The sequence below is a fragment of the Chrysoperla carnea genome, chromosome 2, assembly GCF_905475395.1.
Source record: "Chrysoperla carnea chromosome 2, inChrCarn1.1, whole genome shotgun sequence".
Taxonomy (NCBI): Eukaryota; Metazoa; Arthropoda; class Insecta; order Neuroptera; family Chrysopidae; genus Chrysoperla; species Chrysoperla carnea.
Window position 1 is genome coordinate 82070630 of NC_058338.1, and position 72089 is coordinate 82142718.

Consider the following 72089-nt stretch of genomic DNA (forward strand, 5'->3'; position numbering starts at 1 on the left):
TCTTTAAAAAAATAAGTGTTAAGCATACTCGAATTGGAACTAGACGATATCGGATTGATCCTTGGTGATTTTGGTGATCGTAGAGTGATTCTGAACTGAATTTGGATTATCTAACAAAACTCTCTCCGAAGTTAGCTTTAAAATTCTTCAATCTTGCAATCAAATAATCCAATTCAATAACTATACCATGTTAACATGGAAATAGAAGATTAAGACATAAAAATCTCACAGGAGAAAGCTAAACTTCGTAGTGCCATCCTGATCCAGAAAACCGGTCGAGCAGGACTGCATGATTGTTTGTTTGTTTGTTGTTTGTTTGTTTGTTTTTTATGCTTTCACGCAAATTACCGAATGGATTTGAATGAAACTGTACAACAATATAGCTCACACATCAGAATAACACATGAGCTATAATTAATAAAGATTTATTAAAAAAAAAAAAAATTATTATTAAAAAAATTAAATTTAATCTGATATTTTACTGCCCTATCTATTATCATAATTTTGAACCATAAATTAAAGCTTTCTCGAAAAATTTTAAATAGTAAATGTCAAATAATTCATGGGCATCTTTTCTGATATAAGTACTGTAAACAATATTTTAGCTGTGTAAAACAATCCTTTCAAATGTTAGCGAAGGAGGATAAGTGAAATCAAGGGAAGTGGAGGCAATAAAGCGGTGGTTTTTACTTTTAAGCCCAGTGAAGCGGACGGCGTATCAAGCTAGTAATTATATCAGATAGTTTGTAAATATTTATTATAGACACCTTCCATGGATCATCTTTTTTTTATAAAAATATTTCTGCAGTAGGTAAATTAAAAAATATTGTTATTGAAAAAAAAATTAATTGTAAATTAAATTAGGCCAAACAGTTTATTGATTGAAATTTTGATAACCATCACAAATTGATAGATAATAATATTATTTTCAAACAAAATAATTTTTGTTTAATTATTAGGAGTACAGGGTGCCACAATAATCGCAACTTTTGAAATTTTAGTCATGTAAGTCAAATTTTAAGTTAATCTAGCTGATATTTATTAAACACAGCTTGTTATATTTTCTTTTTTGGCACTGAATTATACTTTCATTTTCGTAACTCCAAATTTTATCGTACATACATAAAACTTTTTTAAGAATTATACTTTTTTTTTAAATATGTACATTCCTTTTTATACCATGTGTATATGAAATATACATAGTATATTAAGTTTAGTCCCAAGTTTGTAACGCTTAAAATAAAATATTGATGTTACGAAAAAAATTTTGGTATAAGTGTTCATAGAATCATCTAATTAGTCCATTTTCGCACTTCCGTCGCGTCCGTCTGTGAACACGATAACTCAAAAACGAAAAAAGATATCAAGTTGAAATTTTTACAGCACATTCAAGACGTAAAAAGTGATGAGTGCGAGTTCGTAAATGAGCAACATAGGTCAATTGGGTCTTGGGTCCGTAGGACCAATCTTGTAAACCGTTAGAGATAGAACGAAAGTTTAAATGTAAATGTTCCTTATACAAAATAAACAACTTTTGTTTGAAACATTTTTTCGTAAACATCACTATTTACCCGTGACAGCGCAAATTATGCGCAAATTGTATAGTATGTATTATATGGGAATATTATTTATATATGTATGACACCGATCAATTGTTTGTTTTCACTTGTTTTACTCCTAAATAATCCTAATTGAGTAGTAATTCTACTTTCAAAGTAGAATAATAGAAATAGAATAATAGTAAACCTACTTTTAAATTAGAATTTTGGAATAGAAAAATAATATATTTTAAAGTATAATTCTGCTTAAAATATATTCTTAAATTTTACTTTTTACTACTTTTTACAAATTATACTTTTTTTTAAGTATACTCCTAAGTAATTGTACTTTACGAGTAGAATTATTTGGAGTAGGAAAAAAAAGATTAAAGTAAAGAGGATATTTTAAAGTACATTTTTAAAAAAAGTAAAAATATATTGAAGTTAAAAAAATTATAGTTGTTATATTTTGTAGTAGAAAAATAAAAAGTAGAATTATTTTCACGCCGTGCCACTCAATATTATTATACTATTTTTATCAAAATTGATCATTACATTAAGATAGATTATTATTATTAGTATTATTATTGTATTGCTTGAAAAAACACTTTTGTAAAATTATAACAATAAAACACCGTAAATGTGAAAAATTTTCGAAGCATAAAAAATCACTGCTACATATTTTTTAACCTTAAAATGTAGGTATAACAATAAAAATGTATACTTATACATTTACTTACTTACACATTTTTATTATTGTGTTTGTTTACAGTTTTTCAGTTTACATTACCGTTATTACAATAATTTTTGGTTGGTAGAATATTATATAATATTATTCAATTATATTATTACACTGTTTGTTGTTTGATATATCCCTAATTATTTTAAACAAAGTGAAATATTTTAAATTCAATTATTTATATACAAGTTTATTTTTATTATTCACCTAATTTGTGTGCGTTATTGTTAATGTAATAAAATTTAAATAAAATAATACTGTTATTTCACGAAAAAAACAACTGTTATTTAGAAAATCGCCAAGCTTTTATTCCATTAAAGAGATTCGACTCTAACGCTTTTCGTCTTTTTGACGACTTTCTCTTGTGATTTAGCGTTGCTTTATGGCAAAGGATGTTATTTTAGAGGTTCACAAACTTAAACTAAAAGTACAGGGATATCCGAGTTTTACTCGGCATTTTTGAGATAAAAAGGCAAAAATTAATAAAAAAGTACTTTATAAGAAAATGAAATGAAATGAAATTTTATTATTGAAAAAATAATTTTATGGTCTGTAGAGCTTGAATATAATTTCGCAGCAGCGGTTGGTGCGTAAATGGCGTAATCTGAATGTCCAATTTCCACACACTTTTTGCAGCAATTGCAAACTACAAGCTTAAGCTAAAATTTTTCGGGTGAAATGAAACACCAGGAATCATGTTACCAAGATGCTCCTATAGTAACTTTAAGCACTATGACGTCAATTTTGCCTGATACCAGTAGCTAAGAAGTACTGGTAAGAATTGATTGTTCTAAGTACAGGTAAGAATTGAATTTCACACCCCTTGGTATCTGACCCCTGCATCAGCAAACATGTACGGCGTTGCTGGATACTAAGTCTGTATAAGTATTCGATCTCTCGTCAATTATATAATACGCTTCGAATACTTATGCCGAGTACTTAACTTAGTATCCAGCAACGCCGTACATATTTGCTGGTGCATGGGGTAGACACCAATGGGTGTGACATTCATACTCTCACCTGTACCGCGCAAAACTAACACAATGGTGCTTAAAACTTACTCTTTTTCAACATGATTTCTGGTGGGTCATTTCACCGGAAATTTTCTGCATGGGTTGAAGTCTATAAAATTAATAAAAAATTCCATAAATTTTCATTAAAAAAAAATTTCAATAATTTGCAAGCATTGTTCTGGTATGAATTATGAAATGGAAAATCAAACTAAACACAAAGTAACTGGCTGCTGTCAAAACCGTTAACAAAATATATCCAGCCATCTCAAGTATACCCAACTTTAAAAAAAAAAGCGTTTTAGGATCTTAAAAATGTTCGGGAAATTGGAATTACCATTTTTATATAACAGTCTGAGCTTGAGAAGTTCTTATTTTTTATTTTTTAGTGCAAAAATTAAAGCTTTTAAATACACTAGAATTTTTGATTCACACATAGAAGTTGATCAGATTAAAGGTACAAATTTTTAAATTGGAATAAAAATACGCCTTAAAATCAAATACGTCCATCATCTTTCGAACTTTAAATGGAATGGAATGGAATGTTAAAACTTACCAGCGTCAGTTATACTTAATGTTTTCTGATAAAGCTAAATGGAGGCTTAAAAATATTAATTAGTCCTCATGTAAGGTCTTTAACACATAAATGTAGCGGCTGGGTAACGTACACAATGTTTTTTTTTTTTTAATAAATAAATTAAGTACCCATTGTGATAAACTGATGAAATGATACAGTGTTTCAATTGGCTTATCATATTATGATAGACTGAATGGTAACTGCTTAGTTTTAAGTAAGCAAAAGCTGAATGAGCAGATTTTTGGGCCGTATGAAGTTAAGCTGATATATAGAACATAAAACCACAAGCCACTTCGCTTTTCGATATTTGGCCAAAGTGGAGTAGAGTGTGAGATTTTGAAACCAATTTTAAATATAAATTCGACAATTTTTACAAATTATTTACTAACCATAATGTAACTGAGTTTAAAAGATAACGCTATAGTAATAATGACGTCCAATCAGGCGTACAAATTCTTGCAGACGACCAAATTATTTCTCACACCCATCAGGATTTGAACCACTTATTTTAAATTTCAAGTTTTCAAGTTCAATTAAAACCTGACTCTGATGCATAACTGACAAACATTAAATGAACGCTTTAATTAGAAAGTTGTTCTTTATAAATACGCAAACATTTTTTGTTTGAAACATTTTTTTGTAAAGCTAATAGTTTAAACAGTAATTGATAGCAAAAATCTAGCTTTTCCTGCGTTTGTTTATTCAATTTGAACAAAAATGGTCTCTATAGAAAAACAATCCAATAAAAGTGGCTTCCCAAATTTCGCTGAAACATTTATACAAAATAACAATTTTGATACAAAAAAACAATTTTGACAATGCGTTACTTTTTCAATCAATTAATAACAACCTTCTAAATTAACGTGTTCATTTATCGATTACCAGTTTTGGAGTAGAGTGAGCTTTCCATTGAGCTTCAAAACCTAGTTTAAGTTAAATGTATGCGTAAGATGTGCGCCTACACACCAAACATTTTTCGCTTGAATATTGTTAGTAGGTACCTAAATGTGGAAGGTGTCCTGACAAAGAGAGACAGATAGTTCTCGTGCTGTCTGTTCTTCAGGTGACTAAGCCTGTTCTGCACATCTGCTATTGTTATTTAAGAGAGTAGTAAAGCTCACAGGCATGCGCATCGTGGTCAACATCTGTTGGAGGAGGATAGGGAGAACAATATATTTTCGGCACCATAATGTTGGGTCACTCTGCCCCATGGCAACTGAGTAGATTACGGAGTATAACATATATGTAAAAAATAATTGACTCAACGGATTTCGTATATTCAAACCCGTCTGGTTTCCACTGTATAAACCATTGCGTGGGATTAAACTACAATAATTGTAAATGCTGTATTTATTTGAACGAAAAGAAAAAATCATACAAGATTAACTACATGAAGGTGTCACGAACTATTCTAAAGTTCTTCTCTTCGTTACGATTCAATGATTTCTTTAGTTGTGATCTTATACATATATGGTTTCGACGATGACCACTCATGCGAGTGGGTATTACATGTATTTTAGTTTATTATATGATAACCCACATCTAGTAAATAATATAGGCGGTTTTTTTTTCACCCAGCTATCTTCAAAGTATACGTTAAGTTTCTAATTCGTTTGGTTATATTGGTTATAGGCATAACTGTAGGAAAATGTAACACCAGAACTAAATGAATAAAGTTAACGAGTGTCATAACTAAACAATTCGAGGCCTGTAGTTTTTATATTTTATAATAAAACATTACGAAAAGAAAAAAAAAGTTATAATAAACCATTACGAAAAGTATGTACATAAAACACCATAATAATTTGCTGGAATAATGGTGAGGAAATTTCATTTAAAACAAATATTAACTTATTTTACTTTAAAATAAATTTTTTTATTTTAATTATTTCAACACGAGAGATCAAAGCTTGCAAAGTATCCTTCAAAGAATATTATAGGGTCAAATTAAAGATCCGAATGTATAAAAATTCGCACATAGGTCAGAGTTAATGGGATTGTTGAAAACAATCCCATCGAAAAAAAATTTACTCGGGGTCATAGGTCACAAAAATGGGTTTTTTGCGATTTTCATCCGAACGGTTTTATCATAAAAATAGCTCCAAATGTTTATTAGCAAATTTGGAACATTTATAACAAAATAATTAAAACATAATTATTTTTCTTATATTGCTTTTGTTCTATCTCTAACGGTTTACGTTAACGTTAAGATGGGTCTACGGACCCAAGACCCAATTGACCTATGATGCCCATTTACGCACTCGACCTCACTTTTTACGTCCTGAGTACGCTGTAAAAATTTCAGCTCGATATCTTTTTTCGTTTTTGAGTTATCGTGTCCACAGACGGACGGACAACCGGAAATGGACTAATTAGGTGATTCTATGAAAACCTATAGCAAAATTTTGTTCATAGCATCAATATTTTTAATCGTTACAAACTTAGGACTAAACTTAGTATACCTTGCATATTACATATATGCATGGTATAAAAATTAAAAAACTCGACTGCTATTAGGAGATTAAAACAAGTCTAGTAGTTTACATCGATTTTAACAGTCAGAACCAATTGTGGGAAAGACTTGAGCTGGTCTAGATTTTCTTGTGTTCCGAATGTTAAAATTGCTATGTAAACTACTAGATTTGTATTTTTTCCTCTTAAATTTTCATTTAATGAAGTCGGACTTTTTTGATTTTTAAATTTATTTATATTTTTTATTTTCAGCCTTTGATGGGATATGCAATGATAACAATTAAAAACTTTAACAATAGTATGTCTATCTTTAAGAACTCACAAGTATGCAGACAAATATGGACAGAAATCATTTGTCAATATGTCTTGTTTATTTTATGTTAGAATTATAAAATAAAAGATAAAAGCTATTGTTTGTAAAACAAAATGTCAATGTTATGTTTGTTTATACATTAGTTCCACCAAAAATGATTATATCAAATTAATGAAGAATTAAATTAACGATATTAACGATATGAATGAATGAATAATTAATTAATTAATTATTAAATTACTTTTATTAATTAAATTGAAGAAGTTTTAATTGTTTTGTTTGATTATTTTCAAAAATTTTACGGATTTTTTTAATAGTACCACCAAGGATTGTAAACTATTCATAGGTATTAAACTAATCCAAATTTTTAGAACGTGAACTGTTCGTTGTGTGCGTAGTCATGGTAGGGATAATAAAATCGATGCCAGCGCTTCCAGTGAAAAATTTTGGCGATAAAGGAGGCTGTTATAACTAATTTGCAGTTCTTTACATGTTAATCTTATAGAAAATGTCAAATTGAAATTATTGAAAAACACTAATTAATTAAACTTAATGCATTAAAAATTGTGAAAATAAGAAATCAAATTGCACAAATATTATTTTTCAAATGTAAATTATCATAATTATTTATTTAAATTTGTGAGACAATAATATTAAATTTTCAATGTAAGTCATAAATGCAATCCATACAATTATATACGCATCCATACAATTCTATAATTAAAGTAGTGTATCGTTACCATGGAAACGCCTCTTATAAAACTCACGCACGGTGCGAATAGCTCTCAATATTTCTGCTGTAAAAAACAAGTAAACAAATCGATTATAAAATTTTAGATGGGGGGTGCTTTTAGATGAGAGTTTTCGATTTTTGCTGTTAGTCTTACTCTGAAAGCAAAAATCCGCATCTTTCTAGCATATACAGAATAAAAAATAATTTGACAACAACACAACCTTTAAAGCTACAGCGAACCAACAGCCGATTTTCCCAATGGAAACCTCTATTTTTTATTGCGGATTTGGATAAAGCGGAATATTTTACGTCCAAATATAACTTTGGCCATGGCCTTCAAGGTCATTCGAAGGTCAAAGATCGTATTTCATAGGAGACTTTTCATAGAAGACAAGAAAGAAAATCCTGGTATTGTATTTTTCATATTACTCCGAGATCTCCGAGATCTTTAGGAGTTTCCATACTTTTGGGATATCCTGTATCCTGGTTCTTTTTAGTATTAATTTTGAAATACATATAAACAGTGACGTCACATACTCAAGGTGGAGCTACCTATCCGTTTAAACTATAGCAATTTTTTTATTATTCATCATAAAATATTTTTGAATAAAAAAGGAAATTTTTTTTCCCAAAACCCTTATATAGCCCAATTACTCAATTACATATTATATAGGTAAAAAAATTGCATTTAAGGTAGTACCTACACGAAAGTGATATTTCAAGAATTTCTCAAAACTCAGAATATAAAATATTTAATTCATAATACACATGCTGTTAAAATTAGAAGATGATTTACCATGCCATACATGAGATATTAGCAATTAAAAGTGACGCAATTTGTACGTGTACATGGGAGAAGCGTATAAAAATACACAAATTTACAAATATTATATTTATTTATCAATGAATGACGTTCACCATCTCTATGAAAAACTAATATAATGTAGAATACTATATTTAGAAAATATAAAAAAAAAAAAAAAATTATTAACCATATAGTTTCGATAAAAAACTTAAATAAATAACTCGTTTTAGCGATGTTTTTTGTGGAGAGGATATAGAAACTCATGGTAAACGTATATATCATAGTGTGTGTCTGTATACGTATAGGAGATAAATTAGTGTGTAACTACAGTCTTGTGAAAATAATATATGGTATATGTATAATAGTCATAGCACAGTTAATGCACTGAATGATAGTATTAGTCCAAAACTTTTTGACTGGACTGTCGCGGAGGAACTACCTTAACTGACAAAAATTTAATATTTATATAAATTGAGTGATAAAGTTAGTACAAGTAGAAAACCACTCACACTTCTTTTTTATATTAAAATATTTTGTATTTGTTTTGTTTTGCATTTCAAAAAACAAAATGTGTGAAAACGTAACAGGCCGAGTTACTTTCACATTTATACAATATTATTTAGGATTTTTACATGTTTCCGTAATTCCGTTCTAGAATCGCAATTTTATAAACGAGGGGCTTAATCTTTTACTATTTTCTACCTTTATATCAATTCTACCGCCAATTTTAACGTCTCGGTTTACAAAAATTTTCACAGAGAATAACGTTGTTACTCTGAGCATAGTCAGTCAGCAGTCAGTTTGCTAACTTTTATGTAGTAGTCAGTTTGCTAAAGACTAAAGTGATGACCGTATCCAGAAACTGCTTAATTATTTTATATATAAAAAAAATTAAAAATAAATAATAAATGATATAGGTAATTAATGGTATCCACCTTCAGCTTCTTCGTAAAGTAAATGAACCGTTTTTTTTTTTAATTTAAATTAACAATAATATTCATGACGTTTAAATATCACAGCTGAATCAATGGAGGTGTTGTATCATACACTTAGACCGTGAGCTCAGAATGAAGAGAAATTTGTATCTGCCATTTGAAGGATATTCACGATTACCATATCACGATTACCATAATCATATCACGATTTGATTGAGGAATTTGCTCACTTAAAGCAAAATAAATCGAGATTGAAGAGTTATAATATTCGAGCCTAATAACCAATGCCTTAAATCTGATATTAAGGCAAAAAACACGCGGTCATCTCCTATAATCTGAGCGGGATCCATTGTACATACAGAAAAAGTAACTACTCTGCATTGATGGAGACTGCAAGTATTTTGGAAAAAAGCTTCCAGATAGTTCTCTCTTTTTAAATTAACTTTGCTGTACCGACATAGCCAACCCGAAAAAAATATAAAGTCTGTTTTGGGGTGGAGTGTCACATTTAGAGTGTCACATTTTAGACACATTTCTTCTTCCCCAACTTTCAATTTGTTTCTGCATAGTGTGTGTATCTGTCTGTCTACTTGTGGCACCGTTACTCTTATACGACTTTTTGTTTTAAATGTAATTTGATAGTGTTCTTAGATATGTTTCAAGTATATCTGAGGGGAGATGGGTCTTTGTTTTATAATTTTTTTTTTTTTAATTTTACTTGTTTAATGAAAATGACAGATTTAACGAAATACGAAAATTGAAATATAATAATATCTTCTTTTTGATTTCTATAAATTCAACCTACCTACCAAGATTTATTTATAAAACCTTACTTTTAACAATTCTTCAATTGTTAGACTTAAACACAAAAACAATTAAAGAAATTTCGCTTCATTATGGGCTTACGGTCAAACTGAATAAGGGAATATAATAATAATAATATATTGATTTTATTTATATTTAAAAAATGATTTCACCACAAAAACCGTTAAATAAATGTGTGTATACTTTTTACATTATACCTACCTAAATATTTGAAATTACAAAAAGATGATTTATTTATGAAATAAATCTTGTCATCATTGTTAAATTTGTTTTTCACTTATACCTGACACAGAGACAGGGAATAAATTTTTTTTAAAACCAACTTGTAAAAAACGAACCAAGTGATAGTTCACTTGGTAGTCTACTTCACTTGTAGTAGTCTACAGACTACAGAGAATTTTTTTCTTCATTAAATTACAGGAGTAATTTTTTTACTTAAATGGGTTCACTATCACGAACTGAATGTAAATGAACAAAATCCTTACAAAAATAGGCGGGAGAAGTGCCTCCATTTTAAGGGAAAATCGTTTTAGGGTATATCTCCATAACCATGCGCTGTAGATCAAAAATGATAATAACCTTTATTGTAGATAATTAAATTATCAACTATTTTTAGTAAGAATTTTGTTCATTTACATTCAGTTCGTCATACTCAACCTATTTAAGTAAAAAAATAACTCCTGTTATTTAGTGCATTATAGACAAGAGTAATTTGCTTCTATATAACCTGTAGTAAACTACGTTTGATAATCTTTCGGTTGATTTGCGGTTGGATCCTTGAAATTTAATACTTATTATACTAATCCTAAATATGAGATTTCAAGCTTCACAATCAAGAAGACAAGAAGTTCGGATTTTAGATGCATTTGAATTCTTCAACGATTCTTTTCACCCGTTGCCATCTTTCTGGAGTTTCCGGTAGGTACGAAACATGTCTAAAAAACTCCAGACAATACTAAGAATTCTCCGAATATTAACGAATAACTTTAAATTCGGACAAAAAAATCAATTTTGTAATCTTTAGAAGTATTTTTGAAATAATTGATTTTGAAAAGGATATTTAAAAAAATTTAGTGGACTTAAAAATTTAATTTTAACAACGTTCTTCTTTGAAGAATAGGGTATTATCGTTTGTCAAAAATAAATCATGAAATTTGAAAACAGTTAAAATTTATATAAAAATATACTTAAATATTCTGATTTCGAGTCATAAAAGCACTTTTTTCTTTCAAAATATTAAAATTAAAAATCGTATTTTTAAACTGTAAATCACGTGACCTAAAACGCGAGTAAGGCCTGCTGTGATGTCATAGCGGTATGAGTCATAGACCATCAGTTAGTTCAGGGTAGACAGTTGGGTATAATATATACATAGATAAGTATTTATATTTATATTATAATCAGATGTCTATGAATATATCTGTCAAAATTGTTTGTGTTATTTTGTATAGTGATACCCATATTACGTCATCAAATTGGATGCCCGCGTTTTTGACAGTTTAAAAAAGGTTTAAAATTTAAGTTTTTGGCAAGAAAGCGGGTGTATTTTTCCGAAATAAATTTTTTGTGGCTTTTTATTAGCAAAATCAACATTTTGAAGTACTTTTTCAAAAATAGTGGAATACCCTATTGATAAAAGCATCTATATAAATAAAATAAGTCGCAAATGCGGCTCGACTATAGAATTATAGAAATCGAGTTTTTCAATTTTTGTGTATTATAAATTTTATCTGTTCATCATGCCCCTCCCGGATAAAATGACTTGCGACTGTCGTGATGAAATTGATTATAAATCTGATTGTATTTCAAAATATGATACACTTAAATAAAAATAAAATAACTTGATATTTTCAACACTTAATTAAATTTACAACAACAAAAAAATGAATAAATAAAAAAAAAAATATACACACAGAAATGAAACTTTGATCATAATTTAAAGTAACTCTGTGTAAATGCGGTTTTCGATTCAATAAACAACGATCCAAGATCAAACACAAGCCTTATAGTAATAAAAATAATTTAAACCACAAAGTAAATAAATATAAATTCAAGTATAAAAAAACAAAGGTTGTAAAGTGTGAATTAAAATTGGATAAAAAACGATTCCGTATGGGTACCTACTCATCATAGGTAGATCAAAAAATTATATTTTACTGACAAATAAAATGTAATATTTTTAGTAAGGTGAATCCCAGTAGAAAACCACAATTTAATAAAAACGTGCTTTTTTAGTTTTTTGTGTTCATAAAATCACCTAACTAATCCATTTCCGTTTGTCCGTTTTCTGTGTGTCTATCAAGTCAATTGGGCAATCGTTTAAACTATACTTATAGTCCAGAAAATTAAAAAAAAACAGCCAGATCAGCTTAAAAAATTCAAGTGAAGTTTTTTCATCGGGACTATCTTTATTGGGATGCAAGAAAGACTTATGAAAAGTTCATCGTAAAATCATATGCGTTCAAAGAATGGTCTAAGTCAAATGTAGCGAAAAGTTTTTCTTCAAATATCTCGCAATCTATTATTCTTACGACAAGTTTTGATATTATCAAAATTGTGATATTGATAAGATACAATACCGTATTTTTCGCGTAGGCAACTTTTCTCAGTTAAATATTTCGAAAACTGTTGCTTCTACGGAAAATTTGTACAGAACCTTTTTTATGTAAAATTTACTAACGAAAAAAAGTTTTATGTGACTAAAACTGCGAGAGTTTTAGTCACGAGATATTTGAAAAAAACCTATTTTTACGATATATGACCTTGGATAATTATTTTGCACACATGATTTTGCAATGAACCTTGCGTAGGTCATTTCAGTGAGTAATCTTGAATACAACAATGGGGTGTGTAAAACAAACTCCTGGAGCCAATAACAACAATATTACTACCAGCTCCATTACAGCTGGGCAGTGTTATGGACAAGCTAGTGTCTCAATGCTGTTTCATTACCAAGTGACTCTGAGGAAGAGAGTGCATTTGAAACAACGATGTAGGACAAAGATGATGAGAAGAAAGCAGATACTTTAAAAAGTAATACCTAGGTAAAACCCTAATATGACTGCATTAAGATGCGGCTTTGCCTTGTAGACAAATATTACCTAAGCAATCATCATTCAAGAAAAAATATAGTTCTTTGGTTTTTAATTTCGTATTTAAAAAATTTAAGCATTTTTGGATGTAAGGACTAGCCTTTTCAAAGTATTTCTAAAACTATTTGGCAACCGTATGCTCATTAATGGGTACACCAATAAAATTAAGTTTCGACCGAGATAATCGCGAAAAACTGATTACTGGCGCAAACACGAGATTTTATGAGATGTTTAATACAACATTTTAGAGCACCAAAATGAAGAGGTATACGAATTTACAGCATATTATCACTCATTTCTAGGTGAAACCCTAATATGACTGTTCTAAGTTGCGACCTTGGCTTGCAGACAAATTTACCTAGCAACCACCTTTGCGGAATAAATTTTCATATAAAATTCTTTGGTCTTTATGTAGATGTAAGGACAAGCCCTTACAAAGTATTTCTCAAACTATTTGTCAACCATATATCCATTAATGCGTACACCATTAAAATTTAGTCTCGTTGAATCCTTTAGTTATGGAATCCTTTTAAATCTAAAAATATAAAATATAAACAAGAACAAGCGTCAATGGTAAATTCAATTAATATTATTATAATCAAGATTTAAATAATGTTATGTTACCTTTTACATACTTATTAGTGAATTGCCGAAGGAAATGGAAATGGAGCTATTGTTTTTGTACAGATGGTGGAATTTTCCACCGATCCTACCTATTAGATGTCAAAAATGACTATCGTAAAAACTTAAAATAGTAAATGTAAAACAATTCATGGCCACCTTTTCTGATATACTCAATGAATTATGACTATTTTACAAGTTAAAAAATTGAAAACTGTGCATATCTTTTAACTGCGTAAAAAAATCCCTTCAAGTGATATGGAATGGGAATAAGTGAGATCAAGAGAGATGGAGGCTATAAAGCTGTGGCTTTTACTTTTGAGCTCAGTGAAGTGGGTGGGTATCAAACTAGTACATATCCATACGGTTATGTGACTGTAATCTCTCTAGCGGTTGCAATTTAAGTCCGATTTGACTAAAATTTGGTATCAACAAATGATTTTGATATTTGAAAGGTGAAGTTCGTTAATGAGAAAATCGACCGATAAATAAGGGATGGGAGGATGCGCAAAGTAAAAAATTTTGAATTTTTTCTAAATAAAAATATTTTTTTAGTTTTTGATCAGTTTTACCTAAGCAAAAAAGTACTTGTGATTTTTTTTCTAAACGGTTAGTTTTCGAAATAAAGTTTTTTTGAAAACTAGAAATGCAATATTCGATTTTAAGAAAAATGTCTTAAGTCTTTCAATCTCTGAGGGAATTCGCTTTGCTAACGCAGCTCCTGCACTACAAATTTTGTTTTATATAGTTATGAATGGTTTATATAGATTCGATTAATGTTAACTATACATCACTATACAATCGATTATTATCGATTTCACTTTGTAAAAATAAAATATCGAAGATGAAAAATTATGTTCAATATTGTGTAGTACACATAATTAAAAATAAATTACTTTGCAAGTTTCACGTTTTTCTGTATTACATTTTGTTGTTTATTTTTTTTCTTTTGCAATATTTTTCAATTTAACCTATTTCAAGGTATACTTTTGCTCTAAATAATGACACAATAATGATATAGTTTAAGGATTTTTATCTCTTCAGAGTAAAAATAGATAAATTATGGTTTAACAAACTAAAAAACAAACTATAATGCGTCAGTTTGGCGAGGTACAGGTGAGTAGGTACAGGTCGGAATATGAAATAGCATTGCTGGATATTAACTATGTATAATTATTCCAGGCGAACTACATACATGCCGTACACGAATAAACCGAGGTAACTTCGGTACCGAAGTTAAAAAAAATTTTAATATCGAGTCAATTTCCGGAACCCCACGTGATTTATTCTTATACGGCAATTATGTAATTCGCTTCGAATACTAATGAAGTGTAAGTATCCAGCAACGCCGTACATATTTGCTGGTGCAGGGATGAGACACCAAGGGGTGTGACATTCATATTCTTACCCGTACCACGCAAAACTGACGCCATGGTGCGTCAGTTTAACTTACTTTAATATATAGTAGCATCATTTTTCAACATGATTCCTGGTGGGTTATTTCACCCGAAAATTGTAGCCTTGTAGTCTATAAGTCATTGTGGAGTACTTTATTAATAGAAGTCCCTAGCAAAAAATTTTTGGGTCACATGTACCCGAAATAAAAATCTTGAAAATCGAAAATTCTTGCTCCGGAATATAACCTTCCGTAATTGATTTATTTTTGGATCAAATTACTCTAGAAAGAGATTTGTATCCAAATCAGAGATAAAAAATGTTCCCGAATTATTTTAACAACTCCTTTGTTACAGAATTGGATAAAATTTTGAATTTTGACCTAATAAATTAAGAAATCGTGTTTATTTAACGATTGTGTAAGTAACTTATGATATTTCGCTTATATGAAAATTAGATTTTATTTCGGAACCATTTTGATCTTCTCTTATTAATCATCTTTGATATTTTAATGGTTAAAACTGTTTCAATTTTGTGACATCGAACAGTAGATATAGCACACTTCAACGGCGGAATGTCTTTGTAGTCATATTCATGGCCAGTTCAATTAAATTTTATTCGTTAAATTTTCAAAATCATGTTTATACAATTCTTCTTTGAAAACTGCATGTGAAGTGAATACTACTACTATAGCTATATAATTAATTTGCTATCACTGAAATATAATCCGTATACTTAAGGCACTGTGGTACGTGTCACTACTAAATAATATGCCGTGATAAATCACACGGATATTTCAAGAATCATTGGAAAATTTGACAAAAAACTTTCGGGGAAATACATCTTACGATAAAACATTTTCTAAAAAATATTTCAGTGTTAATTCAAGGAATTTAAGGTTGTGCGAGTACTAAGGCAATTTTAAATAAAAAGCTTGATTTTTTTAAATATGAAGTTGGAGACTATGCCTAAATCAATTCTGAAAATTATACAGGGATTAAAATTATTGCCCAATTATTTAATTAAATAAATGGCTTAAAATATAGGCATATTTAACATTGCTTTTATGGTAAAACGATAAATGGATGATATGTTTTCATAGATTTCTCCAAAACTAATGGGAGGAAATTAAATAAAACCTACTTAAATTAAAATTAAACTTTCAATAAATTATTGAAGACACAAATGGGGACACAAATTTAAAAAAATAAATGTTTTCAATTATAATGGTAAATTTTGTTAAACTTGACAATATAAGACGAAAAGTAAGAATAAAATTTTTCGATATCTGGAATAATTTTCAAAATACCGAAAATTGAAAATTTTGTTTAATTATTTAGCTTTTGATATTTTGAAAACCAAGCCAGATATCGAAAAATTTTATTCTTAGTTTTCGTCTACATTACATGAAGTTATAACAAAATTCATCATCAAAGTTGAAAAACAGGTAAAAATAATTTCCCTTGCCAAGACTGCGTCAGAAAAAAAATTCAAATCATTTTAGTGGGACTGTAATTTTAATATTTTTTGTTATTTAATTAAATAATGTAGTATTAATTTTTTACACAGAAATTCGGTTTCTTACTAGTGCGCAACACGCGTTAACTAACGCCTCCGTTCTCAGGAGCCACCCCTTATCCTTCCTAAGTTCAATAAGAAATAAAATTTTCGAAATTCTGCACTTGAATAAAACGTTCCCAGCAGCTCTCATATGAGATGATAAAGTCTGGAATACTTCTCCAAAACCTCTTAGAAACTCATATAAATAACAAAATAATAGCAAAATTAGTTTAAAAAAATATTTAACCGTAATAAGAAACAAATTTTTGATTTAAAATCGAACAAAAAGTAATTTCCGCGTAATTACCTTGAACTTGTACTTGAACAAAATATAACAGAACTAGTAAATTTAATACACAAACCTATATATTATTTAATGTTTATTTATGTTATGTATGTTATTCGATTTGGAATCAGTTAATTAAACGTTAATTAACTTATAATTAATCGTTTATTTACATTTTTATACTTAAATATTATATCAACTTTATTTTTATAAAATAATAATACATATAAAAACACAAAAGGTAATACTGCTTAATAATTAAATATTGATGTTCAAGTTGTATAACATTCCAAATGTTGAACTGAACATTCTTAATAATATGTGCTACAGATATGTACAGTGTGATCTATTTATTCTTATTCAACGTTGCTATACATATATCAGTCAGCCATAACTTAATTGAATTTATTTTTATTACTACACTCAAGAATCACCAGATAGAAGAAAGTGGAACCAAATTTAAATGATTATTCTAGGCAAGTAGTTAAATGTTATCGATTCAAGTAATTTGCTTCGCTGTTTGATAGAATGGCTGAATATATTCAGGTCGCTAGTTGAACGGCGCTGTTTAGAAAACAAGCTAGAAGGTTCATTGAATGGCTAGTTAAGCTACTTAGGTGCGACATACATATCATAATAATAATATACTCATCATCTGATTTCGTTTGTTCGAAATGTATGCAAACTATTTGACTAATTTCAATGTTGTTGAAATGATCTCGATTGCTCGTGTGACATTGGCTTGGTATTTGAAGAAGAAAAAACAATGTGGTACTCGTAGAAGGCCATAAACATGGTCTACAATAATCAAAATAAGTCTTTCAGTGTGTCATTGGTATAAATGAAATTAGAAGATTTGATCGTACTTCGAGTGACGAATTTATCCGAAACAAGTTTTTATACTTCTGTGTTTTTTAAACTTTTTTTGCCTTCCGTACATGTTAAAAGGATGATATTGGTAGTATGATACGTAGAAAACCGCAAAAAGTTGGAAACTTTCGAAAAGGTAGCGAATGAAATGCAATTGTTAAAAAAAAGAAAACCATTTTTCAACTATTTCGGCATTTCTAGTTATTTTTTCTTCGTGAAACACAGAAATCAACAATTTCAATTTCTTAACGTATTTCTAGCATGGTATTTGCAGTTCCTATGCTACAATTATGGTAAAACCCACTTTTCGACAGAATTTTTCCACAGGCTAAGAATAGCGCTTTCTATTAAATCCCAAAGTTACAAAAATCTTGACCGTTTAAAACAGAAAATAATTAATGTCTACGTTCCCAATTTTGACAATTTACATCAAAATTTTTTTTTTTTCCATAAACATTCCTTACAACTCTCCTACTTTTTTTTCAACTATGCCGAGATAATTTTTTAATAACGTAAAAAATAGCTGGGAGAACTGTCAGTTTTACAAGCTTTGATAATCAAAATCGTGATCTTTTCAGCTGATTATTTTGCGATCTAAATAACCAAAAAATTTTCAACTTCGAGATCCCACAGCGAACATTATTCTGGGCCTGTGAAAAAATAGGCCAAATTATTCGTGAAGTGCTTTCACGCTGGAAATACTATAATACCAAATATACCTTTATAAAACCTCAAAAAAGAAGACTTAAGAGTAATAATAATTTCGCTTTAAAAACATTTCTAAAAAGATGATTACGCAAAGCTTCAAAAAATTAAATTTTGAGGAAGAATCAAATTTCTGACTCTGTAAGAAAGTGATATATCTATATATAGGTACTACAATATATTTACAGATTTTTTTAAAATTAATTATGGCAACGATGGATATAATAAATCAAATGTAATTGTTTTTAATCAAATAATTGTAATCCATACATTTGTAAAATAAATAAATCATTCTATATTTATCAATACTGTATCAAGTTTTTAATAATCAGGTTAATCAAACACATCCATGTACTTCCATATATGTCAACACTTTCTTCTGGAAATTATCCGTCTGGACTATCGAAGGTCCTATAGGTAATAGAGAAGAATCCTCTTATAATAGAAGTGTTATTATCAACATCAATTTTACAGTAAAATGTAATATGCCAACAGAATCTTTCTAAATTTTCTCCTAATTTTGGTAATACATATTAAAAATTTGAATTTTTTTGTCCAAAATAACCTCTTAAGATTAGTTTTTTCAAATTCCAAAACAATAATTTTTTCGATTTTTGCAAAGATCTGTACCCCTTAAAAAAATTACAAAAAATCGAAAAATTTTTCCAGTACAATGATTCTTTTCAGGTCTTCTATTTTTGTAGAAAGAATCTTCAAATGTATCGCGGGTATAATGAATTCAACCGAGAAAATATAATTTGCAAGCAGATACCCTCCTGCTTTTGCTGGACAATTTCAACTCTTAAAACAAAGACTACCACACAATTTTATTCACAATTTTTATGGATTTTTAATTTTTGGTAAGGGACCCCTTTTTTGAAAATAAAATTTAGGCCATGATACTCACTGATAATGTAATTTTCTATAGGTGAAATAATTTTAAAGCTGTCGTGGAATTATTGTTAGTAGCTGTTAAGTATTACTCAGTACCAAAAAAAAAAAGGTCAGCAATAATTGTCCTACGGGAACATACTATCTGGATAAGCTATCTGTGCTCCAAATTTCCTCCAAATCCGTTCAGTAGTTTTTGTGTGAAATAGTACCAAACAGCCATCCATACATCCTCACTAGCTTTTACATTTATAATATTAATAGGATAGTACTTAAGCACAAATTTATTTTTCAACTTTTGTATTTTGGAAGAAATGGCACAGTTATAAATTTTATCAGCGAAAATTCTATGATAATGCAAGGCAACATTTGTATGCAGATGTAATGGTGAAAAAGGTTTGAATATATTTAACACTGAAGATCCGTAATATCTTCGAATTCTTATAAAAAGTTAATTTTAAAATAAGAAATACTTCAATAGAACCAAAAAATACATTATTAAGAAAAAAATTTATCCACAGATATTATGGAAGTTGCATGATATCTACCAAATCAACTTGTATGTATTTACTGATTACGAAGTGAAGCTTGGAGACTTTTTGCACAAATGTTTTAGCTACTAGTCATCTAGATTTAATGACCATTTGTTACTGTTTTTTATTTAAATAATAAAAAAAATAAAACAAAAACGATAAAAATTCAAAATCGAACAAGCGTCAATATATATATCAACATCGAAGGCTTGGAATAAAATTAATTATTCCATCTGGAATAAGAGGTAGCAACGTTACCAGAAAGTCGATTTGAAGACGGCTAGACCTAAGATATTTATATTCTTATTCTGGCATCTGAGAGTGAACATGTACTACTACGAATTCCTGAAAATAGGCGCAAAAATTGTCGATATTAAAATCATTTTAAGACAATTTTTTGAAAATTATTTTCATTCCCTTTCAAAAATATAAATTGTATTTACCAGACAATATTTCTATTGCTATCACCGTTCTAGTTATTATTCTTATATTCGAAAAAAACGTCTGCATATACAAGGTGCTACTTAAGTTGGCTAAATAAGTAAAATATTTTATTATAAAATAAAATATTAAAATAGTTTAACGAAAAAAAGTTAATATTTATAAAAATCTCTGCTTTCGAAAATATTAATATTCAGCCATTCACTCAGGATATCGAATGTACAGAGTGTCCGAAAATTGAAAAAGTTCGATAGAAATGTTTCTGATCGTTTAGAAATGCAGACCATTTTGAACAGATAATAAGGGAAAAGATTCAAGAAATCACTCCTGTGATATGTAGAAGTGTATTTAAACAATTTTGTACAAACAAACATATTTAAACAATAAGAACAATTACATGTACGGAGCGCGATGGTGGATACGCTGAGGCAAAAGCCAACTGAAGATAAAGAAGTGAAAACAAACAATTGACTGAGTTGAATTTGTTGTTTTGCGTCATATCAGTAAAGAAAGATAGCCAAACATAGATGTATACATACACACTTAACTGATATTCCCATATAATACAAACCATATAATTTGCGCTCTCACGGGTATACAGTAATGTTTACCAAAAAATGTTTCATACAAAAGTTGTTTATTTTTTTATAAAGAACATTTTTTACAATTGACCTATGTTGCTTATTTACGAACTCGACCACACTTTTTATGTCCTGTCGAGCACGCTATCAACATTTCATCTTGATATCTCTTTTGTTTTTGAGTTATCATGTTGACAGACAGACAATCGGAAATGTACTAATTAGGTGATTTTATGACCTATACCAAAATTTTGTTCGTAGCATCAATATATTTAAGCGTTACAAACTTAGGACTAAACTTAGTATACCTTGCATATTACATATATGCATGGTATAAAAATTAAAAAACTCGACTGCTATTAGGAGATTAAAACAAGTCTAGTAGTTTACATAGCGATTTTAACAGTCAGAACCAATTGTGAGGAAGACTTGAGCTGGTCTAGACTTGGGACTAAACTTAGTGTACCTTGCATATTTCATATACATGGTATAAACATTTTTTTCTTCAATTCAAATTGCATATTTATTTTATTATTTTATTGTATCAGAACTAGTTGAAGAAACTTTTTTGCTACTACTCAAGGGCGGTGCTTTGGGTAAAATCGGCCCTGCAAATGCAAATGACATGTTAATGTTCCTCTCTTCTCGTCATAGATCTCTTAACTTGCGACATGAAACTATTTGATCCCTTCTAATTCCAGGATGAAGATATGAAGGAAGGTACGGAATCCTTCAATAATAACATAAAAATGTCAATTTTTTTCTCTGTTTCTTAATCATGTACATCTTGCAATATTGTTTTGTAGTTCTGCTACATTTTACTACACGTTCTGTGAGAGAAACTGTCACACAACCTTTTGATTTGCACACAATGCAAAAATGTTTTTGTTTTATTATTTTGTAGTTTTGATATAAAAACTATAAAATAAAGATTTAACTATATATACCTACACGATTTAATTAATTATTAAATTTATAATTACTATGCTTGATTGCCAATTAAAACTTGATAAATTTTTTAATCTATCGATATTTTATTTTAAAAATATTATATTACATGATTGGATATTAAATTACTGATTAGTTTTTATTTATATTGTTACATTATATTTTATTTTATACTTTAATTATAGACCAAGAGCCTGGACGGATACGTAATTTTCATAATTCTTACGTTTACCATTTGGATGATGTGGGAACAAAGAAATGTGACGTTTAAAACGTGAATTAAATATGTTTAAAAAATTATATTGGCTAGACGTCGAAAAAAATGGCAGGAAATTCACAAGTGTCTTCAGGGCTAAGCTTTCTGTATCTTAACTACCTACCTTAACAAAAAAAGTATCTATTTTGCAATCCAATGTGATGGTAGGGTCAGTCACACGATTTATTTTTCTAATAAATTTGATTCTAAAATACTACATAAGATTTTTTATTTTTCCATTATTTCCAATAATTTGTTTTACGTAATTTGGCCCCACTTCTCCGGCCGCCGAGCCGGTTTTAGTGGCCGATTGGGATCCGGTTTTAGGGGGCCGAATTGATATTATTCTCTAAAATTAACCTCTCAGAAGAATTTTTCTAAAATAGCACTTTTTTTTAGATATTTTCGGTTGTATATCGGGTTCCAATGAAAGTAGGAAGCTCTACGTCGTCTTATTTCCAAGCTGAAAATCCAAATAAAAAGTCACACCAATTAAAAATCATTAAAATTTAGGAAAAATTACATGTAATTTGTTTAAACGTTTTTTACATATAGTAATAAAATACCAATAATATGAATATGCCATATTTTTTTCCTATAAAATACAAATATTTTTCATTTAGCTAGACATCTCTAACTTTATTTTTTCCGAAGAAATGATCATTTGAAGTTAGATGTCGGTACTCGAAATGGTCGCATTTACTGTAAAAATTACCGAATCATATTTCGAAAGAACGATCTTGATTTTCGGATTCAGCAGAAAAAACACGCCGAAAATCATACGTCGTTTTCGTGGAACTCAAACGGCTCAGCGGCCTGAGTTCAGATAAAATTTAAAAGTATAAATCTTTAAACAGAGAAAAATATTCAACGTTTAAAAACATTCTCGAACGCGACTTCTTTTTGCATGAAATGTCAATCACATTTGTATCTTGTTAAATAAATCATAATTATAAAATTTTATGAGCTCATTTTTTACTAAAGCAGGATTAATGTAGATCGAATCAACCATAAAACTATACTCAAACTATAAACGTTTCAATTATTTCATTCATAATATGAACCAAAATAAAACGAACTTTGGGTCAAATTTTGTGCCAGTCACAGTTGGAATCACCCTAAAGTGTCGAAAAATGGTTTTTTAAATTGGTCCTAAACTTCAACCACATCCTCCATTTTTTGATAGTTTCAAACGTCCCATCATGGTTTTCCCACACTTTTAAACAGGGGTTTTATCCAGAGTTTTCAAAGAATCGATTTTGTTTTTGTATTTCGGGAATGTACGTATATTAAAGTATATTCTCTGAAAATTTCCGACAAATATTCACAAAGATAAACGCATCAAAAAAAAAATGTAACTGAGTGTAATCGTCTTTTGAAACTTTAAACGCGTTTTTCTCGAAATTGTATTTTCAAAGTCGGTCGGTTTCGAATTTTAACACAATCTTCTTAGATACTATATCCCCAGATATTAATCGAAAGAAAAGATTTCTGAAAATTATTTCGATATTTTAAACCCCTTTGAAGTTGTAAATTTTTTGAAAAATTTTGATTTTTTTTTTTTTGGAAGCCACCTTTTTATTCATTTATCGAAAACGAAATTTTTTTCATTTTGAATAATTTAAACCAGAGGTGCCCACCGCCAGACACCTTTTTTGGATGACCTTCAGGATATCGCCTACAGGAGCAGTACCATATCAAATTTTAGAAATCAGAGAACATGATCTTAAAATTGATGACATGTCCTATATGTATACGTTTTTTATAATTATGTAAAATAAATGGTCTTTCCAAAAATAAACTCATAAAAAACGTGTATTTTTCGCTCGCAACTGGATATTACCCAAATACGCCGATCAAATAAAAGTCGTGGCAAAGATGTACATTCATCCATAATTCAATTTTTAAAAATTACAATCTACTATAATTATATTAATAAACCAACATAGTTATTAAAAAATTGGTAAACATAATTATTATTTTTAATTCTTAAATGAAATATAATATTATAAATTTTTGTGGACTTTAAAATAAAAATATAAAATATACATTTTTGAGTAGTATTATTTAATTTGAACCGACAAAGAATAATATAATTATTTTATTCATCTTTGTGGTTTGAGAATATTGTTATTAAATTAACCAATCATATATTATTACACCAGAAGAAGTACCTTTTTATCAGCGTACCTATGTAAATGGATGGACACGTATAAACAAAAGTTTTCAATACCGGATGTCAACGGAATCATTCTATATTTTGCCCTAATTTAGTTAATACATATTAACCCGATCATCTTAGTCAAAATAAGTGGTCAACTTCGGAATCTAACGGAATAAGCTGAATTTATGTACAAACCATTATTTTGACAAAATTGTATCAAAAGTTATATACGTTAACGCGCTCGCGTCCTTAGATATTCAAGGAAAAAGGTCTCGAAAATCAGTTGTTTGTGAATATCACGTTTCTTTTGTCTTCAATCGTATTAACATTCATTATAAAAGTTGGAGAGGATAAAATTTTCTAAAAATTTTGTCTGAAAGTTTTGTTTGTATACTGAACCGTTTTTGAAATAGAGGGCGCAGAATATGATGCGCTCACCTTAAAGTACTTCAGTGCTGGGTCAATATTTATAAATATAAGGTATTAAATAATTATTTAAATAGTATTTAATCGATAATTAAGTGAAAAAACTTTATTATAGACAAAGTCAATCGTGAATCCTCGTCTATTTAAAGTTTTTTCCATAATTTTTCATTAAATACTACTTAAATAATTATTAAATACCATATATTTGTAAATAGTGACCCAGCAAGGAAGTACGTTAAGTTGAGCGCAACATATTCTGTACCCTCTATTTCAAAAACGGTTCAGCAAACAAAAAAAACTTTCAGACAAAATTTGTAGAAAATTTTCTCCTCTACAACTTTTATTGTAATACGATTGAAGGCAAAAGAAACGAGATATTCACAAAAAACTGATTTTCGAGACCTTTGACCTTGAATATATAGGTACGCGAAACCGTTACCATATGTGATTTTTGAGACAACATTTGTCCTATAAAAAAAAAAGTTTGTACAAAAATTTAGCTTATTTCGTTAGATTCCGAGGTGAAACCCAAAGATGATTGGAGTATATATTAATAATAGAAAACGATTTAATTTCAATTATTCTCTTCCCGGAAAATAGTTCAATTTTGTTATTTTATCGGATATTTTTTATTTTTTTTTAAATATTTTTATTTTTTTATTATTTTTATATAGTTTTAAAGTTTTTTGATTTTTTAAATTGTTTGGGAGCATCTAAAAACTACATGGCTCAATTCCAACCTTTTTGAAACCTCTTCCTCCTCCATATAGTCTACCGTAGCCTTAACTATGATCCCCCTCCAATGGAACGTAGTTGTTTTACTTGTATTATCAAGAAGAAGATTTAGAAGATCAAGAAGACATTTAGACATTTTCATAAAATATAAAAATAAAAATATCAAGAAAATTACGTAGCTCGATTTCATTGCCACCCCTTGACGTAGCTCAGAACTCATGGAATTTTGGATAGATACCATAGACACTCAAAACCATGGGTGTCTATGGTGGCATACATCTGGAGTTTATGAAGAAAAACTATGAGAAATCAACACAAACATAGCCAGTTATTTCTTCACTGTCAAAATTCGAACCCATTTCCTCCTAAATCCAAGAATGCAATTTTCCAGATAATTTTTTTAATACCTTTTTATACTTTTCATGCTCTGAATTTTGGGGTTATTTCGTTGCTTATTGATTCTGGATCGTTGGTTTTACTTAAAAAAACACGAAAATTTGAAGAAATTGCTCCGGGATTTGACTCTTGTAAAGTATTTTAACCGATATTTCAGAAATTACCAGTGTCCAATAATAATAGATCTCCCAGTTTTGTATTTTTGGGTGAACATTATTTGAAAAATACGTTTTTTTATTCAAATTGAGGAATTTGTTTGTGAATTTTAAACCGAATATCTACAAAGGGGTAGAGCAAATCGAAAAAATCAAAACAAAAATTATAAGTACCTATTTCAGAATTTGATAAAACTTACTATGTATAAAAAAATTGGATTCATTTAACAATTAAATAGGTAGTTTTTGAGATATCGCATAAAATCTTGTACGAAAAGCTTTTATTTAGGAACGAATCTGTGTTATGTTTTTGGGTCGTAATTGCCTTAAATAATCCAAACATATCCAAATTTGGATAATTTTGCGATTGAACGATTGCGAAATATACCTCCTTATACTATTTCAGTCTATAATTTTGTTAAAATTTATTTGGAAAATGATTTTACCAAATCGACAATATTACCAAATATTGACGGATTTGTACCCGTTTAGAAAAAATCGGAAATTTTAAAAAAATAGATATTCTTCCATTTTGCAAGCTATTCTTTCAAATTATTAATTTCTTACTTTTATTAGGATTATCCTTCCGATTATACCCCTCTGAGTCGCTTGTATGACGCTTCATTATTTATACCTACTTTTTTTTTAATAAAATATATTTTGCTTTTCTCTTTTCTTGTTCAGATACCTCTAGGTATAATAAGAATTGTTTATGTCTCAGAATATTGACAAAATAGGTAATATTATTACATATTTACTACCATAGATAATTAACATTTTTATATAAATACAGTAGAGTGTCGATAATCGTAAGATTCGATAATCCTAAACGTCCAGTATTCAAAAGACTTTTTATACGTCCGCACTTCCCACGCCGCTGTCTAAGACCACTCAAAAATTATATTGTTTGTATGTATACGGGATGGACAATTTTTAATCCCCGAACTAAAAAAAGGGGTGTAATAAGTTTAACCGCTATGTGTGTGTATCTGTCTATGGTATCGTAACGCTTTTGATTTATGTATTTATGGATGAACCGATTTTGATTTTTTTTTTTTGTTTGAAAAATAATTTAATGGAGATTGTTCTTAGCTATGTTTCAAGTGCGAGTTTAAGGTTCCATAACTGGAAAAACTTAAAAGTAGGCGATGATCTTCAAAATCGGTTCAGTTCAGGAGAAGGCTCTAAGGAAAGAGGTAATTTAATGTAGAGTCTTCTTAGATATGTTTCAAGTGCGAGTTTAAGATTCCGTACACGAAAAATTTGTCGAAAGTTTTTCAAATTTTCTTAGGAAGGTTCTTAGCTATGTTTAAAGTTCGAATTTAAAGTTCCGTACTCGAAAAAACTAAAAATTGGTGATGATCTTCCAAATCAGCTCAGTTTGGAAAAGGCTTTAAGGAAATAGGCAATTTAATGGAGAGTATTTGCCATACCCGAAAAATTTGTCCGGGGTTTTTCAAATTTTGTAAATTTCACTTGTAATCTATTATGGTTAATATATCTATCGTTTTGTAGTTAACCAATCAAAAAATAACTTAAACAAAAGTTGCAAAGTTTGATGAAGGATATCATGTTCTGATATCATCAGATTGGGTCTATCCCGAATTGCTTTAATAGTCAATTTTAATCCTAAAAGGTAAGAGATAGAATGACACAATTAGAAAGTGGATCCTCATAAAAAAAGCTAACATTTTTTATTCAAAACTTCGTTAGCTTTTGAAATTCGTTAGCTTTTGGAGTAAATGCGACTTAAAAATATGTCGCAATTACATTTAATCGAAAACATGCATTTACTACTAAGTAGTTATACTATGACAGTACGGGACCAAATTCAATGTTATTTCTCCATAAGAAAAATCGTAGTTGGTAAAAAAAATTGGTATAGGAAAAATACATGTAAAATATTTACATGTAAAATATTTTTTAAGTAAAACAAAAATTTGTGGTTAATTAGTCGCTTGCGGTTTTTGAACGGAAGCTGATTATAATTCTTCAAAAAAATAAATTATAAGAAAATGGCGGTATTTTAGGGAAGTTGATTTAAAAAAATAAAAAGTGGATCATCAGGTTGGATTTGAACCAACATCTTTCAGACTTTGTTTGAAACAAATCATTAGAGAGAGAGAGAGAAGATATTTATACTTACCGTAACTATAATGATAACTGTAATGGGATTCGAACACAAAGTAGCTAGATATTTGTAAGCAAACAAAGTAAAGGTGAACGCTTTAACCAATTAAGCTACCGACGATCCATTTATTTGGTTGAAGAATACTGTATAAAAACAATCCTCTTTTTCTTTACATTTTTTTGTTATGGCATTATTAATATTGTCGTTGGTTTATATTTGATAATTATTTTATAATTGTTTAATTAAAAGTATTAAATATAAAATTTATCTAAAAAAAACCGTAAGATGATAGAGTGTAGAAAAAAATTAATTATTTTTAATTAGTTCAAAATTAACAAGGAAAAACAGAATTTCTTATCAATTTTTGATAGAGAAATATTTTTAAACTAAGTATGAATCAATTATTACAAAAAATCATATAAAAAGCATGATGATAATCATATCAAATTACATATTAAAAGAAAACGTTAGTACGAAATCATAAAATTTTTTGGATAAAAAATGGGTTTAGATGGAACATGTCCTAAGTATAAATACAATGTATTTGTAAGCTGGTTTATACCAACATGTTTGCAAGTGTTGTTTGATACACCAAATCATTTCAAAAAATTGGTAACATCAAAAGAAGCGTGGGAAGTATTTGAGGAATTGAATACAGTGAGGATGGTTGAAATTCAAAATATGGTGATGGAACTTATGGAACTGATGTATGAGTTTGAAGATAAATTGGGAGAAGAATTTTATCACCCTGACGGATGGGAGTATTTTGAACTAGAATGTTTGAGACGTATTAGCTCATTTCAAAATTATTATGATGGTGAAATATTGGAGGAGTTTTCAACGTTTCTAACCTTATGGAACACAAAAACATTACAAAGACAAAATTGAATTATATTTTATGTACACATATGTAATAAATTATATACTTATGTTTTTTGTAAATAATTTATAGACTTAATAAATGTTTTTTGAAAAAATTTTTTTTTTTGCGGTTTAGATTAAAAGTATAAAGATCAATTACTTTTAATAATAAAAGTTATTTTCTCTTCAGACACAGTGGTGTATAGATAAAAAAGAATAACAATGGATTGCGGTATTCAGCTAAGTGGACGAATAGTGAAAAAAATGGGGGAAGTTGTGACTATTTTAAAAAGGACAAATAATTTAAAAAATTTAGAAAAATGGCTCAAATACTGTTGTCTAAATATTCGACATTTCAAAAAATTGTTAAAGAAATGTACTTGTGTTGGAACAAAAAGTCATTTGGAAGCCAATATTTTTGCAATGATAAGCTTTCGCGAACAAATAAAATCATTTTTACATAAAGGTGGTAGTTATGTTAATAGAAAAAAAGTTCGCGGAATGAAGTGGGAAGACATCGAGTCAGCATTCAAAAGTCGATTAAGGACAAGTGTAATAGTAAATTTAATTTACAAAGATCCCAAATATTTTTTGAAGGATGCTGTAATGTTGTTTAGTACACGAATCAAAAACATTTTAAATAATTTTGAAATGATAAAGGTGAATACATCATTATGTTGTGAGTTTGTTAAGAGTATTGATAATGAAAATGTATCTTCACTGAAATGTTTTAATACGAAGAATGTAATTATTGATCGTCAAACAGATCTAAAAAAATGGTTTTTGGCAAATGTTGAAGGACCACTTTTAGCAGAATTGGAGGAATTTCAAGAACGTGATAGTGGATGGGCATTAAGGGAGGTGGTTCATTTAAGAATACATATAAACAAATGTCAATTATTAAGAGGCTCATCATATATAGAATTACCAAAATGTATTAAAGCGAAACAAGCTTGTGTGAATGTTCAAAATAATGATGGAGCATGCTTTGCATGGGCAGTAACTTCAGCCCTATATCCAGTAAGAGAGCATTCAAACAGAATGAGCTCATATCCACACTATTCGACCGTTTTGAAATTAAAAGGTATTAAATTTCCAATGACATTGAAACAAATCCCCAAATTTGAAAAATTAAATGGGTTAAGTATTAATGTATATATTTTGAAATTTTGTAAAAAAGTGAAATATAGTGTTGAGCCAGCGTTTCTTACATCAAAAAAACGGGTAATTCATGTTAATCTGTTAATGATACAAAATATTTATTTAGAAGATCATGATGATCATTTTGATTATGATAGTATCAAACATGATAATGATGATATAACAATTAAATATCATTTTTGTTGGATAAAAAATTTGTCAAGGCTTATATCAAGACAAATGAGTAAACACGATGGGGCAATATACATATGCGATCGATGTCAACAATATTTTGTGTCTGAAATAAAATTAATAAAACATAGTGAAGAATGTGAACAGTATAATAAATGTAAAGTTGTTTTACCAAATCCAGATAAAAAAATAATGAAATTTAAAAACTTTGCAAATAAAGAGCGTACAGTGATTTCTGTTTATGTTGACTTTGAGTGTATGTTAGCACCCATAGATAAATGTGTTGGTAAGAAAGCAAAATGTTATCAAAAACATATTGCTTACAGTGTTGGATACTATGTGTGTTGTACATATAAAAATGAACTAAATTATTATAAATCATACAGAGGTGAAAATTGTGAAAGATGGCTTGCAATGGAACTGAAAACTTTAGCGGACATAGTTAATGAAACAATTGAAAATCCTGTACCAATGATCAAATTAAATGCTAGTGAAAAAGAAAAAATTAAGATGGTTACTAATTGTCATATTTGTGGGGAGCCTCTCTCTGCTACGAATCGAGTTTTAGATCATAATCATTTCACAGGCGCGTTTAGGGGAGTAGCTCATTCGGATTGTAATTTAAATTATCATGAATCCCATACTATACCAATTGTATTCCATAATCTTAGTGGATATGATGCGCATTTAATTATAGAAGAGATAGCTACAGCCTTTAAAGGTAGTATTAACTTAATACCTCTAACAAAAGAAAATTATATTTCTTTTATAAAACATGTGACAGGTACAAAAATCAAATTAAAATTTATAGATTCATTTCGATTTTTAAGCGCATCGTTAGAAAATTTAGCAGCACTTCTTAGCGAGTATAAAATATTGTATAAAAATTGTTTTGATGGTGATAATGATAAATTTAAATTACTAACGCGAAAGGGTGTATTCCCATATGATTATATAAGCGATTTAACTAAATTAGATGAACAATCTCTACCATCAATTGATATGTTTTTTAGTACTTTAACTGATTCAAAAATTTCACTTGATGAATACAGACATGCTCAAAATGTGTGGAAAGCCTTTAATATACAAACGTTGGGTGAATATAGTGATTTATATTTAAAAACGGATGTTTTATTACTTGCTGATATTTTTGAAAATTTTCGCGATATGTGCTTGGAAAAATATCTGTTAGACCCCTGCCATTATTATACTTTACCTGGGCTAACCTGGCAGGCAATGTTAAAATATACGAAAGTTGAATTAGAATTACTAACTGATATTGATATGATAATGTTTGTGGAGCAAGGTACTCGGGGTGGATTAAGCCAATGCAGTAATCGATATGCTAAAGCAAATAATAAATATATGACAAATTATGATTGTAATAAAAAGAGTGAATATTTAGTGTATTGGGATGTGAATGGTATGTATGCTTGGGCAATGCAACAGTGTCTTCCGTTAAAGAATTTTCAATGGTGTACCGATACTGACATTGATGTAAAGTCTATACCAGATGATAATCCTGAAGGATACATTTTTGAAGTTGATTTAAAATATCCAGATGATATACATGACAGTCATAATGATCTACCACTGTGTCCAACTCACGAAAAGCCTCCAGGGGGGAAAAGTAAAAAGCTTATTGCAACATTGTACGATAAGAAAAAATATATTTTGCATTATAGAAATTTAAAACAGTGTTTACAATATGGGATGATTTTAGAAAAAGTACATCGTATATTAAAATTTGATCAATCAGCATGGCTCAAACCATACATCGATTTGAATATAAAAATGAGAGCTGAATCAAAGAGTAATTTTGAAAAAAATTTATACAAGTTAATGAACAATGCTGTGTTTGGTAAAACTATGGAAAATGTTCGAAAAAGAAGGGTGGTAAAATTACGAACCCGATGGCTTGGTCGATATGGGGTAAAAGTATTGATTGCTAAACCAAACTTTTATAATCGTACAATATTCAGTGAAAATTTAGTAGCAATTGAATTGAAAAATCTAACTTTATATTACGATAGACCGATGATTGTGGGAATGGTTACTTTAGATATTGCAAGAACTAAAATAAATGATTTTCATCATGGTTATGTCAAAACCAAATTTGGTAATAAGGCTAAAGGATTGTATACCGATACGGATTCAATAATCTATATCATTGAGACCGATGACATATATGAGATTATTAAAGCAGACATACATAAATTTGATACAAGCGATTATGAACCTAATAATATTTATGGCATACCATTAGTTAATAAAAAAGTGTCTGGATTAATGAAGGATGAATTAAATGGAAAGATTATGACTGAGTTTATTGGATTAAGATCAAAAATGTATACCTATAAGATTGATAATGATAATGAAAATATTGTGAAAAAGATAAAAGGTATTAAGAGGGATGTTGTTAAAAATCAAATAACTTTTGATGATTATTATGAGTGTTTAAAAAATTTAAAAATTAAAACCACAACACAAAAATGTATACGTTCATTTAAACATAAACTGTATAGTATAGAAGAGAGTAAAGTAGCATTAAGTGGAAATGATGATAAGAGATGTATTATTGATAATAGTTTTGATACATATGCATGGGGTCATTATAAGTTAAGAAACTAATAATATTATTGATTATTAATTAATTATTTATGTATATATTGATAATAAAGTTTGCTATTAATTTAAAATGTAATTTTATTAAATTTTAAGTATAATCATTTATCTACAAAAAAAAATGATTGTGGTTTTTAAAAAAAATAACTTTTTAAAAAAATTAGACGCATGACGGATGTAAAAAACCAAAAAAATGTATATATTGATAATAAATTTTTTTGATTTTACAATGTAATTTTATTTTTTTTAAATTATTGTTGATTGTAAAAAGTCGTGTGGCGGATATACTAATTAGGTCAAAGTAGTGTTTAAGAAGTATATAAGCGGGAATTTCTTTAGCTCCATATTCATTTTTTTGTATTATACAAAAGTAAAATTATTTCCATCAAAAATGGCAACAAAACTGAGTGTTAGTTTCAAAACTCTAAACAATAGAGTGACGGAGGCCTTAATTTTTAAAGAAAATGTACTAATGGGACATTGGTACATTAAAAATTATTGGCGATTGAAAATTTTTGGTGGATGGAAGAATGAGTGCACTTTGGTGGAGTTTATTAATAAAGTGGAAACAATCATGGAATACGAAAATATTACATCTATATATGTGGACAAAACTGTTGATTACATTATATGTAAAAACTTGTTAAAAAATCCATATAATGTTTATGTTGAATGGAATTGAAAAAAAATTTTAACATATTGATTTCGTATTGGATGTGGAATTGTTGACTGGTTTTTTTAATAAAAAAAAAACAAATGTAAATATTTTTTTTGTATTTTTTATTTATATTAGTAAAAAAAAAAAAAAAAAAATTAATAAATATTAAGTTTTTTTATTTAACAATATCGATTTTATTTATCCATGAATCAAAATCCTTAGAGTATCCTAACCATCGAACGAACACCTTATTCTTTTGACGTTTTAAAATTTTTTCCACCAAGAAGATGTTGGGATATTTTACTTTTTGTAGTTCGAATTCATAAAATCCTCCAAGAATTTCAGCTCCATTGGCATCGTTAAGAAGATAAGTTACTGGATTAGTGTTTCGAATTTTTCTTATTTGAAATATTTCAGCAGTCCATGATGGTAGGTAGCCTTTGTCAAACAGCGATTTATATTTAGAAATTCTAACATGATCATTGATTTTAAACTTTGGTCGGCGGTCGGTGATTTTAATATTATTGTAGATGGTGGAGAGTAACATTTTTTCATTAGAAGCATTAACATCACATGGCTTCATTTTTATAGTACGATGGATTTTTTTATTGTAGTTGTTAATCAATGGTGAGATAAGATTTATCCATTTATATGATCCATTTAAACTGAATTGTTTCCACATTTGTTCCTTTATAGTTCGATTAAACCGCTCAACAATTGATGCTTTCATTGTGCTAAATGTTGAATAGTGATTTATTCCATATTCTTCCATTAAACTATGAAACTTTTTATTGAAAAATTCCTTACCATCATCTGTTTGGAGATTTTTTGGTATACGTCCTTGTTGAAAAATTTTAATCATAGCATTACAAACTGCCTCACTACTTTTATTTTTGATTGGTGTAGCCCAAGCGTATTTAGAAAATGAATCGATAACCGTAAGCAAATATTTGTATTCATTATTTTCTTTAGCATATGAACCCATTTCGACTAAATCCGCTTGCCATAAATCATCCAGACCTTTTATAATTACTCTTCTCCGTTTAAAATTCTTACGTGCAGGTTTATGGAGTTCGTTGACAACTTGTTGCTTCTTAGATATCATATTCGATGAGTTTTTCATCATTTAATAACTTTATATTTTTATTAAATTTAGTTATATATGTAAGCCACTTTTGCTCAATCAGTTTTTCAACATCCGCACTTAGCTTTTTCACATTTTCATCATCTTTTAGCTCAATCGATTTTTTAAGAACCTCTAAGCTTTTATCAAATTGAGCAAATAAATTATGAACGCTATTATCGAAATCACCCGTTATGGTTGTTTTATAATCATGTACTTCTTTTGTCAACTCCCCCAATGAGTGTGAACTCGTATTCACTGTAGATGTTAATCCATTAAGTTTCACATACAAATTAGCTAGATTTTTACCCATGACATTCAAATTGTCTGTTAGTGTAGTAATTTTTTCATTGGTTTTATGTAGATATTGTTTGAGAGTTTTTATTTCAGAATTAGTTCGATATATAGATGATGATGTTGTCGATCTATTTGACCGCCCAAACTTATCAACACTCATATTGATAATGATTGTGATGAGTGATTTGAACATGATATTTATACGATAATGTTACTTTCGTATAATTCTTCAAGTATACTCATTATTTCGCTTTGAACATTTGAATGTCCCGCGCGTTGTGCCGCAATAAGGACCTTAAGGCGCTGGCAAATTTCATTTACATCGTTCCAGTAGGTGTAATGGACATTATCAGTGAGTTGCATTAAACCCAAACCTTCTATTTTCCCATCATTATTATCGTCAGTAGTAGTTTTAAATCTTTTCCGGCTAATTGGTGGTTTGGTAATCGCCGTTGCCGGCTTTTTTTTTTGATTGTTCATGTTTGGAAACATTGGTTTAATAATATGATTATACTTGTAACTTTTACTCGATTTTAATTGTAGATTTTCATCATTTTTATGTCTGTGTGCATTTGTTGTTCTCAAAATAAAACCATACTTGATTAGATCTTCTTGATTGTACAAATCTTCATCGGGTTTCTTCATAAATAGTAATTCGTATAGACCGCGAGTACCTTTGTACGATGTCTCTCCAATTTCTAAATTATTATTGTGTATATGTAATTCAGAATTACCAATATACCATTTACCGTCTTCCCAGCGTGGTCCAAAAGTATGATCGATAGCATTATTTGTGGTAAGCGTACGTTTTAGATATTCTCCTGCTATATCACCAAAATCTTCATTTTTTGAAAAAAAATTTTCAAGCTCTACATATCCCTGAGCTTTAGGTTGACTCATCAGCCTTCTAGCCGCTAATTGGGCTGATTCACGACGAACGGGTGTTGTTTGAAAAACTTCATCATTGTCTGAATCTAGCATTAATGGTGTTTTTACCATTCCATATGGAGGTGATATAGTTTCTCTTTTAGGTGGTGTCGTCTCATTTTTAGTTTTTATTTCTGATTTTTTATGTTTTGCTTTAATTTCTGTTACAATCTCTTCCAATGGTACGGTAATTGGTTTCAAATTTGTTTCAACTAAAAGATCAGATTCAATTTTTCCACTCTTAATTTGTTTATACTTTTCTCGAATTGATTTCGATGCTTTAATTATATTTTTTGTAAGCTGTTCATCCATTATTTTTTGCGTTCACACAAAAATGGGGTGGGTGAGTTACCCGTTTAACGGTTGATGATGAAATGATTTATTTTTCCATGTAACACACCCGTTATAAACAGAGATCCGTTAACACAACGGGTGGGTGTTGTTAACGGGGTGTTGTTAACGGGGTGATGTTATAAACAGACCTGTTAACAACGGGTATGATCGATGGTCCGATATAAAAATAGAGCCGATGACATCTTAAATCTGTATAAAAGTATCAAATCCATTACGATAACGTCCTTTATTCATTTCACAATCCTTATCTATAACTAAAAATCCATATTTTTGTTTCCAACACTCCGCACACATACTTTTAAATGTGTCAAATGACATGTCAGTATTGATATGATCATTAAATATATGTCTCAAATTTAAATCATCCTGCTTGAACAAAATTAAATGATTACAATTGTCCCGGATTAAGTGTTTTTGAATTTTTGTATATGATTGGGATAGATAGAAGCAATCAATATCATTATGACGACCCATACAAAAGTATAAACGAATATTATCTTGTTTATCGCAAGCCACATCATCAAATATAAATATTGAATTCTTACGTGCCTCTTCGGGCGGTAATACATCACAGTTATTGGAGAATTCATAATAACCTAATCCTTTTACAGTTTCTAATATCTTCTTTAAATATTGGTATTTTGGCTGATGGAGAGACTTTGAATACACATATACATTTTCAAATTTTAAACCATTGGGGTGCTCTAGGAGACTTATAATAACATTCGTTTTTCCTACAACATCATTAATTAAAAAAAAAAAATTTTTATTTTATTAAAAAAAATGACAAAAATGTTATGTTTTTTTTTTTGAATTTAATTATTTTTTTTACCTGAATTTGAAGGACCACACAAAATTCCTCGTATACTATTTGGTAACAATTCACCATGTTTCTTTTCACAAGTTTTCATATTATCGAAATCAGCGTTTCGAATTGGTAAAACTATATTTTGTTTTATAAAACGCATTTTTTGTTGTTGTTGTAAAGTTTTTTTTATTTTATTTTTTCTATTTTTTAAATTAAGTCCATCAATGTTGTACACGTAATGGATCTGAAGCTAGATGCCGGCAGCCAGCATCTAGATGTCGGCATCTAGATGTCAGTATCTAGATGTCATCTGCCAGATTATGATGGTGGTGGGGGGGTTGGTAGCTAAACAATTTTTTTTATTAATCTAATATATATAAATCTTTTACGAGGGGGAGGACTGTGAAAAAACCAATAAATAATATGATCTATCGTGGAAGAAACGTTAGTCAATTTTCATCGTCGCCGAGGAGAGTTTATGGTCGAGGACTAGTTAATTCCATTATAAGTTCTTTACCATTTGAGCTACATTTACCCGGTTATCAATTTTGTGGTCCTGGTACTGATTTAAACAAGCGATTGGCGAGAGGTGATCAAGGAATTAATAAGTTAGATAGTGCATGTAAAAGTCATGATATTGCATACAATAAATTTAAGAATTTAAGTGATCGTCATAAAGCTGATTTATTATTAGCAGATAAAGCGTGGAGTCGTGTTAAATCAACGGATGCTACATTAGGTGAAAAAGCTTTCGCTTGGGCCGTTACAAACGCAATGAAAGCAAAAGTTAAAATGGGAATGGGTATGAAGATCAAGAAGAAGAAGAAGAACAAACAGGGAAAGAAAAAAAAGACAAAAATACCGTTTCGAGCAGCTGTGAAAAGTGCACGAGATGCTTTAAAAAAAACAAAAACTACCAACATCAATGATGCAATTAAAGTTGCTATTACTGCTGCTAAAAAAGTAATTAAACGAAAAAATGTACGAACACCGCGAATCATTCCAATTCCAAAAGTTGGCGGTGCACTCCCATTTTTACTACCCTTATTTGCTGGTCTATCGGCTATTGGTTCACTAGCCGGTGGTACAGCTGGTGTGGCTAAAGCAATAACTGATGCTAGTAATGCTAAAAAACAACTTGCTGAAAAACAACGTCATAACAAGACAATGGAGGAGATTGCTTTGAAGAATGGTAATGGATTATTTTTGCGACCATACAAAACTGGCCTTGGTTTATACATGAATCCCAGTCCAAAAAACTTAAAATGAAGCTACTACCGAAACGCCCTCTAAATGAATTAGATCTATATAAATATTGTAAAAATATCCCATATTTTCGTGGTGTTTTCATGCGTGATAATTTACCGAAAAAGCCGAGGAAAAATGAGTGTGCAATTATAAATTTAGACGATTCAGGACATGCGGGTACACACTGGTGCGCTTACAGAAAGTGTGGTGTAGTAGCTGAATATTTTGATAGTTTTGGAAATTTACAACCACCGTTGGAGCTTGTTAAATATTTGGGTGCTGATACTACAATAAATTATAATTATGTAAGATATCAAGATTTCAACACATACAATTGTGGACACCTTTGTATTCAGTTTTTATTAACACCAGAAAAATTTGTATAAATAAAAGAGATTTTTCTAAAAATTTTTCATTTGTTTTTCTTAAACTATGACATCATCATCATCATCATATACACTAACTGTTAGTGGAAACAGTAGTATCATCACTGTTGATTATTTTCCACCAATTGATTTAGGCTCAAAAAACTATAAATGTGCATTATATACTTTTCAATCGTATAATTCGATAGCTAATGTTGACAATAGTTGTAATCAAATTCATATTGGTAATAATTTACCCATTATCTTACCGGTTGGAACCTACGAAATACATGATATTAATCAATATGTACAAGAGTTTCTCCAACAATACAATAAGGATCACCTGACAAAAATTACATTAACAATTCAAGCGAATAACAATACTTTACAATGTGAAGTGATGTGTAGTGAAAAAGTTTATTTTAATAAACCGAATTCGATTGGTTCATTGTTGGGTTTCAGTAAGCGTGAATTAGAAGCAAATCTTTTGCATTCATCAGATTTACCCGTTAATATTAACAAAGTAGACGTTATCCGTATCGAGAGCAATATTACAACGGGGGCTTATATTAATGACAAATTGGTGCATACATTACACGAATTCTATCCGATGGTGGAGCCAGGCTATAAAATAGTGGAAGTTCCAAAAAATATCATCTATTTACCTGTGAACGTTAAAAAGCTAACATCTCTAACAATTAAAATTACTGATCAAAACGGTAATCTAATTGACTTTCGTGGTGAGAATATTATCGTACGTTTACATCTATGTCATGATAACATACAACAACAATAGACGACAACAATACAGTATCAAGACATCATCATCATCATCATCATCATCAGAATCATCAACGAAAAAAAACATTGGAAAACTAACAACAGAGAACAGGGAATTTTTGAAAAGTTTGGGACTTGTTTTAAAAAACAATGTATAGTGCTGAAATGTTGAATATATCTGATGGCGTTCACTTTGATGAGAGTATTACAAAAATTGAGTACCACAGCTATTCACCATTTTTATCGACGTTTAACAACAGTGATGAAATACGAATTTGTATTCAAAATCAAAATTTAAATATTTTGACCTGTGAAAGTTTCCTCTACATAGAGGGGACTGTGAAAAAAGTTAGCGATAATACAGTATCAGCTACCGCCAAATTGGCAAACAATTATCCTTCTTATTTATTTGAAGAGATACGCTATGAGATAAATGGCATTGAAATTGATCGTGTTCGCAACGTTGGACAAACCTTAACATTAAAAAATTATATCTCACTTAATGATAATGAAAGTAAATTGCTTTTAAATGCTGGTTGGTGTATTGAAAATAATATTGATTTCTCCGATGGTAATATTAATATTTGTATACCATTAAAGAGAATTTTAGGCTTCGCAGAAGATTATACGAAAATTATTGCAAATGTTAAGCATGAATTAATTTTGAATCGTGCACGGAATGATTTAAATTCAATTATATCACCAACTGATGATATGAAATTTGAAATTACAAAACTACAATGGCACGTTCCACACGTTCAACTTCAGGATGAGCAGAAACTATTATTATATAAATTTATCAATAGTGGTAAATCAATTAAGATGAGCTTTCGAAGCTGGGATATGTATGAATATCCAGTTCTTCCAACTACAACACACCAAGTCTGGGCAGTAAAATCATCAACACGTTTGGAAAAGGCTAGATATGTTATCTTCGCTCTACAAACAAATCGACGAAATTTGAAGGAGAAGGATGCAAGCCGTTTTGATCATTGTAATTTGACTGATATAAAAGTGTTTTTAAATTCAGATGTGTATCCATACAGTGATCTTAATATAGATTTTCAAAATAATCGATTTGCCATACTATACGATATGTATTCCAAATTTCAAGAATCATATTATAAAACCAACAGCCAACCACTCTTAACACCAGCACAATTCAAAGAAATAGCTCCCATTGCCCTCATAAATTGTTCACACCAAATGGATGAAATAAAGATTGGACCAGTGGATCTTAAAATTGAATTCAAATGTAAATTTAATATTAAGCCTAATACTAGCGCATATTGCCTAATTTTACATGATCGTATTGTCGAATATAATCCACTAACAAATGATGTAAAAAGATTATAAATAAAAAAATTTATTATTATTTAAAATAAATTAGTTTCCTTTAACACTTTTATCAACTTCCTACAGGTTTTGTTAAAATTTAAACAATAATAACCGCATGCATCCGAACAAAAATTTTTGGAGATAAAATTTCATTGTATAAATAGGACTTTTGCGAGTTAATTTACTTTAGTAGTCAGTTTCATTACATTCGTATTAACATTATTTTTTTACTTGTGTTGCTGTTGTTGTTGTTGTTGTTGTTGAAAAAATGGAAGCCGAAAAGGTATTTTACAAAAATAAAAATAGTTTTTATTCACATTTTTTGTTGGGGAGTTCATCAGTACCAAAACCTGTTGAAATGCATGTGTATGATCAAGAGCATGATAATAATTTTACGAAAATGCAAGTTGAATTAGCAATTGAGAAGGTGGTTAGGGAGTATGGATCAATTTTGAAGTTCTACTCGGCCAAGTATCCAAGGCGTGGTCTAACTAGTATGCAAAATTTGATGGAAGCATTACAAAAAACGGATGAGTTTTTTTATTACGACCTAACAAAATATATGGATTTATTTGCGAAACGTATACCGCTACCACTTTCCATACGCAATTCTAATTGATCAACACATTTATTTTTTTGGTCATACTTAAAATTAATAGTATAAAATATTCATATAGATTTTAAATGAATTCCGCTGCCAAGTGTGTCGAGAGGTTTTTAATGTGCATATATACCAATGCGATAACTTCCATTCGGTGTGTGATGGATGCTATTTTTTTCCAATCGCATCCAACAGCGCTGCAATAGATAGATGTCCTGTATGTCACGAACATAAACAATTTACAAGAAATCAAGTATTGGAGAGGATGATGGATATGGAGGTTGTGTGTCCGAACGATATGTGTGGGAAGAAATTGCAAATTTCTAAATTTCGATATCATGAGAGTGATGACTGCGTGAGCATGGCTATCACACGATGCATACTCCCACTGTGTAATTGGAAAATGTTTACAAACTCGCAAGATTACATTAAACATCTTCTTCTCTTTCATGGAATTCCGACACATGATGTTAGCGATACAGTGGAGCAGCTGAATTTGTTATTAGAATATAACAATAATGAAGGATGTAAAGAAATTCTGAAATTTATTAGATTCGGTGAGAACTTTTTTTATATTCATTATAGTAATGAATTATTAGAGGTTGAATTTAAAATAGTTCCCATAATATTAAAAAATAGGTTAGCTATTGAAATATGCTTTTATGATGCAGATACTATGCTATCATTTAAAAATATTTTAAGGGCTAAAACCAATTTTGAATTTTCGATATCAAATAAACAACTTCAAAGATTGTTTTCTGATCAAACAGAAAACCGGGTTTTTCAGTTTTTGTGTAATGTTATTAGATAAAAAATTTTTTTACATCCTACATTTTTTTTTTTTTTTTCAATTATTACTTGTAGATATCTAATTTATTTTTTTTAAATTACATGACCGAAAACTAAATTTTGATTATGTAAAAATTGTTTTTAAATTTTTTATGTTTTTTATTGTAAAAATCTGTATTGTGTAAATTATGGCTACTATTCCAGTTAATTTGCTTGTGTTTCAACTAAATTTCAAGCATATTTTTTTTTTTTTTTTGTACAAATCTGTTGTGTACATTATGGCTACTATTTTAGTTAATTTGATTTTTTTCGTTGTATAATTTATAAAATTCCAACCATTTTTGATCAAAATCAGATTGATAAATGTATCAATTAGTACTGATCTATGTTCAGGACAAAAAGCTAAATCCTTATGTTTAAAAATAGTTATTTTTAACAGAATAACTTTGACTGCAAATCATTTTGTTACACATATATATATGTGATCGATGTCAACAATATTTTGTGTCTGAAATAAAATTAATATGAATTGCTTGTTTTTTTGATTTTAAAAACACAATCAGTTTTAAATAATTAAAATTTTTAATCGCCAATAATTTTGAATGTACAAATGTCCCATTAGTACATTTTCTTTAAAAAATTGAGACAAATCAATTTCATAATCTAATTGTATATTTTTTTTCGTTGTTGTTTCGTTGTTGTTTCGTATTGATAAATGTAACAATTAGTACTGATCTATGTTCAGGACAAAAAGCTAAATCCTTATGTTTAAAAATAGTTATTTTTAAAATTACATTATTTTAACAGAATAACTTTGACTGCAAATCATTTTGTTACACTCATCACTAAGTTTTAAATCATCATCTTTTACATAAATATTTTGTCTCTTTGAATTAAAACACAATCAGTTTTAAATATTTAAAATTTTTAATCGCCAATAATTTTGAATGTACCAATGTCCCATTAGTACATTTTCTTTAAATCTAATTGTAATTTATAATGACTGAATGTATATGTAATTTTATAAATTTCTAAATATTCTCATCATCCACTTCGTAGTCCAAATCTAGCTCTTCTTGTAAGAGAGCTTCTTCACTAAAAACAAAATAAAAGAATATGTATGTTTTCCTGATACCATTCCGTTAAATTTGAAATTCGATTCTTAATATTAAAATATTTGAATTCGTAAACTTGATCATCATTCTGTAGCTTTACAAATTCACCACAAAATGTTGAATTTACTTTGATTTGAGTGAAATCCTTTAAAACATTCATTTTTCTAGTACAAAAAAATATTTTGTCTCTTTGAATTAAAATTTTTAATCGCCAATAATTTTCAATGTACCAATGTCCCATTAGTACATTTTCTTTAAAAATTGAGACAAAAAATTTTTTTTTTACGAATGTATCCGTAATTTTATAAATTTCTAAAACCCTAGAAAATAAAACACCATAGATCACATTGATCGATAATTTAGTATATGCAATAGCACTTGGATGATGAAGAATAGCAATGAAAAACGTTGTTTTGTTCGTAGTCAGAACAGGTTTCTTAATATTAAGGAAAAACATTAAAAATAAATACATTTAATTTGATAAAAATTAAAAAAAATTATATTGAAAATTTTGAGTCTTTGTGTGTTAAATTAATAATTATACCAGTCTTAATTCGACTATCAAACGCTGACTCAATATTTTCCTAATAATTAATAGTTTACACTTTTTACATTATTTATTGTATTTTTTTAATTACATTTATTAAAAACTAATTTTTCTAGTACAAAAAATTTATTTTTTATTTTTTAACTATCTTGAATTTTTCCAAATAATCCAATTCCTTATTCATTAAAAATTTCAGACGCTGGACTAACTTTAAAGTGTTACTTTTTAATTTCCCAACGAAAATATTTTCAGTAGATCCATAATACCTTACATCATGTAGAAATATTGAACCATCGACGAAATTAATATAAAAATATTTTATATTTTCAATGTAGTTGATACCAAAGAAATCGAGAATTTCCATATTTATAATATGCAAAATTTTTGTGTTAATATTTACAACATTTTGTACATGCTGTTGAATATTAAACCGATCGTTAATACTTCGCCTTTTTCGTTCACCCTTTAGATGGTCATATGTGATGTCTTCCAAACGTTCATTGGGTTTCAACACTTCCATTAATTTCTTTAACGTATCCATTTGATTCTCGTTTCTAGTAAAATTACTATTAAAAAAATCTCTCGAATTTTTCTGAAATGCGTCCGATACACTTATTAGGTCGGTTTCGTTTTTCGAATTATAAAAATTGTTATAAACTTTTTGAATTGATCCATGATTTGTAATCGCCTGTATTTCCGAGTTTTGAATATTGTGTTGGACGGGATATACACTATCTAACAATGCATTCACTACACTAACGTTACTATTTTTTAAAAAAATGTAAAACAATGGCAGAGTAATTTTATAATAGTAGTTTATAAAAGTAAAATTCGCCATAATTATACTATACTAGATATAAAATGCCAATTTTCGTTGTTTAAATACTATGAAAATATTGATCTATACTTACGTATTTGAACTTTTTGAATTGCAAACTTTGCAAAATTTTCTTGCGCGTGTGTAACCTTTTGATCTTTTTTATTTTTGCTGATGTAGGTTTATTTGTAGGAAAATTATTTTCTTAATTAAAACAAATCTTTTTTTTTTTTTTTTTTTTTTTTTTATTATATGAAAGAATACAATTACATAAAAAAATTATAATAACAATTTATTAGGATAAAAATATGATATTTCTTTTAAGATTATAAAAGCTAATTTTCCCCAAGATTGACCAATCATTTCAAGTGTATACTCAAGTTCAAAATAGGCGGTAGGATGTTTGTTTATCATTCGATATGTGTATACATTAATTTTTTTAATTATTTGTTTTATGTCTACTTGAATTAATTGATCAAAAATGTGAGATAACATACTACTTATTTTAAATATTTTAACAATTGTTGAATGAGAATAAACTATTTTTTTATTAATTATCATTACTTTTTGATTATTTATTAAACAAAGTGTTATGGTTATTCCATTTACATCAAAACTAATATCTTCACCAATATTGATTTCTGTAGATGATTGTAGAAACACCATTATATATGATTGTAATTCCAAAAATAAATACCACTGTCTTACATCCATAAAAATCGAATACTTTCTTGATGAAAATATAATCTTCTCTCCCATTGTAGATGGATCAATACCAACACCTATTGATCTTACTGGATTTAAAAAATATTTACGTTCCATTATCATATTTTTTTTTCTTATTATACAAAGTATGCTTGATGCGGATGATGTTGTTGTTAAACAAACTCAATATCATATGAGTTAAACTTATTTACACCTTTCACAATTACATATAGTTCAGGTGCTTCCATAATTTTTTCAATTTCTTCTGCTTTTAATTTTTGATAACGGCTGGGTAAAGTTATCAAACAATCTTCCAATTCTAACACCCATTTATTACCAAACTTGGTTTTATATGATTGAATAAACTGCACTAAATACTTTTTATTCACTTCTAAATTTCTAAATTTAGCAAATGGTTTCAACTCATTACATTCATTTAATATTGAAGACATTTTTTTTCAAGTATTTTATTTTTTAAAACGAATTAACAACAGTTTGCTTCAATGATTCGAAATATAATGAAAAAAAATTTTTTTTCTTAAAATAATCAATTTTGATATCATCTTGTTTTCTTACATATCCCTCCAATTATTTTTGTGACGTTTTATCAACTTCCGTTAACCACAAACCACAAAGGATTTCATTAAAACCGCAGGCGACTATAATTAACCACAAATTTTGTATTACTTAAAAAATTTATAACCACAGCTATTTCCTCTTAATATGCTTCCTATAATAATTTTCTAAATGTAAATGTTTTTAAAACTAATTTCTTATTACATTCAACTTCCCTTAAACACTAATTATTTCTTATCTTACAAAAATTTATTTCCTGTTTACCATACCAAAAGCCATAATTTCAAAGGGCTCTAGTCTACCTCTCAACTGAACCACAAGGTAATCTCTTGTCTCACTCATATTTTACTTCGCTTAAGAACTTATCTTTCAAAAATTTATTTCCTGTTAAACATAACAAAAGTCATAATTTGAAAGGGCTCTAGTCTACCTATAATCAGCTTCCGTTAACTACAAAAACCGCAAGCGACTAATTAACCACAAATTTTTGTTTTACTTAAAAAATATTTTACATGTAAATATTTTACATGTATTTTTCCTATACCAATTTTTTTTACCAACTACGATTTTTCTTATGGAGAAATAACATTGAATTTGGTCCCGTACTGTCATAGTATAACTACTCTACTAATACAAGTTTTGTCATACTTAATTAACTTAAGTGTTCCTTTTTTTTAAATGTGGGCTATCATACGTACCGTATATCGTTGTTATTGGTTCCTTTATACCTTAATATGAATTATTGTTATGATTCTAAAAACACAATAGCATTTTTTTAATGCTATGTGTCTTGCTTAAATGCATATTTTCTAATGCTGATTTTGCAATGCATTATTTTTCTTTATAAATTTTTCCATTCAATCCCAATAATAAGAACATCCCTACTTTTTATTGAGTCCAAATAATCGAGACTCTATTGTAATTGATTCCGCAGAAATGTAGATGCTTTATATATAAAAACTCAAGAAGAATATATCTATTAATAATAAATAATAACTATTCTTATAATATTTAAAATCACTGAATAATAATTAGAAGTGTCTATTTACAGACGCCATTACACATGTAATGTTTGTAATGCTAACTATATTATTATTTTAATAATTATTTTTTACTTTTTATTGACATTCCGTACTATAAATAAATCATATTTTCAATGAAATTCTATTTTGGATTTCACAATTTATTTGCGTGTGTCTGTCTCTCTGTCTTTCTGTCTGTGGCATCTTAGCTCTTAAACGGATGAAACAATTTTGATTTTTTTCGTTTCGTTTGAAAGGTATTTTAATGGACAGTGTTCTTGGCTATTTTTCAAGTGCGAGTTAAGGGTTCCGTTGGTGATGATTTCCAAAATCGGTTAAGTTTGGAAAAGTTTTTAATGAAAACGGTGATTAAGTGAAGAATTTTCTTTGATATGTTTCAAGTGCGAGTTAAGGGCTCCGTACCCGAAAAATTTCTCGGGGATTTTTTAAATTTTGTTAATTTCACTTTTTCAGTCACATTTATGAGAATAACAATCGATTATTTTCGATATTTATTTCAAAATAAAGTTCAAGGAACTGAAATCTAAAAAAATCTGAAACTCGCTTCTGAATTCGCTTCAGGAAACTCAAATAAAGTTTACCAAACAACTTTCATAGACTGTAAGAAATCTATGTCGAACTTTGTTACACTAACTTTGTTACACAATCTGAATTCACTCGAGCTCTACATCGTCGGAATGCCTCGCGTCAGGGCAATTTTTGATAAAAGGCTTGAATATTTTTTATATGAAGTTGGACTAAGTCTAAATCAATTCTGAAAATTTTAAGAGGAGAGGGGTTGCCCGATTATTTAAAAATATAATGACTTCAAAAGTAGGCATATTTAACATATGTTTTATGGTAAAACGGCAGAAGGATGATATGTTTTCACAGATTTCTCCAAAGCTAGTCGGTGGAAATTAAAAAAATATATTTTCAATTTTGAGGGTGAATTGACTTGACCAATATAAGATGAAAAGTAAGAATACAATTTTGCGGTATCTAGAGTATTTTCAAAAAATCAAAAATTGAAAATTTTGCTGAATTATTTCGCTTTTCAAATTTCGAAAAACAAGGCAGATATCAAAACTTTTATTCTTATTTTTCGTGTACATTCATGAAGTTATAACAAAATTCATCATCAAAGTTGAAAATAAGGTACAAATAATATCAACCACAATTCTAAACTTGCCTTTTCGTTCGTACTACCTTAACTTACCTTATATGCAGTTTGTTTTTTTGCAACTTGTACATAATAATAGAGCTATTCTTAGGTTTTAAATTATGTTCAATATATGGCTTCTTTTTAAAAAATATAATGTAAGTAATAATTAACAAGTTTTATATAGAATCAATTTCAACATGAATTGAAATAAAATGATCATTAAGTCATTTTAATTTCCGTTCTTACTTTTCTTAACAATAAAGTGAAGAAGTGAATAAATTAAATTGATAATACCTAATAAAGTTCAGATAAACCAAAGAATGTTTCGTTTTTTTTTCATCCACTGCAACAAATTCAGAGCCATTTTAAGTTTCATTTTTAAAGAATATTCATTTTAGTGACCTGTTTATCGTCAGTAAAAATTTAATAAAGGATTTTTTGATATTATAGGCCACTGGATTTATTGGAATCATCAAAAATTATTTTCAGACTTTAGTTTTTTTTTTAAACTTTGTCAAGGCTTTAGATAATATTTTGCTCCATTTTCCCTAAGCTTACTGAAGTATATCATAGCTTTTAGGCATTAATGCTCCATTTTTCAAAGACTTTCTGAAAGATACTTTTTTAAGAAGCATAAGGGACAATGGCTGGTCTTTTTTAAGTCAGCCACAGCAATGAGATTCTTGTGAAGTAAGACGAAAAATGGTAGTGAGTGCTTTGTTCGCCCAACTTTGGTGAGTATACTCGACGAGGATACTACCACTACAAGAGAGTGTGGATCCGCGATATGGTAGATCTAGTGGATTTACTATAATCTATAGTCTTAGTAGCATTATACCTAAGATTCATTATATAAACTTATTAAAGTATAAATTAAAAATGTAACAAAAGAGCGGTATTTTTATTTTATTCTAAAATGTTTCGTTAAAGACCTGAAAAAGAAAATCTCTGAAAAGTATCTTTACTTTAATCTGAAAAATTTCTTGTTGAATGAAGCGTTATATATGAAAAAAAAGTTTTATATTTTATATTTTTATTTCATTTATAAAATATAAAATATTTGAAATGACATATTCTGAAAAACATATGTAATATTGAATACAAATCAGTAAGTACTAATTGCCTAAGCTGTTATTTCAGAAATACTTGTAAATCGTAAAATTTTATTGGGGTCGTTTGGGCACTTATGCATATTAAAAGGTATTAGATTACGAGGAGTCTTTATCTATCGTGCAGTGAAGTTTCGATCACCCTTTACCGTATAAATTTTTGTGAAATTTTTTTCAAAATTGATAACATTTATTGACAGTCTTACGAGAAAGTAAGACCCTACCAACTTTTCTTGAATTATACCTACTACGAGTTATCAATTAGATGGAGTGAATATAATAACTGAAAATTAGTTTTTCGAAATATTCAGGTTTCTGTTTTCGCACTAAAATTTATATAAGTTTTCGTGAAATTTATTGAGAAATAAATAATAAACTAGAAAAAAATACTAGCAGGAATTAAGAAGTCTGTCTAATGCTTATTTAATTGAATAAAGAAGATCCTTTCGCCGCCATTGTTCATTTAAAAAAATTCACAATTTACTTCCAGCCAGCGAAAGAACTACCTTAACAAAAAATATTATTATTTTAAATCCAAACTTGGAAAACATTAATTACATTTAAGTATTTGATTAACGATGTACAATACTCTTCCGTTGAACCTCAGCTTTGAGTGTCTATAATTTCTAACAGAGAATATCGATGATGTTTTTTTTTGCATTTCTTAACAAAATATGAAATTTACATAAAAGGAATGACCAAAAGTGAAACTAAAATTAAAATCAGCCAAGAATTATAATCATTTTAAACTACTAATAAGACAGAGAGATGAGACATAGTTTTTGACGTCATATGCTATGTTTGTCATAAAAACTCAATGATAAATTCTTTTTTGATAGAAAGAGATACAAACAAACAAAAAATAATCTTTGAAGGGCTTTATCTTGGTTTTTTTATAGTTATTCGAAAAATATTTTTTTTCTGCTGTTTTTGACATGAATGAGGTTTTATTAAAGCCAAAAAAAAATCATCGATATTTCGTATTATGAATAATAGGATAGTATACTATATTTGAAAAAGTCCTTAAAAATGTTGATTTGGCTAATAAAAAGATTTCTTGCCAAAAACTTAAATTAAATTTTAAACCTTTTTTAAACTGTCAAAAACGTGGGCATTTAATTTGGTGACGTAATACCGGTATCATTATACAAAATAACACAGATAAGTTTGACAGATATATTCCTAGACAACTAATTATAATAAATATAAATATTGATTTTCTATGGATATATTATACCAGCTGTCTACAGTGAACTAGCTGTTGGTCTATGGTTCATACCGATATGACATCACATCAGGGTTAGCCCGCGTTTTAGGTCACGTGATATACAGTTTATATATTACAATTTTTAATTTTAATATTATAAAAGAAAAATGTGCTTTTATGATTCGAAATCAGAATATTTAAGTATATTTTTACATAAATTTTAACTTTTTTCAAATTTCATAATTTATTTTTCACTACCGAAAGTACCCTATATACTATTATTGGATATTCATTGAATTAAAAATTCTAATTCGGTACCAACAATATTTTTCTCAACCCATTCATCTAACATTTTAATCGATTCATCTGATAATTCATTTTTATACGAATTAATTGCACCTTTACGTATAAAATGTGAATCAGGATGTACATTTAAAAATTTGATAGCACGACGATTTACAGCTAAATTATTTTTCATTTCTTCAAAATCAATATGTTTTTCTAGGCGATCGATATTTTCCTCGGTTAATGGTTTCTCCATAAATTCACCAACTTGTTTAATAACATCACGTGTATGTAATTTTAAATTTTCATACCGTAAAAATAGTATACGATCTGGTTCCAATTTCGAAGCATTCCAAAATTCTTCTACATGTTTCACATACGGGGCAAACATTAATTTATCATTAACGAATAATTTAACTATATCATTTAAATCGCCCGAAAAGAATTCGAATAACTTTGCATTGTTAAAATACGACGCACATATATCACGTGGATTTCGAGCAATGTAAATCATCTTCGGCTTTTTCGTATGAATTTCATCCGGTAATAAACAGTACGGTAAATGTGTTTTAATAAATCGTGGCGATTTTAAATGATCACAATATGCGAATGAATCGATTAAATGTTGCGGTAATTGCGATAAATCCATTTTATTTGTATCGAAATACATTGATGCTTCCAATGTTGGAAATCGTTGGAATAATGTGATAGTTTTCTCAAAATGTAAGTTATTTCCAATACACCATACTAATTCTTGTAACCAATTTGTTCCAGATTTTTGGTAGCCAGTAATCCATACATCATCCGGTTGTATTTGGAAGTTTTTAATGCGATCCGCGTAAGTTTCGTAGCCAGTTGGTAATAGAATTTTATTTGGACCCACTAATAAATATCCATTACGAACTTTTAAATAATGTTTATATAAAATTTGATCGGCTGGATCGTCACTGTTTGGATCGATTTTTTCGATAGGTTCCATTTTTGTTTTATGTTTTTGATTATTTGTAATTTAAGTATGTAGATATGTATTTTTAAAATAAATTATTTTTGCAATTGACTTGAAATGGTTTTTATATATTTTTTTCAATGTTTTTTTACAGCTCAAATTTCACGTCACACGAATATGTTAAGTATTCATCAATATTGATTTAGGATTCCGTAAATTCGAATTTCTAAAAGAGATTCCCAACAGATATTTAACCTGTGTAACGAAATTGTGCTACTAGGCTGGTTCGGGCTTATAACGTAAGGTATCTACTGAAAATATCAAGTTAAGGATGTACTTCTATAAGGATTTTTTATATGCAATTGAACTATGTCAAAATCAATTCTGAAAATTTTAGGGGGGCTGCCCTATGATTTAAATAAATAAATGACTTTAAAAGTAGGCATATTTAACAATAGTCTTATGGAAAGACGGTAAATGGATGTTAAATTTATATTTTTAATTTGATGGTGAATTATGTTAAAACTTGACAATATAAGACGAAAAGTAAGAATAAAATTTTACGATATCTGGAGTAATTTTCAAAATATTGAAAAATGAAAATTTTGTTTAATTATTTAATATTTCGAAAAGTAAGGTAGAAATCGAAAAATTTTATTCTTATTTTTCATCTTCATTCATGAAGTTTATCAAAATTCATGATCAAAGTTGAAACTAATGTATACTTTAGTCAGCTAGTCAGTCAACTTCACTTTTAATAGAGATGAAAAAAAATTTTTTTTTCTCTCTACAATTGTCTGTAATTTTTTTAAGAAATCCAATTTTAAGAGTTAGACCTAAAATTTTATGCTCTAAAACTTTTATTTGATATTTTCAAAATATTACCCAAATTCATTTTAGCATTTTAAGTGGAATTTTTTGTGCCTCAACCTTTTCAGACCAATTTAAAAATATAAAAGTTCAGAGAGCATAGATCAAAATCTACATCAAACTTGGTGTCGCTAGAAAGTTTGGCCATTGCTATTGGCCAGAAAACCACTTTTTATTTTGAAAATTTTATAATTTTGTGATTTTTGAAAATATTCAATAAAATGGGTCAAAAAAGTATGCTCGAAAGTTTTTGGGATCGCTGTTCACGATTCCAAAGTTAGAATGTTGATACAATCTCCTCTCTTGAGGGGTTAATTAGCTTTTAATTGAATTTTCGAATAATATGCATAATACTAGGTTTCTGTTTGTGAACAAAAATTTTGTAAATTATCAAGTTTTAAAACCTGAATGCAGTACAGCATGAACCTTTCTCGACACTTTATAGAATTTTTTTTATTGTTGTATAAATTTGTTATCAAAAAAGCAGTTAAAATGATTAAGTTTTAATTGGTATATTGTATTCATACTTAAATAAATTAATGCAAATTATCGTTTAATAAATATAATATTTTCAATATTAAATATTATATTACAAGATTTTATTTTGCAAATAATAAAATATACGACACCTATGTTAACTATTTCGTAAAATAGTTATTCTGAATATAATTTGCATCAAGTATTGTTTAAGGCTGTTTTATACACTATTTTGATTGGCGTGAAATCATCCTTTGATTAGTATGAAACTTTATAATTTTTCCTGTTAAATATTCATTGGTGAAAAAAAAATTTATAAAGAAAAGCGGTTTTCCAGATAAGAATGGTTCAAGTTACAATTGAATTTCAAGCACTGCGATTATACCCTTTATTTTACCGATTTGAAATTTGAGTAAGTTATATGAATTCAAATTCTATCTGCCCTGGGTACTTTTATTTTTCGAAAAACCTGTTAAAGGTAGTAGTATCTGGGTGTGAACAAAGAAATTTTGAAAATTTTTGAAAAACAAAAGTACACAAGGTAGGTAGAATATGAATACCTATAACATATCCAAGTTTCAAATCGATAGAGTTAAGGAGATAACCGCAGTGCTTGAAATTCAATTGTTACCATTTTTATCTGGGAAACCGCTTTTCTTTATAAATTTTTTTTCCCGCCAATGAATATTTAAGAGGATTCTTAAAAAATTATAAGAATCGTGAAGAATGATTTCACGCCAATCAAAAATATGTATAGAACAGTCTTAAGTAAATTTAATCCTATTCGCTGATGCAAAGAAAAGTACCTATAATCTGGTGTCATGAATATGGGACTTTGCCTTGGCCACTTCAGAGCTTTTTTCTTTGAACTCAATTTTGAAGTGGATATCTTCAATCGATTTAGCTGAAATTTTAAATGCACATTTAGTTTAGATGACAATGCATGGTAAGGTTGCGTTCTCCTGATTTTCCCATCGCTTCCAATATATTTTATATAAATACATTTTCTTAGTCTTAAATTAAAAATTTTAATAAAAAATACTTTTTAAGGGACAAGCTTTTATTGTACTAAAAAGTAGAAAATAATTTTATCTATAAGTCACTCATACTCGACTATTTGTAAAAGCTTGAGGTGCTTAATATCAAGGATGAATCGAAAAGTATATAGGCATGTGGAGTAGATGAGGCGTTCCGATTCATTTTTGATATTTTAAATTAACCACCTCAAGCTTTTACAAATAGTCGGGTATGAGTGACTTATAGATAAAATTATTTTCTACTTTTTAGTACAATAAAAACTTGTCCTTTAAAAAGTATTTTTTATTAACATTTTTTTTCTTACTTGGAGGTTTGTAACCTATTTTGCTATTTGCTAAGTCTCTTCAAACCTCCATAAAACGCATAGCCAATGTTCAAACGAACAATGTATTTTGTTTCAATTGTGAATTCTTTTTTACTTATTATATTTGCATTATTTTTCTGATCACTCTATGTTTAGAATCAAAATAGGCGTAAAGTATTTACCATATTTATATAACTAGGTATGTAAATTCTAATTTACATATAAGATATAGCCTTCCTTAAAGGAACGGACATCCACAATTCACTTGTCTCATACAATATAACCAAAGCAGGTGACTTGATTAAAAAAACATATTAGGTTGGAAAATTTTCAACCATTCTGAAATAAAAACTTAAAAATCTTCATTCAATATCAAAATTAATAATTTTATATTATAAAAATTTAAATGGGATAGATTTGCCCAGAGCAACTTATCAAGCGAACTTTTATAAACGGTAAATTGGTTTGCAAAACGACATATAGAATTTTAACGCTAAGATATCAGCACCACGAGTAGTAAATTTAAATCTGTTATAGAATCAGCTGAATTTTTCATTGAATGAAAAGACAAAAGATATCAACTTCATTTTACATTTTAATGTGCATGCAGTATTTGCTCCTTTAGTCTTCTATAATTGTAATAGATTTTCTAGTTTTTTATATTAACTTTTATGTTCTTATATAATTGTATATACTTAAGTAGCGATTTTTTTAATTTTTTTTTTTTTGAAGTGTTGCGGGATTTAATGTTTTGGTGAGGAAATTAAAAAAAGAAACGAATTTTTTCTCTTGCCTAAATTTAAATACTTAATTGTTTCTCGACTTGCGTCGAGAACAAGAAGTAAGCCTCAGCCAAAATTCCTCGCAACCCCCAGAACACTCGGATTAATATTTACCAAATCAAAAAAAAAGAAATATTAAACAGTGTCACTAAAGGGAAACATCCCGGTCTGAAAATAAAACCGAAACAGATCAAACTGCGTGCTAGGCCCAAAGATAACGCCGAAGGCGATTACCCCCCAGAAAGTATTAACAATACAAATAAAAAAGTCCACGTTTAAAATAAAAAAAATATAAAGTTTGTTTATTTCATTAATTCAAAAAAATATAAAATGTTTTACATAACGTAATTGAACTTGAAACTTACATGAAATTTCACATGTTGAATTTAAAGCCAAAATACAAAGTTTTTGAAAAAAATCTTTCGATATAAATTTAGAACAAAAATTAACATATCTAAATATATAATAAAATGTTACCTGTATGTAGTTTGTGATCACAGTGAATACAATTCCATAAAATTACATTTTATAAGGAATTGTGCTCACAAATAAAATTCTAAACGCCACAAAAAACATACAAAGGAAAATAATATAAAGTTACACAATTTTTAAATTATTACAGAATGTCCCTTTTACACTCTGTATAATTGTGTGTTTTCAATAAACGACATTTAACAAAAATATATGTTTAAACTGTCGTATTCAAAAATATAAATTCTTGATAAGAATTAATTAAATGAATTATAAAAATTAAATAATTTAATTATTGCCACACACTAAAGGTGTGTTAAAAAAAAAGAGTATCCATCTTGGAATAAATAATTTAAATTAATTATTCCAAGATGTTTTCCTTATGACGCTTAAAATTTAAAGAGGCTGATTTTAAATCAAATTGCACTGAGCTCTGTTCGGGTGACTGGTGACAATTTTTAGAACTAACAGTTGCAAAAAAAATAAATAACAAAGTTGAAAAAAATAAAGTACAGTCACCGACAGAGTAAACTTTTTAATTGCATATGTACCGTCGCAGACAGATTTAAAAGTTTGATATTTTACATTTTGTTTGCATAATTTATTACTAATTAATTAATTATAATTAGTTTGCCAACAATTTGTAACAGAAGAATTTCACATCGGCACACTACAGCGATAACAACAATTATTTTAATGTTTTATATAATTCTTTAACAAAATTTGTCTTCTGTCAAAAATTTTTATATTAACCCATAGTTATTTCCTCTATCGTTAGATTGGGTCTTTCTTACCATTAAAGTGATACATTTCATAAGAATATGTATACAAGCTAGTCTAGTGGATCAAATTTGCAAAAAATATTTTTTACAAAAATTCTAATGCGATGTTTTCTATTTTAGATACAGGATAAAGCTAAGGTTTTTTTAAGGGAACCTACAAATTTTAAAAAATATTTCATAGTTGATAGTTTTTTTATTTTTTGTCTTCACATTTCCGATTAAACCTTTAATAGAGTACTAGCATCCCCTGTCGCGGGATCGTACTAGAACCTCCCGTGAAAATTTCGTCAACCATAAAAAATGGAATGCTGGAGGATAGCAGAGAAAACCTGGTTTTAGCTGACTCAGGTACTGCGAGAAACTTAAAACAGGGTTTTCGGTGCCGCATAGGGACGATGCCGAATAATTTTCAGTACATCAAGATCTTAAAAATAAGTGCTGTCCCGATTTTTTAACTACGTCATTTCAACTTCAAGGAATTAAATGTTTTAAATTTCTTTTTTAGTGATTTTCTGGAAGTCAAAGAGAGAATAGAATGATTGAAATGGATTTACTTTTATTTTGCGTCAATTTTAATTTTTTAGATAAATTCAATATTTTTGATTACATGAGTACACATCAAATATCTAAGCATGTTATTTTATTTTTTTTTTAAACACACACACAATACCTTCATATACAGATTTATATGGAGGTGAAGAGCTTTTTGCACAAACCAAGTAGTTTTGCATTGCGTAAACTCAATTCGTTGTATTTCCGCTAGAAAGAAAAACTGTGAAGAGCTTGACACGTAGTCAGGTCCGGATTTAAGAGAGGGCATCGGGGGCTGATGCTCCAGGGCGTCAACAAAAGAGGGGCCTTCACAAAAGCTTGTCATAGTTATCCGTATTCAGAATTGAAAGTGATTTACTTTGGGAGCTGGATTTTATCGAAATCATTAATGATTTTTCGACGAGAAAATGCACTAAAGCAATAGTAAAACAGAAAGTTCTAGGAAGGTAGAGAATTTATCTCTGCATCACCGGATATTGTAACAATTTTTTTAAATTCGAGGATATGAAACAATAATTATTTAAACATCATTTGCAACATTTTGCTATAATTTAAGTAAATCTGAGATTATATTTAATTAATCGCTTCACATCCTCTGATTGGCTTTTATCTACATATAGGTATTACAGCCTCTTTGTTTGTTAACTAACGCATAGCCGTAAGAAAGACGGATATATTTAAAAAATAATAACACTAACATATGCAAATATATAATAATAATAACAATATCCAGACCATAAATGGTAGTTTTCAAACAACTATATGTAATAATGACAGGATAATACCTATTTGAGTAATATAGAGACTAAAAACAAGATTTATAAAGCTAATCTGTACAAAATAAACAAAGTATACCTACGAAAGATTGGTAGTTATGTCAGATTCTAAAACATTTTCATATGCAAATAATAATAAACATGTAAATACTTTATTGCTATTTCAGGCTACAATCTGGTTAATATGCTGCTGGTATGTAAATTTTAATTGTATTTTTATTGCGTACATTGTTCAACATTTTATATATGTATAGGGATCTTTGATGCTTTTTCACAGATGCTTTAAGAGGAACTAGATATGAAGATGAAGAAAGGTGGTTGTTAGCGTAATCAAAATAATGTTCTGTAGCTAAGAATCCAATCCACCATTGCTATAACTTTATTTTGTGCCATAAACTTTATTGTGTGTCTCTTTACCCAAGTCCGCATTGCTCATAGAGGAGGAAGCGAGATGGATATACAATTTTTCTACCTATCTCAGTTTCTCTAATTTCTATTGGTTATTTAGTTACAGAAGTCTGAGGGACTTCTCTGAGTAACATTTACCCATGCCTGATCTAAAGATCAATCAGAAATAATAATCACTAGGTCGTTACAAACACAATAAAATATGTTTGTATTTTTTTTTTTTTTTTTGATGTAGTACGAGCGCTAAGGCAAGTTTAGACTTGTGGTTAAAATTATTTGTACCTTATTTTGAACCGTGATGGTGAATTTTGCTATAAATACATGAATGTAAACGAAAAATAATAATAAAATTTTTCAATATCTGGCTTGGTTTTTGAAATATTGAAAGCTAAATAATTAAACAAAATTTTCGATATTTTGAAAATTACTCCAGCTATCGAAAAATTTTACTCTTACTTTTCGTTATATATTGTCAAGTTATATCACAATTCACCATCAAAATGGCAAAAATATATTTTTTTACATTCGAGTCCATACTACCGTGCTCATACACTCTTAGTTTGTCACGCACAACGGGTTTCAAAACATATCATCCATCTACCGTTTTACCAGAAAACCAATGTTAAATATGTCTACTTTTGAAGTCATTTATTTATTTAAATAATCGGGTAACACCTCTAAAATTTTCAGAATTGACTTAGACTTAGTCCAACTTTATATAAAGAAAAATCAAGCATTTTATCCAAAATTGCACTGGCGCTCGTACATCCTTAAAAGAACCAGATTTACAAAAATTTATATTGTAACTGCAAAGGCGATATCATCGGGTACATCATTCAAATTCGATATCCTATATATTGCGAACATCATACATCGAACATTGAATCATCTCGCAAAAAGGAATGGATTGCATTCATTTTGGGATGAGTTAAACTCATGGAAAGAAACTTTCATTTATTGAATGATTTTCGGCAAATGCCAAATATGTAGTGAAGTTGAAAAACTGTTTCTTTGGAATTAGAGATTTGGGGCCGTTCAAGTATTACGTGAGCAGATTTCTTACCATTTTTTACCCCCCCCGCCCCCCTTGTCATCAAAAGTAAGCAAAGCACTTACCCCCTCCCCCTATGCTTACGTAAACATTTTTAGTAATAAATGTTTTTTTATATTGTTATTTTTAAAATAGGAAAATTCATGAAAATATTAGGTTTAACTGATACACATAGAGTAAATGACAAAAAAATATAATCAGAAATAAAGAACATAACTAACATAAAGAATATTTTCGGAACACATTAACAGTCTTCAGTCCATGAAACCTGAATCCATGATTCTAAGTTATCGATGACATTGGATTGCTGCTCAGTGTTGTGAGTCTACTCACTTTCATCCGATTTTGGAATGTCTACGTCACTCTCATCGAGCCATTCAACATCTTGGTGCTCTAAATTTTGAATAATGCACATCAGTTCATTAGCACGACGAGCAGCGACTCTTACAGGTCTAACTTTTCCCTCTGTGGGCGTGTTTACTTTTTTATGGATCTTCTCGATGTGACGATTTAATGATTTGACGGAAGCATGATAAAGACCACACGTTTTGCATGTTCGGCTTGAGAGCCTCAATTTTACCGCCGGACAAAAATAATCGTAGGGCATTTGCAAAAAATCTTTGAGGGTAGTACTCAAGCGTAGAGCTAAATTGACTGGAAGATCAAGAAATTGTCCTCCTTCATCCAAAACCAAGTCATCAACTGTTTGTTTTACTTTTGCAGGTGGTGGAAGAAACCTGTTGTCTAGTAATCTGAATAGGCCACTTCTTGGACGACAGCATTCTGTATTTTTACATTTTACAATTTGAAGCAAGTATTGGCTTTCACGCACATGTTCTGAGTACCATTTAATGTCTGGAAATTCAGGAACATCTTGTTCATCAGCCTCAACATATTTTGCAGTAACATTATAGCCATCAATTTCCATTGAACTCCATACTTCAGCTAATACATTTCCTGCAAATTCGAAATTATATCTTTCTAATTGTTCATCAATTGTAATGCCACGTTCATCCAAATGAGACCCAAAATGGTCATGAGGCAGTATTAAACCAGCCAGTTCCCGACTCAGAGGAGCCATTCTTCGCTCTACTCTGTTATACGCACTCCTTCCAGGAGCATTGGTAGCTATAAACAATGCATCGAGATCATGTCGTTTAAAATGTTGTATAGCAAACCCTATGACTTTTTGATAACGCGGATTTTCATCTGGCCCTCCATCAACCGTCATAATTACTACTGGTTTTACTAGTCCATGGTCAGTTTTTGCTAATGGTCGAAACTCTTCAAGTTCGAGAAGCGTTTGTTTGTCATTATTGTAAATTTTAGTTTGTAAATACAACAGAAAACTAAGACTGTTGCATTTAAAAACTTAAAGTCTGTAACTAAAATAAATTTTGTCTGTAAATCTAACAGAGTATCAAGACTGTAGCATTTACAAACTAAAATCTGTAGCCACAACAGATTTTTTCTGTAACTGTAACAGAATGTCGAGACTGTAGCATTAACAGACTAAAATCTGTAGCCACAACAGATTTTTTTTGTTACTGTAACAGAGCAACGAGACTGTTACTACTACAGATTTTTATTTGTTACTGTTACGTATTTTTTTTTCCGTGTGCGCGGTAATTCCCCTAATCAGTTCTCAAAGCGAGTGCCTACGCATATGTATTATTTGCGGGAATCCCCGAAAAAACTTAAATAACTAACGATGACGTAATCATCATCTAGACCCCCCACCCCCCATGTCATCCAAAATAAGCAAAACAGAGACCCACCCTTGGTGCTTACGTAATACTTGAACGGCCCCTTTGGGTAAATAATATAGGCTGACGGAATTTTGACTAAATTTACATTTACACAATTATATCAAGGTTTAAGTAGTTTTTAGAGAATATTAGATAAAAATATTTAATGATTACGTACTGGTACCGTGACTGAATTCGTGTAATCTGACATCAGAATCGTAATCAGCGTTTGCCGTTTTGTTGCAATGAAAGTAAAATTTTATATGTCAATTTTAAAGCAAAATTAACATTTTAAAAAATTTTTTGGCTGCATCTACATCCCTTTAGGGTCCTAAGCCATTCTATGACCAGGCTTAGGCTGAATGTTCCTTGGGATCCTATAAACAAGTTACAAAAATTTTCATTAAAATTAGTGCTCTTTTCCAAATATCCCAATGAAACCGAAAAATTTCTTGGGACTATTGCCCGAAAAAACCCTAGTTTCCTGGAGTAAGACCTTTTTATAGGTGTAATTAATTAATATCAATTGTGGATTATATTTAAAATTACTTTTTGTTTAAAATTTTGTTCTTCATATTGTCAGAAGGAGGTCGCTACGTGACACCCTATATATTAAATCTTTTATTTAAATACTTTGTGCTATTTTTTCGTATATCTCATATATATTATAAATGCGAAAGTAAGCATGTTTGTTTGTTTGTTTGTTACGCTTTCACGCTAAAACTAGCGAATGGTTTTTAATGAAACTGTACAGCAATATAGCTCATACTTCAGAATTACACATGAGATATAATTTATAAAGATATATTAATAAAAAATAAAAAATTGTTAATTATTTTAATTTGACATTACCATAAATTACATAAAATATTTCACGGCCAACTTCTCTGATATACTCAATGAATAATTATGACTATTATTATACATTTAAAAAAATAGAAAACCATACATATATTTTACCTTTATAAAACAATCCTTACCATTATTTGGAGTGTTATACAAAGGATATCAGCGAAGCGGGTGGGTATCACTCTAGTATCCTGTATATTTGCAAAAAAATACCTATATGTATTGATTGACAATTGAATGTTTATGACAATACTAATTAATTTATATTTTATATGTTGCATTTTAATAATATATTTTATGACAGACTAATAAAACGATTTTAGTATTTGTTAAAAAAGATAAAAGCAATAAGTTATTTTTATCATGTTAAAATGTTAGGCAAATATTTTTTTAACTTGAATACATTATGCAAATAAATACACAATGATGAATCGTCTTCAAAGTGAATCATTGTTTTTATAGTATTACCGTTGTGTTATTATCATGATAATTTTTTAAAAGAAAAATATTTTCTTTTCAAGTTATTGTCTGGCAAATACATCCAGCCGGCGGAATATTTATCGAATTATAAAATTAACAATAAACTTCCATTTTACTTTTAATAGAGCTTCTAATTTTTTTTTTAATGAATTCAGGGCCTGAAGATAAATTGAAATTTTTAAATTAAGTCAATTTTTGGAAGACAAATCAAATTTGAAATTCAAATATGTCGTTACGGGTAAAATTATCACCTTTATATAGGCTGAAATGATCCCTATTTTGTGTATAAAATTATAATAGATAAAATGATCCCCCATCGTGTAACTGGTCTTGAATGTGGTGATTTAGATTAATTTACCAGTGATTTTTGTTTTCATACTTATCGTTGGTGCATTGTAAAAGAACAGTTAATATTTTATGTGAACTGTTTGATAAAACCCACTATCCTTACAAGGTCGGTCAAAACGATTCCTTTTAAGAAATATTGAATAGTTCCAAAAATTTGAACAGATCAAAAGTTTACATACCCATATTGTAACATTTGAATAAAGAACTCGAAAATATTTCGACGTTGTACATATGTCAAATAGTTTGGCTATAAACTACATTTTTTCTTAGGAGGATCATTTATACCACCTTCTCCTATCTGTTCTAAATGGTCTACATTTTTATACGACCATTAACATTCCTATCGAACATTTTCAATTTGTGGAGATCCTGTAAATTTGATGTTAAAAGTGCATTGCTGAATATTAATATTTTCGAAAGCAGACTTTTTATGCCATGTATATTAAGTTTAGTCCCAAGTTTGTAACGCTTAAAAATAATGATACTAGAAAAAAACATTTTGTCATAGGTGTTCATAAAATCACCTAATTAGTCCATTTCCGGTTGTCCGTCCGTCCGTCCGTCTGTGGACACGATAACTCAAAAACGAAAGAAGATATCGAGCTGAAATTTTTTACAGCGTACTCAGGACGTAAAAAGTGAGGTCAAGTTCGTAGATGAGCATCATAGGTCAATTGGGTCTTGGGTCCGTAGGACCCATCTTGTAAACCGTTAGAGATAGAACAAAAGTTTAAATGTAAAAAATGTTCCTTATCAAAAATTAAACAACTTTTGTTTGAAACATTTTTTCGTAAACATCACTGTTTACCCGTGAGGGCGCCAATTTGGCGGAAATTTTATAATATGTACTATACTTGATTAACAGTTATGTATGTGTCACATGTTTGTATGTGTAATGTGTCACATGTTTGTATTTGTTTTCACTTGTTTATAAAGAACTTTTTTTCGTAAACCTTATATTAAAAAATTTTTCCATATGTAGCCAACTTAAGTAGGCCCGCTCGCGCTGTATATAAACTATAAAAAATGATAATTAGCAAATTTATGAATTTTATCATGGCTAACAATTATTGATATGAGTATTTGTTTAGTAAATCAGTGTTTCTACAAGAAATTTTACAAAAATTCGTTAAAAATGATTGAAATTACTTACCACTTTAGTGATGGCTCTTATTATACCATGTATATATGTAATGTATCTCAAGGTACACTAAGTTTAGTCACAAGTTTGTTCAGTCCCAACGCTTGAAAATATTGATGCTACCAACAAAATTTTAGTATAGGTGTTCATGAAAATCAACTAATGTGTCCATTTCCGGTTGTCCGTCCGTCCGCCCGTCTATCAACAAGATAACTCAAAATCGAAAAAAAAATCAAGCTGAAATTTTTACAGCGTACTCAGGACGTAAAAAGTCGAGTTCGTAAATGAACACGACATAGGTCAATTGGGTCTTGGGTCCGCTGGACCCATCTTGTTAACCGTTAGAGATAGAACAAAAGTTTAAATGTAAAAAATGTTCCTTATAAAAAAATAATCAACTTTTGTTTAAAGCATTTTTTCTTAAACATCACTGTTTACCCTTGAAGGCGCAAAATAGGCGTAAATTGTATAGTATGTATTATATGGGAATATCAGTTATATATGAATGACATGTATGTAGGTGTAATGTGACAGAGTAATAAACACTATCTATACATGGTATTTCAACAATTAACTCAGTCAATTGTATGTTTTAACTTGTTTATCTAATTATATTTAATTTGAGTCATGCTTTAGGTGGCAGGGTAATGTAAAGACATTTCAGATACAGCCTGTATAAATTTCAAATTTATCAATATTTAAACGATAAAAGTTATATACGATATCTACTATAATTACCAAGTTGTTTATTTCCATTGTTTTTACGAAAGACATAATAACATAAGCATTATAAATCTCAAATTACCAAAAATTATTGTGAAAATATTCTAGAAACAATATTTGTCATCAGCAAATAATTCGTAAAGTTTTTAAATGTCCACTTGTTTACTATGGAAGACTGTTTTGCCTACAATGTTATGTCAATAACCGAATATCTTTCTTTTAGCAGACGTAAAGCCGTAAAAAAAGAAAAAAAATCACAAAATATTATAATACGTGGTCAGGCAACGTTTTCGAAAATTTTTTTTAAGGCTGTAAAGCAACCGAATTTTTGTCTGACAAATTAAAATTAGATTATTTAATTATATATTTAAATCATATTAACAGCGCGGTTTAAGTAACAGCAAAACTGCCTGGTAATGATATATAATATATAATACATATTGCTAAGAAAAGTAATTTTTGCATCATTTTTGGGTCATATACACCAAGCGGGTGTCAGGCTTACTTTATGCCTACCAAATTTAAATAAAAAAATCAAATACGCATTCAAATTCCAACTGTCTTAAAATTAACTTTTCCCGAGATTAAATATTTAATGAAATTAATAGTTAATTAATTAGTAGAACTTTTACTGCATATTTGAACTAAGAAGAACTGACGATCTCTAAAAGCAGGACAGATATCTAAAATCCAAAGATTGGCCTACCTTTCTAATCTGCAGGTTAAAGTTCAATAAAGTAGCATGAAAAAATATATTAGAACAGGTTAAAGTTAGGTTTCCCTGCAAAAAGCTTAAAACTATAACATTCCTCTCTTGCGAGACTAAAAAAATAAAGAGTCTGAAGTAGTTATTAGAAAAAATTATTAATTTTACTTTTACTATCAAGACGGAATAAAAATATATTAGAAATATTAAACTATTTTAACTGATATGATTCTACGAACAAATTACGAAATATAAAACCCTTTATTATTAATTGATAGCAAAAATTAAACAATATTCATATTAGAAAATTATTAATCTATTTTTGTTTTTAAATTTAATACCTTGGCTAAAATATAATTTATCCCTACTTTTAAAATGGTTAATAGGGATTTTTTTTAATTAAAATTATTCGTAAATTGACCAACAGTTCTTCCTTAGAATTCTAACAGTAAAGTCTAATGTATTTGGAAAATAATTAGGAAGTTAGATCTAGAAATAATTCAAAATCATTTATAATCTTGGGGTATATATTAGTTTTTAATTTTCAAAATTGTTCTGCATGTAAGTAAATAATAATAAGTTTTAGAATTACGATTTTGAGCTAATCCAAAACATTTTTTTCTCTTATTATCTTCTAATTTTTTTTTTCTGCTTTAAATTTTCTTCTTTTTCTATTTATTTAGAGTATAAAATTTTTAAAATAGGTACAGTTCTTAAAAGTAGAAACATATTTAAGTAGAAATATTTAAAAGTAGAATAATATAAATAATATAAAAATTAATTTTCATGAAAATTTAATTGATATTTAATTTTTTACATGACTATATTTATCGTCAAATCCGTTTAAACATTCGATGTAACAAACATATAATTGATAAATATTCGATGTCAATATTATGCTTGTCACATTGGCTGTTAAAATGGACAATTCAACGTTTACACAAATTTTTCGAAGAAATTTTAATTCTGTTAAGGTTACAAAGCAGTAGGCATAATATCTTGCTACTTATACTGACATTATGTCTTCTGCTTTGTCGTCTCAGCATAATTTTACTACAACCAATTATTATTACTTATAACTTTAAATTGAAAATATTTGTAAGCACAGTAAAAAATGATTTTTTTATTTTTGGTCAATGGGATCAAGGTATTCACCATAATAGTCGTAATGATTTAACAGATATTATGCGTGATTACCTTGATTCTTTTGGTTTAATTCCTCTACGTTATAATAAATATATGCTTTTACGTATTGCAGTTCGAAAATAAAATCATTTTCAAGATATCCAAAATTTATTAAAATTCACAAAAATAATTTTTGAATAAATTAGGGTGAATTCACTCTGTCAAGAGAAGGAAGGGCGTACTAGTTCAAAAGCTACGTTGGACTTTCGATACATGAGGAGAGGGATGATAATAAAGTCAAACTAAGTAATTTTTTTGATATTTTTTTTTTTCGCAGCAATGGTAATAATTTGCAGTTTCAGTTGCGGTATATGGGTATTTAATTTCAAACATTTTAAGATTAAATAAATTTTAACAGAGAAGTTTAAGTTTTCAAAAGAGAAACGAAAACGCCCGAAGAAAATCATCATGATTTTTATTTTAATATTACTACGTCACAAAAATAGCACACTTTGTATAAATAACGTTAGTAATCTGTGAATTCTTTTGTATATTTTATGTCTTTTATTTTAATTAACTTATATTTATTTATAAATATAGCTTTTGAAAAAGATTTCAATTGGCGAAGTTCAATATTAATTATGATAAAGAATTGAAATAAAATACCTACAAAAATTGATCGTCAAATCCGTTTAAACATTCGATGTGACAAACATATAATTGATAAATATTCGATGTCAATATTATGCTTGTCACATTGGCTGTTAAAATGGACAATTCAACGTTTATACAAATTTGTCGAAGAAATTTTAATTCTGTTAAGGCTACAAAGCAGTAGACATAATATCTTGCTACTTATATTGACATTATGTCCATCTGCTTTGTCGTCTCAGCATAATTTTGCGACAACCAATCATTATTACTTATAACTTTAAATTGAAAATATTTTTAAGCACATGTAAAAAATGATTTTTTCTAGGAAATCAGAAAAAAGAAATTTTCTGAAAAACTAAGCCGAGTTATCTTACCGAAGTCACTGTTAGCTATCGAAAATCATGAAGATAGATGAATCATTTCTAGAAATCGTTACAATTTTCGTTACTGGGTTGCCAGTTGGTGAAGATCAATTATATAAATAATTATTTTATTTTATTTTTGGTCAATGGGATCAAGGTATTCACCATAATAGTCGTAATGATTTAACAGATATTATGCGTGATTATCTTGATTCTTTTGGTTTTATTCCTCTACGTTATAATAAATATATGCTTTTACGTATTGCAGTTCGAAAATAAAAACATTTTCAAGTTATCCAAAATTTATTAAAATTCACAAAAATAATTTTTGAATAAATTAGGGTAAATTCCACCCTGTCAAGAGGGGGAAAGTAATTTTTTTGATAATTTTTTTTTCGCAGCAATGGTAATAATTTGCAGTTTCAGTTGCGGTATATGGATATTTAATTTCAAACATTTTAAGAGTAAATAAATTTTTTACAGAAAAGTTTAAATTTTAAAAATAGGGAAACGAAAACGCCCGAAGAAAATCATCATGATTTTTATTTTAATATTACTACATCACAAAAATAGCACACTTTGTATAAATAACGTTAGTAATCTGTGAATTCTTTTGTATATTTTATGTATTTTATTTTAATTAACTTATATTTATTTATAAATATAGCTTTTGAAAAAGATTTCAATTGGCGAAGTTCAATATTATTTATAATAAAGAATTGAAATAAAATATCTACAAAAATTGATTGTTATTTTTTATTCAACAACCCAATTATATGTCCAAAATTCAAAGTTTCTAAACCAGTCCTTATCCCGCTAAATGAGTCGTAACTGTCGATGCAACTCACGTCAATTCCTTTAAAATACATATTTAAATATTCTGATAATTCTCATTTACTTTTACTTCGAACCATAACGATTTAATGGATTTTTTTTGCATTCGTAAATTGGGGGGAGCCTAAATTTAATCGAAACAGGCCGATTAAAGGTAGGTACCATCGATAATACATGAATACAAAACTGAAACCAAAATTTTCATATATTTTGGGTCCAGAGAGGCTATTAAAGAAAAGTATTTGTAGTTCAGAATTTCGACCCTTTTCAAAATTCGTTTCCAAAGGAAGGAAAAGTGACCTTATACGCGCCATTTATCAAGCATTTTTAGTTTTGTATTGATATAAATGGCGATCAAATTTGAGGTAAAGATTTTTAATCGTTATATTTCAAAATAAATGTAAACGAACAAATTATCGTAGTAGAATAGAAATGTTTTTTTAGAGAATCCCAACAATCGTTGCAAGTTGCGCCTAGATCAGGATCCCCATTAATTTTTCGGTCTAAAGGACTGTTTTATTGATGCTGTATTCTGTTGAGTCTGTATTCAAAATTCATATGAGTTCTATGGTTACTAAAAATGTATGTATTATTTTGACATATATCAATAATGTCACTTGTCAAAAATCAAATAATAATTAAAGGATTTTCAAAATATTACGATCAAAATTAGGACCAAAATAAATGGATATAGAATATAAAGTGACTGTAAGTATTTTTAATATCTCGTAAGCTAGCCTCAACTCTCAATTAGAAGACATCAACTAGACTGTATATTATTCCACCTAGTTCGACTCATTTTTAATAAAAAGTGTGCAATCCTTTCGAACGGAGAATGATACTAAGGATAAAAAGATGTAATAATATATAACGTTAAAGTAATCCGACTGTTTGAGCAAGTACGGTGAATGTTCATTTTTTTTTCTTTGTGGTAAATGATAGTGCAAAGTCCTTTGATCACAATAAACCCAGTTTTGGGGCCTTTTGCGGAGCAAAATTTTGAATTATTGCATTTCAAAAATGTGATTTTTAACACAGTACCTTATGGAAGAACTCACAATAATGTTAATTGTACATAAATTAATCGGGGATTGAGCTTCAAAAAAGTTTTCAAAATAAAGAAAATTTATCCAAGATTCTGTTTAAACAAAAAAAAAACATTACCTTACCGCGCTTTCCAAAAAGAATACATAAAAAACTTTATTTTTTGACTTCTTTAGATAAAATTTAGAAAACTTTACTTTCTACCTACATCTAAATTTATCGGGAAAATTTACGAACAAGAAACTTGTTTAGTTGAAAGATAGAAAAGGGAGCTCAATAACTCCCCTAATTTAAAAATTGTAATCACAGACCAGCAATACGTATCTATTACAGCAAAAAATAATGAAAAAAGAAAATTTTCATTTATTATTTGCAAAACATTTTTAAAGAAAATAATATGTTAAAACTAAAAATAAAATAGTTAAAGATATTGACACGTGTTCCCGATGTGGAATGATAATTTTACATAAACAAGGGCTACCTTCCTTTACCTTTTTGTCAAGTACCTAAAACAAGACAGTCCCAAAAAAATTTAAACTGCCTTTTTTTTTCTTTAAGTTTTCTTTTTTTCCTCAAGTGCAACTACAATCTTTTCGGTCAAAATTGCTCACTCACATCGACTGGACGCAGTCGATAACATAAAACACAAAAATACATTGAAATTTTCAGTATCAACATGATAAATATTGTTAAAAAGCTCGATTTTGACTTATTTTTTCAAAGATTTTATACTTTTTTAATTGAATTTATATTAGGTTTTTGGTAGTACATACTATATTATAGTGAATTATTAAAATAATAAAAAATAATTTTATTATTAGTGTATGACTACAAGTTTTTTTATTGGATCTCAAAATTTTTCGAACTTTCGTTCATTCTCTTGAACGCAAGTTCGAATTTAAAATTAAATCTCTTGAGAATGAATGCAAGTTCGAAAAATTTTGAGATCAAATAAAAAACTTGTAGTCATACAATAATAATAAAATTATTTCTTATTATTTTAATTATTTATTATACTTTTTTATTGATTACTTAAGGCTGTTCTATATACATTTTTGATTGGCATCAAAGCTTTTATCCTTTACTCTATCGATTTGAAATTTGGATATGATATAGGTATTCATATTCTACCTGCTATGGGTACTTTTATTTTTCGAAATCTTGTTAATTTTACCAATTTTCATTGTTCACACCCAGGTATTTTTTCTTATTCCACAGTATCTTAATCTGAACAATAATAATTGGGAAAATTAACAGAATTTTCGAAAAATAAAAGCAATCCAATCCAAATTTCAAATCGATAAAGTAAAGGGTATAATCGCAGTGCTTGAAATTCAATTGTAACTTTAATCATTCTTATCCGGAAAACCGCTTTCTTTATAAATTTTTGTTTCCACCAATGAACATTTATGAGGATTCTTAGTTTCAAGCCAATCAAACAATACTTTCATGCCAATCAAAAATGTGTATAGAACAGCCTTAATCCTAAGTAAAATTTGGAATTATTATCAATAATTTGTTTAATTATAATCAAATTTTTGATTTTAGCCACGTAAAGTTCACAATCATTTATGTGAGTTAATAGCGGAAAATGACCAAATTCTGTCATATTGGCCTGGTAAAAAATGTTACCATAAATTTATACGATATTGTATACGCTTATTTGTAATACATGATTGCCCAAATTTCTTGATATATTATAAAAATTTTAGAAATGTACGCGCAGAAGTCGATCAACAATTAAATAATAAGAAAAAATGTTTTATGATTCATCCATTAAGTAAATTTAGGTAATTTTCTTTTACTGAATCAAATTTAAATGACCATAATAAAAATACATGACTTAATTTTAATTCCAAATCCAGTTCAGAAATTCCTATGGAAAAAGTGGAGAAATGGCTATAACTTTTTTTCTACTTCGAATTTCTTCATAAAATTTAAGGAGAGCATTTCTTTGATACTAAGGAATATTTTAATTGATTTTTTTGATAAAAAAAGTTATTTTTTAAATTTTAAATGAGAAAGTTAAATACCTATATCACAGTATATTAAGAACTCGCAATAATGTAAATTGTACAAAAATTAATCGGTGATTCAGCTTCAAAAATGGTTTCATTATAAAGAAAATTTTTCATAGATTCTCATAATCCAAAAAGAAATTTTTCCTTACAGGTCTTTCCAAAAAGAAAACAAAAAAATTTTGGTTTTTGACGCTTATACGATATTTTTAGAGCATTTTATTGCGTCATACAAATTGCCTAGTTTACGATATTTTTAGACATTTACGTCATACAAATTGCCTAGTTGACTATTAAACTAGTCACGTGACAGACGGACTACTTTAATTGTTTATATTTTAAGTTCTTTCACAACTTGTAAATTACTAAAATAGTCTCAAAATCTCGATTATTTCCAGATATTATTGGGAAAATATTATGATTATTATGTACACATTGACATTTTTAATAACACCAGCAACGCTCATTATATCTGATTCATTATTTGTTAAATTAAAACCTATTCTTTATTTTTGTCATTCTATGCTTTTTATGGACATAATTATGACATTTCTTACTGGAAATATTAATAATCCCCATGGTCATTTAACGGATATGTCATTTTCCTCCGTGGCTAAGTAAGTATATCGATATAAACTTTTAAATTCCCTAGCTCGGTGACGTATTAATTAGAAAAGATAAACAAGTCGGACACAAGGTTGTACTAAATCAGAATCCAGCAAAATTTTAAGGGTAAATAGATGGTATATAGCTTCTTTTTTTTTAGTTCTTCAAATTTCGCAGGGTGGTGAAATTGATTCTATATAATTCATA

At 28.6% G+C, this 72089-nt stretch overlaps 3 protein-coding genes across 3 annotated transcripts; 2 read left to right on the top strand and 1 right to left on the bottom strand.

Annotated features, from left to right (window-relative positions):
* The first annotated feature begins 29216 nt into the window (after positions 1–29216).
* On the top strand, positions 29217–32957 carry LOC123292986. Its single transcript, XM_044873700.1, has 3 exons — positions 29217–31110; positions 31303–32727; positions 32857–32957. Exons 1-3 carry the CDS (start codon positions 29217–29219, stop codon positions 32955–32957), a joined length of 3420 nt encoding a protein of 1139 aa, XP_044729635.1.
* Positions 32958–37541: 4584 nt separating this feature from the next.
* Positions 37542–38387, top strand: LOC123292987. Its single transcript, XM_044873702.1, has one exon. It carries the CDS (start codon positions 37542–37544, stop codon positions 38385–38387), a length of 846 nt encoding a protein of 281 aa, XP_044729637.1.
* A 12404-nt stretch (positions 38388–50791) lies between these two features.
* On the bottom strand, positions 50792–60475 carry LOC123292988 (luciferin sulfotransferase-like). Its single transcript, XM_044873703.1, has 2 exons — positions 59856–60475; positions 50792–51734 (listed from the first exon to the last, which is right to left on the bottom strand). The coding sequence occupies exons 1-2, from the start codon at positions 60473–60475 to the stop codon at positions 50792–50794; spliced, it is 1563 nt and encodes a 520-aa protein (XP_044729638.1).
* Between the last annotated feature and the right edge of the window lie 11614 nt (positions 60476–72089).

Excerpts from the sequence above, each read along its gene's own strand:
- LOC123292986 (XM_044873700.1), top strand. The coding sequence starts at position 29,217 with ATGGATTGCGGTATTCAGCTAAGTGGACGAATAGTGAAAAAAATGGGG. Across the intron at positions 31,111-31,302 it reads TTTTATAAAACATGTGACAG|ATGAACAATCTCTACCATCA; the intron begins GTACAAAAATCA and ends TAACTAAATTAG. Across the intron at positions 32,728-32,856 it reads TATTGTGAAAAAGATAAAAG|AAGAGAGTAAAGTAGCATTA; the intron begins GTATTAAGAGGG and ends TGTATAGTATAG.
- LOC123292987 (XM_044873702.1), top strand. The coding sequence starts at position 37,542 with ATGATCTATCGTGGAAGAAACGTTAGTCAATTTTCATCGTCGCCGAGG.
- LOC123292988 (XM_044873703.1), bottom strand. The coding sequence starts at position 60,475 with ATGACGGTTGATGGAGGGCCAGATGAAAATCCGCGTTATCAAAAAGTC. Across the intron at positions 51,735-59,855 it reads ACTACCCTCAAAGATTTTTT|TGACGATCCAGCCGATCAAA; the intron begins GCAAATGCCCTA and ends CGATCCAAACAG.